The following is a 62,227-nucleotide window of genomic DNA, read 5'->3' as shown; positions in this document are numbered from 1 at the left end:
TTAGTCATGTATTCTCATGTAACTAGGTCTTGCTTAAACCACTAATTTTCTCGCATTTGTAACGATCCGTCTAGTCATTTAGCACTTTTGGATTCTTTTTCGCTAAAATACCACTTTCGTACTTTTAAAGGGTATTCTTGACTTGCGGGAATTGGTGGCATGGTGATTTAATTGGTGGTACTGTTTGAAATATATTTATTTAATATATGTGAATAATTTATTTATAGGAATATAAGTTTTGCTCATATAAGATACAAGTTGGTAAATAAAGTATTTGACCGAATGACTTTATTTTGTATAAATGGTTAAGTGAATAATTAAATTGTAAAAACTATTAGAATAAGTTATTGGGCTTAGCCCACTTCTCATTACCCATATAGCATAGTGGCATAGGGTATCAACTATAAAAAATATACAGTTAACTTTTAGCAAGAAAAAAGAAAAGAAAGGAAGGGGAACACTTTGACACTACACGGAGGCAAACAACTAAAAGGAAGTTTCTTCTCTTGAAAGTAAATTTTAGGGACATCAAGTATGGATCTGTATTTCTTTGACTAAAATTATATTTATTGACCGCACAAGAATGGTTATCAATTATTAGATGATATTATCAACTCATCCGGTTATTATCACATGTGAAAGTACAAAAGGACTTTTAATAGTTTTGTATATGTTATGTCCCGTATCTTTACATTGGAACATTATAAAGCTAAGTGCGACAAGTTACAGACGAAGCTGTTTTAGGGTTCCCGGTAAGGGTTTTCATCTCCCGATTTCATTTCTATGCACAAGTTGCTTATGGATTTCGTTTGGTATAAGAACATTATTGGAGAATAAGGATTAATTGACCAAGATTGGAGGACTAAGTGAGATTAAGAAATTAATTACATCATTAGTGGGCCTAAGTGGCCGTGTGGGTCCCACTTGTGAATTGGCCAATTCTTATTGGCTAAAGGCTTGGGTGGGACACATGTCCACCTTGTGGATTGCATATAAAAAGGAAGTTGCTGATTCATAAATCAACTAAACTCTCATTTCAACATTTGAAAAGTTAAGAAACTTAGAGTTAGAAAGAGAAGCTCTCGGCTAGAGCTAGCCGAGAATGGTGAGATGATGTTGATCCCAAATTTCAGTTTTCTCCATTAATTCAGCTCCTTACCAAGTGCATATGAACGTGTAGTAGTTGTTAGAAGGAAGCAAGGAGGTGTAGCATGTCAAAAACATTGAGGTTCGGCCAAGATTGAAGAACAAGATTGAAGGTAAGGATGATCATTTTTCCATGTGTTGTGTGATGGTTTGAATATATAATTCATGCATGTTGTTATTGGATTGTTGTTGTGGTTGAACTTGAGGGTGAGCCGTGAGCTTAGGTGAAGCCATGCTTGGTTTTATTTTACATGTATTGTTGATGAATTAAATGAATGTCAACATGCAATTGAACAAAGATTGTAGAAGTTGGTTTATGATGTGCATGTTAGAATTGGGTTGTTTTCTTAAAGTTTAAATAAGCCATGTGTTGTAGATTTGAATGGAATTATGTTTGGTTTTCTTGTACATGTATTGGAAATGGATTGAAGGTGTTGTAATGTGGATAAATGAGTGAAAATCATGGAGTTGTAGGGATGGCATTGAGCTAAAGGGGGAACTGTTTTAGGGGAGTTTGTGGACTGTTGTGTGCCAAGTTTTGATTGTTGTTGTTATGCACATTGTGGTATATTGCATGTATGTTGAATATGTGAATTAAGGTGTTAATGAAACAAATCATGTTGAGGTGTATAGGCACCCCAAAACCGTGGATACATTTTGGGTACTAGAAGTGAAGTAATGTTGTTGAATGTTGTTATGAACATGTAGTAAAAGAGTAATGGTATTGTTGTATGGGCTGTTTGGCCGTGAGTTGGGACTGAATAGAATGATATACAAGCTGTCCAAAGTCCCCTAAGTCATGGTAAACAAGTTTGGAATGATATAAGAAAGAATGATTAGTAATGTTAGCTTGTAGCACTAGTTGGTTTGTATGCGAACGAAACGTCGTCTAAATGTTTGAAAGGGATTGTGAGCGTCAGAGTGCGTGTTAAAATCCTTTGTAAACTAATTGTAGCTCTTGATATCTTGATATAGGATAAGTGTTGTTGGGCAGCAAGTACAAGTTATTATACGACTAAACGCTAAAGGTACGTAAAGCCTACTCCTTCCTTCTTTTTGGCATGTCCTAGACGTAAGTAAGATATAATCGAGCCTCGGGTGACTCCACTCTCTAACTTCTAGTATGACATGTGATTGTTATTCGTCCGTAATGTTGAAAATGTTGGTATAGTGGAATTATGATCTCGTTATTTATTACATGATGGACTAGTATGTGATGTATAGGAGTTCTTATTCTTAAAAGGAATTGCATAAGTATGCTTGATTTTTATAAAATGTAACATGCTAATGTCAGAAATGCTGATTTGGTTTACTATTCATTGAGTCTCAAAAATGTTTTATATATATATGTGGTTGCTTATTACTGCTACGCTCGTGCTACCGCTATATCCTTCACGAGTCCGGGCCGGGGTACGTTCTCGTGCGCACAACTATTATACTATTCACCGAGTCCCTCACTAGAGGGCGGGACACGTTATATATATATATATATATATGATGATGATGATGATATGATGATTTGGAGATGGAGGCCGGAGGGCATATATATTCCTTATTACCGAGTCCGTTACTAAAGTGGCCGGACACGAATATGTTTATGTTTATGATGTTATGATTATAAATACGAGTCCCTTACTAAAGGGCCAGACACGTTATATATGTTATATATACGTAATGATTATGCGAGTTTGATTACAAAACACTATATTGATATTGATATGAGAACGATACGGATGAAATATGTTCAAAGGCAAGTTTTGTTTTGAAACTCTGATTGTTGCATTGAATCCTGCTCACCTTGTCATAGATATGATTCTCTTTACTTGTTTCATGCTTTATATACTCAGTACATATTCCGTACGACCCCCTTCTTCGAGGGGCCTGCGTTTCATGCCCGCGGGTGCGGACGCTCGTTTCGGGGATCCGCCGGTCTAGAGATCCATCCGGCTATTTCGCAGTGCTCCTTTGTTCGAGCATAGTTTCGCGGTATAACCTTTTGATATGTACATATGTTGTCGTTCAGGGTACGACGGGGCCCTATCCCGTCATATGATGTCACTGTCACTCTAAGAGGTCTGTGGTCACAAGTGTGGGTCTATGTGTGGTTGTTTTGTTATATGGTTATGACTTGTGTTTGGGGCGTACCCATTTGTAGTGGCGGCACTTGTCGCTTGCGTAGCTAAATATGTTATCATGGCATTGTGTATGAAGGTAGCCTCCTCGGCGTGTGTTTGGATTGGGGCGTTCCCCTATATATATATATGACGGCCTTGCCAGCTTTTGCGCGATATTAACTGTTATAGGCTGTAACTCTTCAGGAGATAGGTAGCTTCGACTTGCACATGTTTTGCCCTTATACTTATATCAGCTCGTTCATGCTAGTAGTGTATGACTATAGATAACAAGTGTATACGAGTGTCCAGCTCGGGCACTAGTCATGGCCTACGGGGTTGGGTCGTGACAGTATATTATTACAAGAAAGTGACGATTTAGTCAACAAAATAAATGGGAACGGACAAGTTAGAGTCAGAGACAATTGGGGCCAATTTTGTGAGTTTTCAAATTGAGTAACTTATTGATTATGAGCTAATCATTGAGAAATAGTATAGAATGGATGAATAGGGCATATGTTAATGTTCTGCATATTTTTAATTCAGGGTTGAATTTATTGGTTTGGTAACTTAGTTTCGGTTTCACATTTTATTTTTTATATAGTGGGTGTAGTAATTGAATATTGGGGTAAATTAAATGTTTCGAGTCCTAGTCCTAAGAAAGGAGAGTTAATGATTTGAGAGTCCATTTATGGATGAAATTGATCAATTTTAAAAATATATGATCCTTAGATAATGGGTGAAATTATTTTTCAATAAAAATTCCAATCTTGCCCTTGTGGGCCCAAGGCCACTTTTTGGGGTGCGTTTTTAGGTTTCGAATATAAATATAGCAATATGGGTGTCCTTAGATTCGTATTCCAACGTAGATCGCATATTTTATAGATTTTTATCGTTCAGAGGCTCTACGCAAAGGGAAGACATTAGTTTGATTGTTTGTGGCACCCGTTCGGCATTGAGGTAGGTTTTGGTCTACTTTAGTTAGACTCTGATTAGAGAATCATATGTAGTTTTAGAAAATGATGGGGATAGCATATAGGCCTTCGGGCATGAAGTGGAGGTGGATTCCAATTAGGTTGGCTCTGTCAGCTGTTATGTGGGCTTGTCGCCAGATGTGTTATTTTCTATGATTATCACCTGTTTGTATCTCTGTCATATACTAGCTCCCTCATCATATGAAAAGGAATGATAACATTAATGTGACTTATATTTGTTGATTGTATATTGGTGATATTTTTAAGACTGATATCATGCATGACATGCCTTCCATATTATTCTTGTGATGATAGTGATCTAAGTGATTGAGAGACTCCAAGATTTTTGCCGGAAATTGAGAGTGAAAGAGAGACTCCGAGGTCCTTGCCGGAGATTGAGAGTGATTGAAAGCCTCTGAGGTTTCTGCCGGAGAGCACGAGTGGTACATGGACTTCGCGGGTACCCCATGGGTCATGGCTTCGAGGCTGTTATAGCCCGTACTTTGTACGTTTGGATACTTCGAGGTAGTCGTGGAATGTTGAGGGCAAGACCATTTTCCAAAATTATTTTAATATACAAGTTGTCTATGAATATTATTTATGAACATTGTTAGTATGAAAATATCGAGAAAGGCTAAGGTTAAAAAGGAAAATTTACAAAAGGGTTCATGGTAATATTGTGGAAGGCTAAGGGCAAAATGAAAATTTCACAAAAAGATTCAAGAGTGTTCTTGAAGGACCTTGGCCGTGTGGTGTAAGTATATGTGGGCCACACCCATGGCCATGTGTCCATATTTTTATTTCAGGGACCTAAGTATAAATATATAGAAGTGGTGGCAAATAACACATATCTATCTTCTTCTAATTCAAGAAATTTGAAGAAGCTTCATGAGAAACAAATATAGTAGTAGTAGTATTCGGCCATGGCAAGAAATTTGGTGCCATGGAAATTCATCAAGAAAAATTATTTTATCCTAGTATTCCAAGCAATTGGAAGGTCCTTATTAACATGAAGGAGTTGTTGGAGAAATTAAATCATTCAATTGTGCAATATATTCCCCTAGCCGAGTGATGAGATAAGGGGGAAAAGGTATGTGTTCAACCTTCTCTTACATGTTTTATGGATGATTTGTGAGTATTGTAGAAGGCAGAAATGGATTAAATTCATGAAACATGAATATGGTGGTTGTGGCCGAATATAGAGTAGTGTTGTGTAGATATGATGAATTAATTTTATTTAGTAGTTTGACTGTTGTGTTGTGAATTCCATGATGTAAAATGAAGGTTTGGTGGTTTGAAATGAATTTGAAAGTGTTTGTGCATTATTGAAGAAGTTAGTGTGACATTAGTCTGGTTTCTTATAATTGTAAGAATAAATTTGTTAATGTATGGGTTGTTGACATAATTCATGAATTTGGAAGTGAGACATGTGTTGGAAGATTGTAAGTTGTATTGTGGTGGTTGAATTTGAAAGAAGGAAATAAGTTGTTATTGTTCTTGTTGAATTTGGAAGGCTTCGGGTGAAGTGATATGTTGATTGAGTCGTTTTGAATGCTATATTAATTGAATTGAATATAAATGAAATGTCGTTGAATTGTATGACAAAGGTTGATAATGTTAGAATGCGTCTTGAATTGATTGTTGATGTTGTTGGCATGATTGTTAGTATTGTTGTTGATAGTTTGGCCGAGTTGAATTCTCGGATTTGTTGATTGATGATTTGGGCCGAGTTAGATTCTCGGGGATGGTGTATTTACAGGGGAGATGCTGCCGAAATTTCGGCAGGCCATAAGTGAATTTATTTGAAAGACTAAGATAAGTGTGTGTGACGATGAATCTAATGATTATGTAAATCTTCTTGAATGTAGACTAGCGGTAACGAGCTTGGACAATTGAGTGTAGCTAATAGGACGTGGAGCAGGTATGTTAAGGCTCGTTCCTTTCTTTCAAAGGCATGATTCCAACGTTACGAATTTATAAATGCTTCCATATCTTCCTTGTCTTCAAAAGTTAGAAGTCTATGGTCCCAAGGCATGAGTACTTTTCCCAGAATCCGTCAATGTTTTCCAAAATGTCCGTATTTTTCCAAAACAGAAGTTTATGATTTTGTAAGCTCTTATGACAGCAAGGATGGACATGTTTTTATCATGATTCTTAAAAGTTTCCTACGATACTAAAGATGAGATGTTTTCCATAATGTTTTTATCCTCAAAAGTTAAAGTTTCATGATTCTAAGAGTTTTTTTATGACGTTGAAGATGAGTATGCTTTATAGGAATAAAGAAGATGAGATGTTTTCTATGATGCGCATGATGACGATGATTTTGATTCGAGAAGTTCCAAAGCTTATGATTTTAATGCTATTATGAGATTATCGAGTTTATTTCATGATTTCCTTGAGTTGCTCATTGTTGTTGGCCTCACCTCATGAATTGTTCCTTCGAGGTGAGATATATCGATGATGATTATTCCATAATATAAATCGGAGGTTACCGACCTTACGTCACTCCAATAGAGTTGTAGCTTTCACTTGGGCTCTCATGCATGCTTTATAATTATGTATGTATTTTAATAACACCATGCCTACATGGCCGGGCAGTATAACACCGCGCCGTTCTATAGGCGGCCGGGCAGACACACCACTGCAGTGGGCAGCTTATGATTACCCCGGACGCGGGAGGCCTGGACGCGGGCTAATGATGATCACACCGTGCCTAAATGGCCGAGCAGCATTACACCGTACCTATATGGTCGGGCAGTTTACTTGTAAATATTTATATGTTGTTTCAAAAGGTAAAGTTAGCATGCATGATATCCGCCTTAAGAGGCAAACAGAGGTACAGGTTATTTCCTTACTCTATGTTGTACTTTACCTCTTTTACTATGATCTTATGGTATTATTCATGCCTTACATACTCAGTACATTGCTCGTACTGACCCCCTTTCTTCGGGCACGTTTTCATGCCACGGTGTACACCCGGAAGAGTAGAAGATGTTCCGGCGGAGTTGGCAAGCTCCATTTGTCCGGAGTGTTGCTTCGATCGGGAACGCTATGCTATGATGTCTTGTTCAAAGTTAGAGACTTTGCAGACAGAGTCGTGGGTGTAGTATGTCAGTCTTGAGAACGGCTCCACCAGCCGATGTGTCTTTATATTTTTGGTTACAGACCCCACATGACCACAAATTTTGTCTGACTTGAGAACAACGAAAGAAAGATTCTGGAGGCTTAACTATGTTTTTCATTTCCTATTGATGTAAGAATCTAAAGAGTTTATGTATGTAATAAGAGTCAGCGGGCCCATCACACCCTAGTAAGGTTAGGGTGTGACAAAGTGGTATCAGAGCAGGTCGTCCTGGGGGTTGTCTGCAAAGTCGTGTCCAGTAGAGTCCTGTTTATGGGTGTGAAGCCGGCCACATTTATAAACAGGAGGCTGCGGGGCATCTAGGAATTTTTGACCATCTTTCTGTCTTAGATCGTGCGATAGAGCCAAGTCATAGAAAAATGAAATTTCTTATATAAGCCTTAGATACGACGGAAGAAGGTGAGTGGCGATACGGGAAGTCACGGGGGTAAGTATGGATAGCTTGTTCTTTTACCTGAAATTGGAAGCTCTGGATGGCTGGAATGTGTTATATAGCCGTATGTTCCGTGAGGTATTGTCGATGTCTGCTGCGCACACATTATGAATAGTAAGAGCTATAAAAGAAGATTCTGTCAGAATTGTTCACAACCAGGTCATTTAGCTAGATACGTCTAACAGGAAGAAGCGTGGAAAGGAAATACTGTAAATAGGCAATAAGTAAGATACGTTGTTTCAGAAAGGTTATGGATTTGGCATGGCGATGAAGGTGCGATCACTACCATCGGGAATCTGGAAGCCTAGGACAGGAAGTAGTCATACACACATGTGGGAGGTGAACATTGGGAATTAAAAAGGGTAAAACAGTAATTGTAAAAGAAAGGACGTGTTACGAAAATGTCTCGGAATCTGTAAGGCTTCAATTTGCTCTAGATCATGTAATAAAGGTCATGTGAGAAAGCAGACGCGATTATATCAGCATTAAAGCACCGGATCCCACCAAAGTTTCGAGGTTAAGCGTGCTAAGGTGGGAGCAATTTTAGGATGGGTGACCCCCTGGGAAGTATGCAAGAAATTCTATATATCCAGACATAAGAGACAAATAAGAAGTTAGAGTAACCTAAGGAAAACTAGAGTATACGGAATGGCTGGAAACCTTAAGAGGTCGTGTAAGACGGGGTATGCTAGACTGGAGAAGAGACAGAAAGTGCGTCACAACTCTGGAAATTTGGATAGGCTTGAATAGCGTTTGGAAGAATTTTGTAGGCTAGTTGATAGTAAATATATATATATTCATATTTATATATATATATATATATATATATATATATATATATATATATGAATGTGTAGGATATCCCACATATGATTGTATCGGTGGACATGCGGGTCCCAGCAACCGGCGCTACAGTAAAGAAGGAATCAATAGAGCAAGGGTATCGAAGTTCAAGTAACAAGAAGAAATGTGGTACAAGTATTACAAGGTAAGTTGATGTCACTTTTACTACAGGTTAAGATTGGAAGGTTCTAATACAATGATATTTGAAAAAGAAAGAGGAGTGTATGAGGTTCGAGAACCAATCTCAATAAGTAAGGCTAAAGAAATCGTGACCACGACAAGGAACGTGAAGTAAGAGAAGGAATGTTTAGGCCTTGCGATGATGTTAAGGTGAGAGTATATAAAGGGATAAATGTATGGTAAAAATTTACACGGTTGCCTCGAACATGGAGGAGCGTTCCAAAAGATGACTTGGAAATGAAATGGAATTGCGAGCTTAAAGTGAAAATTTCACGACCTTCAGTGCCGATGCCACAAATAACAAGGGATAAAGGGTGTTTGAGGAGGAAGAAATCCAAGGAGGGCTAAGGATGAAAGTAGGAAAGATATACTAATGGGTTAGTCAAAGGAATAAAAAGAATATATGGGAGTACGAAGGATACCTTAACGAGTTAATGGTAGGAACCCAATTACGCGTCAAGGAAAGAACAAGGATGATGAGTCAACACTGCTGATTGGGGAGTTAGTGGTATGGAATAAGAATTTATGTGAGATCCGAGAGATTTGATTTTAGAGGAGATGGAAATGAAATATAAGGAACGTGCATGGGAGACCGCTCGGTCATAACATCATAAATATAGTTAAAGGTTTAATGAGCGAAGATAGAGAGAGTGTAACCTGTAAGGATTCTATACTAAGAGTAAAAGTGGCGGGACGCTCGAAAAATATGGACGTACAGCTGTAACGCGAACGCGCGGTTAAGAGGAATCACGAGTAAGTAAGATAAACAGGTAAAAGGGACTAATAATGGATAGAAAGATATGGGAATGTTGACGAGAATGATGATATAGGCGCGAAATGAAAGAAAAACTTATGGCAAGAAGCTTCGATATGTTGTGCACGGAGTTGGAAAGGAAGATGAGGAGTAAGGTATAAATGAAGGATTCAAAAAAAAAACGGTTGGTGTATAAGGAGCCCCTTAAAAAGGGGGGAAGAACATATTATATCAGACTCAAAGGATATTTTGACGACAACAACTATTATAATGAAAGTATCAACCATTGGTAGTCTGAAATTTTTGAAAGAAAGAAAGAACGCAGCGCCAGTGAAGGAAATAAGAAAGTTCATTGAATATTAAAAAAAATAGTTCATGGACCTTTGATTGTACGAAGCATGAGAATATACGCTATGAAATCATATGAACCATCGACGTGAAGCGATGCCCGACTTTATTTGTAAGGAATTCACACCAGAGTGCCAATACAACTAAATAAAAAATGAGTATACTTGTGTTAAGGAATATGAGGGCAAGGAACGGCCGATGGCCATATTGGATCGTCAAGTGAAGGTTGCCCGCCAAAGATATGGCTTCTGTTAAGGTGTGGTGACGAAACAATAATAGAGAACAGATGATCTGGGAAAGGACTCATGTAGAGACCGTGGAGTTCGATTATGAGGAAAATAGGGTAAAAGATAAGGAATGGGCTCGAAGAAAAGGACAACTATAAAAGGGACCCCCGAAGTACTACAAGACCCCATAAGATCAGTTGAATATTCGAGTACGAATGTTCTAAAGGGGGGAGGATGTTATAGCCCGTACTTTGTACGTTTGGATACTTCGAGGTAGTCGTGGAATGTTGAGGGCAAGATCATTTTCCAAAATTATTTTAATATACAAGTTGTCTATGAATATTATTTATGAACATTGTTAGTATGGAAATATCGAGAAAGGCTAAGGGTAAAAAAGAAAAATTCACAAAAGGGTTCATGGTAATATTGTGGAAGGCTAAGGGCAAAATGGAAATTTCACAAAAAGATTCAAGAGTGTTCTTGAAGGACCTTGGCCGTGTGGTGTAAGTATATGTGGGCCCCACTCATGGCCATGTGTCCATATTTTTATTTGAGGGACCTAAGTATAAATATATAGAAGTGGTGGCAAATAACACATATCTATCTTCTTCTAATTCAAGAAATTTGAAGAAGCTTCATGAGAAACAAATATAGTAGTATTCGGCCATGGCAAGAAATTTGGTGCCATGGAAATTCATCAAGAAAAATTATTTTATCCTAGTGTTCCAAGCAATTGGAAGGTCCTTATTAACATGAAGGAGTTGTTGCAGCAATTAAGTCATTCAATTGTGCAATATATGCCCCTAGCCGAGTGATGAGATAAGGGGAAAAAGGTATGTGTTCAACCTTCTCTTACATGTTTTATGGATGATTTGTGAGTATTGTAGAAGATAGAAATGGATGAAATTCATGAAACATGAATATGGTGGTTGTGGCCGAATATAGAGTAGTGTTGTGTAGATATGATGAATTAATTTTATTTAATAGTTTGACTGTTGTGTTGTGGATTTCATGATGTAAAATGAAGGTTTGGTGGTTTGAAATGAATTTGAAAGTGTTTGTGCATTATTGAAGAAGTTAGTGTGACATTAGTGTGGTTTCTTATAATTGTAAGAATAAATTTGTTAATGTATGGGTTGTTGACATAATTCATGAATTTGGAAGTGAGACATGTGTTGGAAGATTGTAAGTTGGATTGTGGTGGTTGAATTTGAAAGAAAGAAATAAGTTGTTATTGTTCTTGTTGAATTTGGAAGGCTTCGGGTGAAGTAGTATGTTGATTGGGTCGTTTTGAATGCTATGTGAATTGAATTGAATATAAATGAAATGTCGTTGAATTTTATGACAAAGGTTGTTAATGTTAGAATGCGTCTTGAATTGATTGTTGATGTTGTTGGCATGATTGTTGGTATTGTTGTTGATAGTTTGGCCGAGTTAAATTCTCGGATTTGTTGATTGATGATTTGGGCCGAGTTAGATTCTCGGGGATGGTGTATTTACAGAGGAGATGCTGCCGAAATTTCGGGGCCATAAGTGAATTTATTTGAAAGACTAAGACAAGTGTGTGTGACGATGAATCTAATGATTATGTAAATCTTCTTGAATGTAGACTAGCGGTAACGAGCTTGGACAATTGAGTGTAGCTAATAGGACGTGGAGCAGGTATGTTAAGGCTCGTTCCTTTCTTTCAAAGGCATAATTCGTCCGTTACGAATTTATAAATGCTTCCATATCTTCCTTTTCTTCAAAAGTTAGAAGTCTATGGTCCCAAGGCATGAGTACTTTTCCGGTAACCCGTCAATGTTTTCCAAAATGTCCGTATTTTTCCAAAACAGAAGTTTATGATTTTGTAAGCTCTTATGACAGCAAGGATGGACATGTTTTTATCATGATTCTTAAAAGTTTCCTACGATACTAAAGATGAGATGTTTTCCATAATGTTTTTATCCTCAAAAGTTAAAGTTTCATGATTCTAAGATTTTTTTATGACGTTGAAGATGAGTATGCTTTATAGGAATAAAGAAGATGAGATGTTTTCTATGATGCGCATGATGACGATGATTTTGATTCGAAAAGTTCCAAAGCTTATGATTTTAATGCTATTATGAGATTATCGAGGTTATTTCATGATTTCCTTGAGTTGCTCATTGTTGTTGGCCTCACCTCATGAATTGTTCCTTCGAGGTGAGATATATCGATGATGATTATTCCATAATATAAATCGGAGGTTACCGACCTTACGTCACTCCGAGAGAGTTGTACCTTTTACTTGGGCTCTCATGCATGCTTTATAATTATGTATGTATTTTAATAACACCGTGCCTACATGGCCGGGCAGTATAACACCGCGCCGTCCAATAGGCGGTGCAGGGTATACACCACCGCAAGGGCGGGCTTATGATTACCCCGGACGTGGGAGGCCTGGACGTGGGCTAATGATGATCACACCGTGCCTAAATGGCCGGGCAGCATTACGCCGTACCTATATGGTCGGGCAATTTACTTGTAAATATTTATATGTTGTTTCAAAAGGTAAAGTTAGCATGTATGATATCCGCCTTAAGAGACAAGCAGAGGTGCAGGTTATTTCCCTACTCTATGTTGTGCTTTACGTCTTTTACTATGATCTTATGTTATTGCTCATGCCTTACATACTCAGTACATTGCTCGTACTGACCCCCTTTCTTCGGGGGCTGCGTTTCATGCCATGCAGGTACACCCAGATGAGTAGAAGATGTTCCAGCGGAGTTGGCAAGCTCCATTTGTCCTGGAGTGTTGCCGGATCAGAACGCTATGCTATGATGTCTTGTTCAAAGTTAGAGACTTTGCAGACAGAGTCGTGGGTGTAGTATGTTAGTCTTGAGAGCGGCTCCACCAGCCAATGTGTTCTTATATTTTAGGTTACAGATCCCACATGACCACAGATTTTGTTTGACTTGAGAACAACGAAAGAAAGATTCTAGAGGCTCAACTATGTTTTTCATTTCTTATTGATGAAGAATCTAAAGAGTTTATGTATGTAATAAGAGTCGGCGGGTTCGCTCGGCTCCGAATATGGGGTCGGGTGCCCATCACACCCTAGTAAGGTTAGGGTGTGACAGAGGCACTACTCTTAGCATGTGTGTACAAGAGTGGAGTGAGAGAGGTGACTGTTGCATTGCATTGCATTCATTCACTCATATATTTGACTGATCATCTGGTGAACTATATCTGTCTTGGTTGATTTCATGATTCCGTTACACTTTACTTATTTATGATACGTGACCATACCGGTTTGCTCTATGTGGTACTTGTTAGTTTCCACTTCTTCATGCGTTAGCTAATCATTGTCGGCCTATGATGCTTATCGGTACTAGTGTTTTACTAATACTACTCTTAATGCACTTTTTGTTGAGTGCAGAGTACGATCAGGTTCCGCTTCTACACCTCGTGGCCGATACGCGAGGGTGACATCTTTCGCTTATTCGGGGTGTTCGCTTGTCATCCGTGGTCCCTGAAGGACCTCATCTATTTATTTTTATTTTTGTATTCGACGGGAAATACGTAGCCTTCGGATATTTTCAGACTTATATTTCGTAATATGTTAGCGCTCTTGTACCCCTTGACCAGATTTTGGGGTTGTCATAACATTTTCAGTTATGATAAGTATTTAAGACTTGATGACTTATTCTTATTTAATTTTCCGCTTATTTAACTGGGTATTAATAATGTGGTTCACCTACTCGGAGGGATAGTGTAGGTGCCACCACGACTTGCGAATTGGGTCGTGACAAGTTGGTATCAGAGCTTCTAGGTTAATTGGTCTCATGAATACAAGAGCAATGTCTAGTAGAGTCTTGCGGATTGGTACGTAGACGTCCGTACCCATCCTCAAGAGGCTATAGGACATTTAGGAAACACTCCACTTCTTTTTCTCTTTTCGTGCTAGTTCAATCCGATTGGTATCTGGTTCATTCTTTTCGTGCGAGATTGTTCAGATTGGTATCTTAACCTTATTTCTATGTTCTCTCACAGACGGTGAGGAAGTGATCGACCACTACTGGAGGCGAGGAGCTTGCACCTGCACCAGCACTTACCTGTGAGGACGCGATCGACCGCTACTGGAGGCCAGGAGCCTGCACCTGCACTTGCACCAGCATCCGCATCCATACCCGTTGCCCGAGCAGCTGTCCGTGGGCAAGGCAGGGGACGTGGCAGAGGACGTGGCAGGGGAAGAGGCTGTGCAGCTAATACAGATAGGAACCAAGCACCAATACCTGCTCAGGACCCTAACAGAGAGTTGACTCCGGAGCTTGATGACATTCCGGAGGAGGAGATTAGGGCTACTGAGGCACAGCCTGGGGTCGCTGCTATTCCTGATTTTCATAAGGTTGTGTTTCGAGTGTTGGGGTACTTTGGCCGCTTGGCTCGGCGGCATGATTTCGGTGCTTCGGGATGGCTCGCGTACTCAGAGTGGGAGGTCATACTCCCGATGCTACGGTTGTTCAAGGATTTCAGACATCGAGGGTATTGCCGGCAGCAGTAGTGGCTCCCCGTACTGATGCTGCTCGAGCGCCTAATTTTGCTCGAAGGCCTATGGATGGGCCAGTGTTGACCAGTGAGGAGCGAAAATTGTTCGATTAATTTACCAAAATGTCTCCTCTTTGGTTCTATGGTACTCCCGGTGAGGATGCGTATGAGTTTATTGTCAGCTGCCATGGGATGCTTCATAAGTTGGGTGTAGTGGAGTCTTACAGGGTTAATTATGTTTCTTTCCAGTTAGTTGGGGATGCCAAGCAGTGGTGGAGATCGTACATGGAGTGTCGACCAGTTGGGTCGCCACCTTGGACCCGGGACCCGCCCTACGTGTTCCGGGAGAATATGTCCCTCGTACTCTGAGAGACAACAGAAAGGATGAGTTTTCGACATTAGAGCAGCGGGGTAGGTCGGTTGCAGAGTATGACACCAGATTTCTCGCTTTGTCCCGTTATGCAACGGCATTACTTCCCACAGAGGCTGAGAAAGTGAGGAGATTTGTGAAGGGTTTGGACTTTCCGCTTCGGTTGGCGACCTTACAGTTGGAGGCTTCTGGGGCCTCATTTCAGTCAGTAGTAGAGCATGCTAGGAGGGTCGAGTCAGAGATGGGTCGGGCACATAGTAGGGGTGGCGACAAGAAAGCTCGTAGATTTGACAGTTTCAGAGGTCCTATTAGAGGTAGGGGACACCATGACAGGGTTCATCATCATCCCCTGCGGCCGCCCTATCCGGTCATCGCTCTGAGAATTTAGCGGTGGTTCTTCGAGCTATAGCGGGCACGATTCGAGCGTACTTCCCGAGGTTCTTACTCTCGACCTTCGGACCGCGAAAGGTATTCTGGTTCTTCTATGACAGTTCAGCAACCTATGGCCAGAGGAGCATGTTTTGAGTGTGGCGAGACAGGGCATTACATGAGAGAGTGTCCTAGATCCAGGCAGAGTTCCAGAGTTCAAACATCTAGGCCTCCAGCATTGCCAGCTAAAGGAGGAGGACATTTTAGTAGAGGGGGTTTGCAGTCAGGCAGGGGTGGCCATCAGCCTAGTAGAGGTGGTCATCAGTCTCGTAGGGGCAGCGCTCAGTCAGTGAGAGGAGGATCTCAGGCAGGCCGTGGTGGTCGTAGAGGCACACAGTCCGAGGGCAGACGTGCCTCTGATGCGGTTATCACAGGTATTATTTCGGTTTGTCACCGATCAGCGTCTGTCTTATTTGATCCGAGTTCTACTTTCTCTTATGTGTCCACTTATTTCTCTACGGTTCTGGATATGCTTTGTGATATACTTGATGTACCCATTCGTGTCTCTACTCCTGTCAAAGATTCTGTGATAGTAGATCGGGTCTATTGGTCTTATGTGGTCACGTGTATGGGGTATGATACTTGGGTAGATTTGGTTATTTTGAATATGGTCGACTTTGATATTATTTTGGGCATGGACTGGTTATCTCCCTATCATGCTATTTTAGACTGTCATGCCAAGACAGTCACGTTGGCCATGCCAGGTATTCTGCGGTTAGAGTGGAAGGGTACTCCTAGTCCAACACCTAAGAAGATCATATCATTTCTTCGGGCAAAGAAGTTAGTGGATAAGGGATGTTTAGCATATTTGCCTCATATTAGGGATACTAGTGTGGATACTCCTTCCCTAGAGTCAGTGCCAGTTGTTTGTGAGTTCTCAGAGGTTTTCCCTACAGATTTTCCTGGTATGCCGCCTGATCAAGATATTGATTTTTGCGTTGACTTGTAGCCAGGCACCCGACCTATTTCTATTCTACCCTATCGGATGGCTACGGCAGAGTTGAGAGAGTTGAAGGAGCAGTTGCAAGACTTGTTGAGCAAAGGATTTATTAGACCTACTATTTCTCATTGGGGTGCTCCTGTTCTGTTCGTAAAGAAGAAAGATGGTACCATGCGTATGTGTATCGATTATCGGCAATTAAACAAGGTTACAATCAGAAATAAGTATCCAATACCCCGCATCGATAACTTATTTGACCAGCTTCAGGGTGCGTCGATATTTTCTAAGATTGATTTAAGGTTAGGCTATCATCAATTAAAGATTCTAGCGGAGGATGTTCTGAAAACTGTTTTCAGGACCCGTTATGGTCATTATGAGTTCTTGGTGATGTCTTTCAGGCTTACTAATGCCCCTGCAGCCTTCATGGATTTGATGAATGGGATCTTCAAGCCTTACTGGATTCATTTGTGATCGTGTTTATTGATGACATTGTGGTGTACTATCGGAGTAAGAAAGATCATGAGAAGTATCTGAGGATCGTGCTTGGCCTGTTGAAGGAGAACAAATTGTATGCCAAGTTTTTCAAGTGTGAGTTCTGGCTCAGTTCCGTAGTATTTTTGGTACATGTTGTGTCCAAGGATGGGATTATGGTTGATCCCGATAAGATTGAGGCGGTTAGAGATTGGGCCGTGCCTACTTCGGGATCGAGATTCGGAGCTTCGTAGGCCTTGCAAGTTATTATCGCCGATTTGTAAACAGATTTTCATCTATTGCTTCCCATTTGACCAGGTTGACTCAGAATAATATGCCTTTCTAATAGTCCGATGAATGTGAGAAGAGCTTTCAAAAGCTTAAGGCTTTATTGACTTCAGCCCTAATTTTAGCTTTACCAGTGGAGGGAAAGCACTTTACTGTTTATTGTGATGCTTCACGCATTGGCTTGGGATGTGTGTTGATGCAAGAGGGGTAAGGTGATCGTGTATGCTTCGAGACAGTTGAAGGTTCACGAGAAGAACTACCCCACTCATGACTTGGAGTTAGCTGCAGTGGTCTTCGCTTTGAAGATTTTGAGGCATTACTTGTATGGAGTTCATTGTGTGGTCTTCACAGATCATCGTAGCCTTTAGCATGTGTTTATTCAGAGAGATCTGAACTCGAGGCAGCATATATGGATGGAGTTACTTAAGGATTATGACATTACTATCCTTTATCATCCGGGAAAAGCTAATGTGATAGCTGATGCGTTGAGCTGAAAGGCAGTGAGTATGGGCAGCTTGGCGCGTTTGATTGTGGAAGAGCGTCCTTTAACTATGGAGGTTCAGTGTTTGGCTAATAGTATGGTGAGGCTCGATATTTCAGAACCTGATAAGGTTCTAGCTTGTGTGGAGGTGAGGTCGTCTCTTTTAGAGCAGATTAGGGCCCAGCAGTTTGAGGATGTGAAATTATGCAAGATTTGGGATAAAGTGCTAAGTGGAGAAGCCAAAGAAGCTATTTTTCATGATGAGGGTGTTTTGAGGATTATGGGGCGCATTTGCGTTCCTAGAGTTGGTGATTTGATTCCGTTGATCTTGAAAGAGGCTCATAGTTCCAGATACTCCATTCATCCAGGAGCAACAATGATGTATCGTGACTTGAGGCAACACTATTGGTGGGGTATAATGAAGAGAGAAATTATGGAGTTTGTTGCTCAGTGTTCGAATTGCTAACAGGTTAAGTACGAGCATCAGAGACCCGGTAGTGTGCTTCACAGGATACCCATTCCCGAGTGGAAATGGGAAAGGATCACTATGGATTTTGTGATTGGTATTCCGAAGACTCTGGGCAAGTTTGATTCGATTTGGGTTATCGTGGATAGGTTGACTAAGTCCGCACACTTCGTTCCGGTTCAGACTACTTATAACGCGCTGAAGTTTGCCAGGATCTACATCCGACAGATAGTGCGATTGCACGGGGTTCCTATTTTCATTTTTTCCGACAGAGGCACTCAGTTTACTTTCCATTTCTGGAGGACTTTGCAGAAGGAATTAGGAACTCAATTAGATCTTAGCACCGCGTTCCACCCGCAGACAGATGGTCAGTCCGAGAGGACTATTCAGGTGCTTGAGGATATGTTGAGGGCTTGTGTTATTGATTTTGGTGGTCATTGGGACAAATTCTTACCCTTAGCAGAGTTCGCGTACAATAATAGCCACTATTCCAAAGATTGATATGGCGCCATTCGAGGCTTTATATGGTAGGAGGTGTCGTTCTCCTATTGGGTGATTTGATGCTTTTGAGGTTCCACCTTGGGGTACAGATTTGCTGAGGGAGTCTTTTGACAAGGTGAAGCTTATTCAGGAAAAGCTTCTGGCAGCTCAAAGTACGCAGAAGAAGTATGCTGATCGAAAGGTTCGTGATATGGAGTTCATGGTTGGTGAGCAGGTCCTATTGAAGGTTTCACCCATGAAGGGTGTGATGCCATTTGGAAAGAAGGGCAAGTTGAGCCCGAGGTTAATTGGCCCTTTTGAGATTCTTCGTCGTGTTGGCGAGGTGGCTTATGAGTTGGCTTTGCCACCAGGTTTGGCAGGTGTTCATCCGGTATTCCATGTTTCCATGCTGAAGAAGTACCATTCAGATGGATCTTATATCATTCAGTGCGATTCGGTACTATTAGATCAGAGTCTATCCTTCGAGGAAGAGCCGGTAGCAATCCTAGATAGGCAAGTGAGAAAGTTAAGGTCCAAGGATATTGCTTTAGTCAAGGTGCAGTGGAAGCACCGTCCGATTGAGGAGGCCACTTGGGAGACCGAGGCGGAAATGCGGAGTAGATATCCTCAGTTGTTTGACAGTTCAGGTACCCTTCTCTCCACCTTTCCCTTGTCGTTCGAGGACGAGCGATTGTTTGATTGGTATCTGATGTAACGACCCGTTTAGTCGTTTAGCACTTTTGGATTCTTTTTCGCTAAAATACCACTTTCGTACTTTTAAAAGGTATTCTTGACTTGCGGGAATTAGTGGCACGGTGATTTAATTAGCGGTACTGTTTGAAATATATTTATTTAATATATGTGAATAATTTATTTATAGGAATATAAGTTTTGCTCATATAAGATACAAGTTGGTAAATAAAGTATTTGACCGAATGACTTTATTTTGTATAAATGGTTAAGTGAATAATTAAATTGTAAAAACTATTAGAATAAGTTATTGGGCTTAGACCACTTCTTATTACCCATATAGCATAGTGGCATAGGGTATCAACTACAAAAAATGTACAGTTAACTTTTAGCAAGAAAAAGAAAAGAAAGGAAGGGGAACACTTTGACACAACACGGAGGCAAACAACTGAGGAAATTTCTTCTCTTGAAAGTAAATTTTAGGGACATCAGGTATGGAGTTGTATTTCTTTGACTAAAATTATATTTATTGACCGCACAAGAATGGTTATCAATTATTACTCATCCGGTTATTATCACATGTGAAAGTACAAAAGGACTTTTAATAGTTTTGTATATTATTACAAGAAAGTGACGATTTAGTCAACAAAATAAATGGGAACGAATAAGTTAAAGGCAGAGACAATTGGGGCCAATTTTGTGAGTTTTCAAATTGAGTAACATATTGATTATGAGCTAATCATTGAGAAATAGTATAGCATGGATGAATAGGGCATACATTAATGTTCTGCATATTTTAATTCGGGGTTGAATTTATTGGTTTGGTAACTTAGTTTCAGTTTTACATTTTTTTTATATAGTGGGTGTAGTAATTGAATATTAGGGTAAATTAAAGGTTTTGAGTCCTAGTCCTAAGAAAGGAGAGTTAATGATTTGAGAGTCCATTTATGGATGAAATTGACCAATTTTAAAAATATATGATCCTTAGATAATGGGTGAAATTATTTTTCAATAAAAATTCCAATCTTGCCCTTGTGGGCCCAAGGCCACTTTTTGGGGTGCGTTTTTGGGTTTCGAATATAAATATAGAAATATGGGTGTCCTTAGATTCGTATTCTAACGTAGATCGCATATTTTATATATTTTTATCATTCAGAGGCTCTACGCAAAGGGAAGACATTAGTTTGATTGTTCGTGGCACCCGCTCGGCATTAAGGTAGGCTACGGTCTACTTTAGTTAGACTCTGATTAGAAAATCGTATGTAGTTGTAGAAAGTGATAGGGATAGCATATAGGCCTTCGGGCATGAAGTGGAGATGGATTCCAATTAGGTTGGTTCTGTCAGCTGTTATGTGGGCTTGTCGCCATATGTGTTATTTTCTGTGATTATCACCTCTTTGTATATCTGTCATATACTAGCTCCCTCATCATATGAAAAGGAATGATAACATTAATATGACTTGTATTTGTTGATTGTATATTGGTGATATTGTTGAGACTGATATCATACATGACATGCCTTCCATATTATTCTTGTGATGATGGTGATCTAAGTGATTGAGAGACTCTGAGGTTTTTGCCGGAGATTGAGAGTGACAGAGAGACTCCGAGGTCCTTGCTGGAAATTGAGAGTGATTGAAAGCCTCTGAGGTTTCTGCCGGAGAGCACGAGTGGTACATGGACTTCGCGGGTACCCCATGGGTCATGGCTTCGAGGCACTGCCCTTAGCATGTGTGTACGAGAGTGGAGTGAGAGAGGTGACTGTTGCATTGCATTGCATTCATTCACTCATATATTTGACTGATCATCTGGTGAACTATATCTGTCTTGGTTGATTTCATGATTCCTTTACACTTTACTTATATATGATACGTGACCATACCTGTTTGCTCTATGTGCTACTTGTTAGTTTCCACTTCTTCATGGGTGTAGTATGTCAGTCTTGAGAGCGGCTCCACCAGCCAATGTGTTCTTATATTTTAGGTTACAGATCCACATGACCACAGATTTTGTTTGACTTGAGAACAACGAAAGAAAGATTCTAGAGGCTCAACTATGTTTTTCATTTCTTATTGATGAAGAATCTAAAGAGTTTATGTATGTAATAAGAGTCAGCGGGTTCGCTCGGCTCCGAATATGGGGTCGGGTGCCCATCACACCCTAGTAAGGTTAGGGTGTGACAGAGGCACTACTCTTAGCATGTGTGTACAAGAGTGGAGTGAGAGAGGTGACTGTTGCATTGCATTGCATTCATTCTGTAACGACCCATTTGGTCGTTTAGCACTTTTAGGCCTAATATTCCTAAAACACCCTTTTGGTGGTCTAATCTTGCTGTCTATAGTCTGTGATAACGGGTGATTCGGTTATTTAATTGACAAGTAATGTTAGACCCCGTATTTTTATACGTCGAGTTATTCGCGAAAGAATCAACGTGAGATAGAAACCTCGGATTTTTAATTTCTAAACTAGAACTAATCGGTTATAAATTTTACTTAGTATAAAAATGTTATTGGAGATCAGGAATTACTTAAGTGTGGTGTTAAGTAAAAATTGGTGACAATAATAAGCCAACAAGAGCATCAACATCCAAGGTAAAAAAAAAAAAGGATGACTCAAAGTCATCTAAAATAAGGCAAATGGAAGACATACAAGTGTGAAATTAAATGTTGATTCATCCACTACATTTTCAACATATTGTGGGCAATTAAATTTGGAGGAAACATACATGTTACATTTGGCCATAGGGCTGAAAATTTTGAGGAGAAAAAGTTGAAGCATACAATTGAATATTTGAGCATCCACTACTTTATGAAAGTATACATTGTTTTAGGAGGACATAACATGGTGGAGGAATCATTTCACATTAAATATTGCTCATCCATCTTGGCATGATTACAATAGACAAGGGGTGGTGCATGAATCATTCAACACACATAAGATTGTCTTGTAAACAATTGAAAAGAAAGAAGAAAGGAGAGACAAGGGGGTCGGCCAAGGAGGCATATGGCCGAAAGTTGTGAGGAAAAATATTGAAATTTTGTGTAAAGTTAATTGAGTGCTCAATGTCATGAGTGGAGCATGTGTTGTGTCCAACTTGTAGGCATCATAATTTAACCAAATAATGACTAAGGAATCAGCCATTACATCCATTTTCAACTTCACAACAAAGAAAGAAAACCTAGAGGGAGAGAGGAGAGAGCTCACGGCCAAAGGGCTGATTTTGGAGCTCCTTGTGTGTTGATCAAAAAAAATTATTTTCCAAGGTGTTCAATCCTTTAGAAGGTCCCTAAAACGTGAAGATAGTCTTTGGAGCAACAAGAACCATTTTCATCTCAAGTCACCAACTCTAGCCAAGTAGAGAAGTCAAGTAGTCAAGGTAAGATCTAACTTTCTTTTCATGTATTAAGGGTGATGTGGATGTGTGGATATAAGTTGTATGCATGAAATAAGGTGTGTTGATGTTGGAACATGATAATAGTTATGGAGTTATATGTGTTGATGTTGAAGTATGGTTGTAACTTGACGAACATGAATCGCATGCATAAAATCATGAAAGTTGGTGTTGGAATGTTAGTGGGCCGTAGGGACTGTTTTGGTGAAATTAATGGACTGATTTTCTTTAATAAATATGGTTGTTACTATCATAGATCTCATGGTAAAAAGAATGAAAAGAATTGGAAGGTTAAAGGTGAAGTTATGTTAGTATGAAAATGGTTGAATCTATGATTTTATGTGAGTGATGTTGAAGCATGGTGTGTAGCCGTGTGTGGACTCGTTTTGTGAAGAAGTTAGTGAACTGTTTTTACTTGATATTTTAGTGTTATTATCATGAATTTTATGATGGAAATGAAGGTGTTTAATGGTTGGAGTTGAAACTAAAGTCATTTGTGAGTTGTTATAAGGATTATAAAAATGACGATATAGCGTAGTTGCGTATGAATTGATGTTGTACTTATCGTGTGGATAGCTGGTCGTAACTTACTGAAATTATATGAAAAGAAGACATGAAATGATGTATAAAAATCGCATGTAGTTGGCTTAGTATGTTCGTAAACGTTTGCAAGAATTCCGAACATCGTTATGTTGTCGGTTAGGGACTGTTTTGGACATGTTGTGGTAGTGGACTGTTTTGGACTTATGTTTTCATTAAGTTGGAAAGAATAATTATAAGTTAAGAGTATACACCATATTGTATGTTGGATGGAATGTTATAAGTTGTCACATACAAACGTTAAGGCTACAAACTATTAGAAATAACTTGAGAATGTCGTAGCCGGATGTGAATCATTATTGCATGTTATGAATGTGGGCTGTTTAGAATATTGTGTGGGCTGTCCGGATTGGTATTGAACACATAATTATTGATGTTGTATTGGTAGTATGTGGTTGGTTTAGATACAAGAGAAAACATCGCCTAAACATCTAGAAAGGAGTTACTAACGTTAGAATACGTTTGAATCTCCCGTAGCTTAACCATAGTTGTTGGCGTCTTAATATAGGTTGAAGTATTATTGGGTAGCGTACACATATTGTGTGACGAATAAGCACTAAAGACGGTCCGATCGGAAGCACTTCAGAAGGAAAAAGCTTTGGCGTGAAAGTTCGTGACACCTGTTCGGCATTGAGGTAGGTTACGGTTTACTTTATGTCTAGACTCCGGTTAGCAAAACGTATGTAAATAGTAGTGATTGATGGGGAAAGCATGATAGGTTTTCATGCATGGTGTGGAGGTAAATTCCATCTAGATTGATATTATCACCGTTACGTTGGCTTGTTGCTATTATTGTGATACTGTTATAAGGGTTCGTCGCCATTATTGCGATATTGTTATGTGAGCTGTCACTGTATCGTGATGTCATTCACTTGATATAATTTCCTCTCTCTTTTTTTTTATCTCATTGGTCCTATGGAAGAGGAAGGTTATTACTGAGAAATAGACTATTGAATTACAATTCCTAGTATGAATCTATGGAACCTATGATTGCGGTGATTATTGAGGTTGATTCCATGCGAGGCATGCATCCCATATTCTATGTGCTATGTGATGTAATTATCACCTAGTTGTATCTTTATCACATACTAGCTCCCTCACCTTATGAAAGGAAGGGTAATATTGATGATTGAGCCGTGGGCAATAATATGACTTGTACTTGTTTATTGCATATTGGTGATATAGTTGAGACCGATATCATGCATGACATGCTTTCATATTACTCTTATGTTGTTATAATGGTGAGGAGAGTGATTGAGAGACTCGAGGTTTTTGCCGGAGATTGAGAGGACAGAGAGACTCCGAGGTTTTACTGCCGGAGATTGAGAGTGACAGAGAGACCGAGGTTTTACCACGGGAGATTGAGAGTGACAGAGAGACTCGAGGTTTCGCCGGGAGATTGAGAGTGATTGATAGCCTCCGAGGTTTTCGCCGGAGAGCACGAGTGGTACATGGACTTCGCGGGTCCCCCATGGGTCATGACTATGAGGCATTGCCATAGCATGTGTGTACGGGAGTGGAGTGTGAGAGGGTGACTCATCGCATTGCATAACATTTACATAGCACGACATTGCATTGCATAGCACTCCATTTGAATGGTCATTCATGTCATTGCATGGCACATTCTCTGATTGATTCTTGATTTGTGAATTACGGAGTTGTTGTTTGTGAGTATTTATTTTAAAGGTCGAATGGAATCGAGGTTTATAGAATTCTCCCTAGGCTTATAATCCGAGATATTGAGATCCTCTTGTGACTATCGTTAATGCAAGACTTTCTCATGTGCTAGATGTGTGATTTGTGTTTGATTACTTATCTGCTTACTTGTTAGTTGCTTCTTGTTTATATGCGTGAACTAACCATTGTCGGCCTATGATACCTACGAGCCTTGTGTTGTGCTCATACTACTTTGCTACACTCCTTCTGGAGTGTAGAGTTATTTTCGTGTGATGTTCGGAGTCTCACGACCGTTTCGAGGCATTCGTCAAAGACGTTTGGGTGAGCTATTGCAACCCGCAGTCTCTCCTTAGATTTCGTTGTTCTCTATCCTTCAAAATCGTGTCGTATCCGATTGAGTCTGTTAACTATTCAAATTGTAAACTTCTTAGAAGCTCTTGTATGAGTCTAGACCCGATTTTGGGAATTTCTTATAATAAAGTATTTATTCCGCATGTTGTATCAAATTAAGGTAGTTATCTGAAGGGTTCGCCCACCAGGGAGGGTTAGTGTGGGTGCCCGCATGATCCATGATTTGGGTCGTGACACATTCACTCATATATTTGACTGATCATCTGGTGAACTATATCTGTCTTGGTTGATTTCATGATTCCGTTACACTTTACTTATATATGATACGTGACCATACTGGTTTGCTCTATGTGGTACTTGTTAGTTTCCACTTCTTCATGCGTTATCTAATCATTGTCGGCCTATGATGCTTACCGGTACTAGTGTTTTACTAATACTACTCTTGCTGCACTTTTTGTTGAGTGCGTACGATCCGGTTCCGCCTCTACACCTCGTGGTCGATACGCGAGGGTGACATCTTTCAGTCATTCAGGGTGAGCTACTTGGTCATCCGTGGCCCCTGAAGGACCTCATCTATTTATTTCTATTTTTGTATTCGACGGGCAATATGTAGCCTTCGGATATTTTCAGACTTATATATCGTAATATGTTAGCGCTCTTGTAACCCTTGACCAGATTTGGGGGTTGTCATGACATTTCTAGTTATGATAAGTATTTAAGACTTGATGACTTGTTGTTATTTAATTTTCCGCATATTTAACTTGGTATTAGTAATGTGGTTCGCCTACTCGGAGGGATAGTGTAGGTGCCATCACGACTCGCGAATTGGGTCGTGACAGCATGCCTACTAGTTTTGAGCATAAGTTTGCCTATATATTTAACTGTTGTCACTTGTTGTGCTATGTGTTTGTTAGAATGTTCATTAGTTGGTAGTTCTGTATACTCTGTTTAGTACGGTCTATATCACTTACATATTGGACAGGTTAGATATTAGTACAGTAGCATGCTTAAAAAATCGATTTGCTATGTGGTTCACTCTTGACTGATCATCCCTTAAGGATTCATGAGGGGTCTAGATCTAACAAAAGGCCGAAAAGGGTTCCAAATTATTTGTATGAAGTCTTTACACGTAAAGTGAACTCGAAGTAATATTTAAAGACTCTAATATGATTGTCCAAGCCTGTGTTCATTCAACTCGATATATAAATTGCCTTGAGTTGCTTTTACATTAAGATAATAAGCCTTAGTCCCTTAATGAAATATTCTTTATCTGTTCTCTTATGTTAATCTGAAGTTAAAGCATAAAAATGTCTCAAACGAAAATGATTAACCAATACCTATGCATTTATCTGATTCCTTTGTGGTTTGTGACACATCAATGATAGTCCAGGGTGTTGGTTTGTTCCCATGTATCGTCTGAACTACTTTATATCTGTTTGACTCTTCAGTGACTTATTTGAGAATAAAGCATGTCTAAAATAAGAATCTCACATGTCAATAAACTAGTCTGATTCACAATCTGTTATATCTGTTACTACCTATCTTTGCTCAATGTTATGGCATTTTGGGTTGTTGCACTTATTCTCAAACTATTTCATTTTGGGAAAATTGGTTGCTGCCTCATTCTTTTTTTTTTTTAAAGGAAAACTGATACTACACTCGTTCTGGAAAATTGATCTGAACTGAAATTCGTTTCATGCCATCACCATGCTATAGGAAAATTTCATGAATATGATGTCGATTCTGTACTTCTTTTATTTTTCTTATGTGGCTTTCCATTGCAAGTATACTGTGTGTCATGTACATATTGTATATGACCAGTATATCTTAGTTAATACGTTGATAGGGAAGTTAGTTGGGTCATTATGGATCAAGCTTGAACTCTCCCCGGTATTAGCCATGCCGGGGATTCATGAAATCCCTTGGAACTTGTGCAATATCGGGAAGACGGGGGCGAAAGCTTTCCAATATTAACCTTCTATACATCCTTATGAATGTGTATACATGAGGTATACTTAAGTATACACAGTATATACATAATCCACTGGTTTGCCTTGAATTTACATTTCATATATTTGACCTTATTCATTGATTATATACTAATCCTTTTCCTTTCATTTTATGCATGACCATCGCATACGAGTCCGTGGGACTCGTCTTCTTCCGCATTCGATGTTGGGCTAAAGCCCAACGAAGCATCTCTCTCGAGCCAGCCCCCCGTCAGATGTATAAAATGATTTTGGGCCGAGGCCAATAACAGCAACAACAGATTCACAACAGTCGGCATAAATAGGCTGACCCATTTAATTTTCGTCCGCTTTTTCTACCCTATTTTACTTTGTGCATTTGACTTGCATTGTATGACTAACACCTTGTCTTAATTTTGTTTTCTTAACTTAGATGAACCTTAGCGAAATTAGTGGGACTTAGTTTTAGTAAAGGGTAGTTAATCTAAAGGAAACTGGTAGTTAATTCCGTAGGCTTCATTTTTATTTACATTATCTATAATATTTATCCTAAAATTATTTACATTATCTATAATATTTATCTTAAAATTATTTACATCATTTATAATATTTACCTTTAATAAAATCATTGATTTTCAATAATGAGAACACGTACTTTGAATTAGAGAATTACTTTTTGTTTCTTTATCACCTTAGAGATCTGATGTACCGTGGATATGCAAAAAAATATATATATGAATTTAAGTATTGCAAGTTTGATTTAATTACGCATTGTTCTAATTAAGCATAGTTAATAAAAGATAATAAAAGGAATAAAGGAAACTCACATTAGCTGTTTTTGTATTTTGTTTATACTCCTAAACTGCAAAAATCAATTAATACCTCGTCATTTGAGTTGTTTCAAATATTTATTAAAACGCTGCACAAACCCGCATTTTCTTCTACTTATATGCAAATTATTATATTTTGCAAATCTTATTTTAAATAGCATTATTATTTAAAGCCTTAGCAATATCTATAAGTCCTATTTTATATAGCATTATTATTTAAAGCCTTAGCAATATTTATAAGTTTATTTTAAATAGCATTTGAAGTCTCCTTTTATGCAAATTATTCTACAACTCTTATTTTAAATAGCATTTTTATTTAAAGCCTTAGCAATTTATAAGTCTTATTTTAAATAGCATTATTATATTTTCCTTTAAAACCTTAGCAACATTTACAAGTCATTTTTCTTAAAATTTAAATGCTACATTTGCATCTTTAGCCTTAATTAATTAACATAAGTTTGACCGGATAGCCGTAGTTAACGGATTCTAAAAGGATGCCTAACCTCTTCCCTTTAGGATAATTTAGAACCCTTACCTAGAATCACGTTGATTAAGTAGACCATTAACAGAGGTCTACTTTGACCTTGCCTTAGTTAATATTTAGGTGTCCTAATTCACCAATAAATTAATTAGGTGGCGACTCCTTAAGTTCAATAATTCGGGAATCATTAATATGTTGTACTCCGATTTGACCCGTATAAATGGGGTATAACAGTGAGAAAAAATTACAACATATGCAAACCTTTGCTAATTACTATAAGAACTGATTGCACAAGCTTTTAAGTGTAGAGTTTTTGATAACCAACTGCAGTCTTGATCAGTTGAAAAATCCCTAAGTACTTAAAAGAAGAGATGGCACATTATAAATGAGAAAGCTGGTCGCCAATGAAGCTTAAAAGTACATGGAAAGCACAACCAAACGATTTGAGTGAAGCAACGAACAATTGCATGAAATAATGTTTATCAAGGAACACTTCTATAATAGTTTGAATTTCTAATCAGTTTTATTACTTATTTAGGGTTAAAAAATATTACCTTATTTTACTTTAGTGTATTTCCTTTGATTATTTTATTTTTCAACGATCAGATTAGCACTTGTTTTGTTAAAAAAATTAAGAATAATAAATTAGAGAAAACCTAATAAACTAAAGGAAATACTCCCCAGGAGACCCAAATTGATGACGGCCAACCTTTCAGCAAGAAGTCTATTTCCTCTGGAAGTAGTAAATTGTTAGAACTCTATTTTATATTCTTTTTACCATTATAACCTACAAACTTTTATCAAGACTAATGTAAAAAGGGCATAAAAGTCGTTCAATATTTAAAGGATGTTTTGGTCAACCAACATTTATATTCATGCTTTCAATATTTAAAGGATATTTTGGAGAATTTGAAGCAATGATTTTTTTTTTATAGAAGTATTTAGCTCCCATATCAAATTAAATTGGGAGTACAATTCAAATAGAAAAATGAAAGTAGATCAAATAGTTACGTTGTAGTAAGAGCCATTCTTTAAGGTAGTTTTCTTTTTTTTGGTTCATCTGTTAAGAATTACTAATTAATTTTCAACCAAAAAAGGGACTAGCAGGAATAGCTAGTGAAAATATAAAATAGTCGGCTGTTAGGTATTTCAATAGAAAAGATTAGTAATTAGTTATCAACAAAAAAAAAGGATTAATAATTAGTTGTAATAGTCTGTAAGAAGGATCAATATTAGCTAGTAACGGTACAAAATTCGGCTGTTAGGATGTTTAATAGGAATAGGATTAGTAATTAATAATGTTAGTAGTAATAGTAAGGGTAAAAAAGTCATTCAAAACATTTATATTCATGCTTTTATAATAATAATAATAATAATAATAATAATAATAATAATAATAATATAATTGTCTCCAACTAGGAAAGTGAACAGCCATATGTAGTTAACGTTAGTCAATATATGAACCTATATTTTTCTTTGATGTGCCCATAATTAACTAGAACTCATAAATTCTTTTTCTTGGTGGGAACAAACCAAACCTGATATTATTTTGATTTAAAAATCTGAAAACATGCCTATAACCGTCTTCTAACGTAAAAACACGTAAGATATTCACATAATACTTTCCCTTAAAAGAGTTTGGTTATTGGAATTCATTAATTATGTCTCAGATTTTTTCCTCATATATTTAGGAAATTCTTATTCCTACAGGTTTAGGAAACTCATTGTTCGAATAGATTTGGGAAACAAAAATATATTATCCTTCTAGGATTGGAAAACCTTTCTCATATATGATTGGGACTTCTTGAGATCTATATATAGGGGATGTAGTTAGAGATTCATTAATATTGTACACTTCTTCTCTTTCACTGTGGAAAATTCTTGTGTCATTTTTCTTCTCTATTTACTTTGTGGGTGATTGTCTGCTAGTTAACCCACGATCCTTAGACGACTAAATGGCTCATGTGATTTCCTCATCTCTTGTCATGATGTCAATAATCATGATATTAGTGCTAACTTCGCCTTTCATCACCGGCCTCTCGGCAGCCAGAAAACTACTGCTCGTATCACCTAATATTATTGCGCCTTCAACACCTTTAACTGAAGACCCGACAAAAGATGTGCTTAGAATGATGCTTTTTGAGAATAGTACTGCTCTTTCTAAGACAAGTGAAGATGGGTCTCCTTCAACTACTACTTCAGATTCCCATGAAGAGGGTGACCGATCAAGCAAATTCAATATACTGCTTCGGTGTCTTTATATTATTGGTATTGCAGCCTCGGTCTTGCTTCTGTTGCTCACTTGTTTGGATTGTATGACTAAAAATTGAAATCATGTCAGGTTACGAAATAGTATAGTAGTAGTTATATTTTTAAATTATGGTAAAAAAATTGTTTGATTATCCAATTAGTACTACTGTGTATGTATTAGTAGTATTGGTATTATTTTTTATACAAGATTCGTGTAAGGTAACAAGAGTTTATAGCTTTAATTGACTTTAGTTTGATTTTAAGTTGTTACAAATACAAATTGGCACAAGTGATGACGGCCAACCTTCCAATAAGAAGTCTATTTCCTCTGGAAGTAGTAATTTGTTAGAACTCTATTTTATATTCTTTTTACCATTATAACCTACAAACTTTTATCAAGACTAATGTAAAAAGGACATAGAAGTCGTTCAATATTTAAAGGATATTTTGGTCAACCAACATTTATATTCATGCTTTTAATATTTAAAGGATATTTTGGAGAATTTGAAGCAATGATTTTTTTTTATAGAACTATTTAGCTCCCATATCAAATTAAATTGGGAGTACAATTCAAATAGAAAAAGGAAAGGAGATCAAATAGTTACGTTGTAGTAATAGCCATTCTTTTAGGTAGTTTTTTTTTTTTTTTTTTTTTTTTTTTGGTTCATCTGTTAAGAATTACTAATTAATTTTCAACCAAAAAAAGGATTAGTAGGAATAGCTGGTGAAAATATAAAATAGTCGGCTGTTAAGTATTTCAATAGAAAAGATTAGAAATTAGTTTTCAACAAAAAAAAAAAAAAAGGGATTAATAATTAGTTGTAATAGTTAGTAAGAAGGATTAGTATTAGTTAGTAACGGTACAAAATTCGGCTGTTTGGAAGTTTAATAGGAATAGGATTAGTAATTAATAATGTTAATAGTAATAGTAAGGGTAAAAAGTCTTTCAATATTTCAAGGCTATTTTGGTTAACCAACATTTATATTCATGCTTTTATAATATATATATATATATATATATATATATATATTCAGATTTGTGCTAGCATCGAAATTGTCTCCAAGTAGGAAAGTGAACAGCCATATGTAGTTAACGTTAGCCAATATATGAACCTATATTTTTCTCCGATGTGCCTATAATTAACTAGAACTCATAAATTCTTTTTTTTTTTTTTTTGGTGGGAACAAACTAAACCTGATATTATTTTGATTTACAAATCTGAAAACATGGCTATAACCATATCCTAACGTAAAAACGCTTAAGATATTCACACAATACTTTCCCTTAAAAGAGTTTTATTGGAATCCGTTAATTATGTCTCAGATTTTTTCCTCATATATTCAGGAAATTCTTATTCCTATAGATTTAGGAAACTCATTGTTCTAATAGATTTGGGAAACAAGAATATATTATCCTTCTAGGATTGGAAAACCTTTCTCATATATGATTGGGACTACTTGAGATCTATATATAGGGGATGTAGTTAGAGATTCATTAATATTGTACACTTCTTCTCTTTCATTGTGAAAAACTCTTGTGTTATTTTTCTTCTGTATTTACTTTGTGGGTGATTGTCTGCTAGTTAACTCACGATCTTTAGACGGCTAAATGACTCATTTGATTTCCTCATCTATTGTCTTGATGTCAATAATCATGATACTAGTGCTAACTTCGCCTTTCATCACCGACCTCTCGGCCGCGAGAAAACTACTACTCGTATCACCTAATATTAGTGCTCCTTCAACACCTTTAACTGAAGACCCGACAAAAGAGGTGCTTACAATGATGCTTTTTGAGAATAGTACTGCTCTTTCTAAGACAGGTGAAGATGGATCTCCTTCAACTACTACTTCAGATTCCAATGAAGAGGGTGACCGATCAAGCAAATTCAGTATACCGCTTCTGTGTCTTTATACTATTGGTATTGCAGCCTCGGTCTTGCTTCTGTTGCTCACTTGGTTGGATTGTATGACTAAAAATTGAAATCATGTCAGATTACGAAATAGTATAGTAGTAGTCATATTTTTAAATTATGGTAAAAGAATTGTTTGATTATCCAATTAGTACTACTGTGTATGTATTAGTAGTATTGGTATTATTTTTATACAAGATTCATGTAAGGTAACAAGAGTTTATAGCTTTAATTGACTTTAGTTTGATTTTAAGTTGTTACTAATACAAATTGGCACATATGGGAACCAACATCTGCTGGAAATTTTACTTATACAAAAGCGCGAGAATCATATCCTTGAAAGAAAGTTGCAATTGGATTTTTTCCCCTTTTCACATATGTGAGGTTGGATGTTAGGTGATTGTTTCCTGAACAACCCAAATCACAAAGTGGGAAAGAATTTAAATTAATGAGTCGTAATTGAAATTGAAGAAAAAGGGAAGATCATAAATCACAATATATCTGGGATTAATTTTTCGTATAGTCACTCAACTAATAGTTATTATCTCATAAAGTCATCTTTCTTCTCGATTTCAGTTTCTTCAACATAAAAATTTACTTTATGAGATTAGATTTAAAAAAATCAACATAATAACTATCTGAATTCTAAAGTTACCAGTTTCAAAAAACTATCTGAATTCTTTATCTTTTGTCATTAGATATTGATTTATGAATGTAAAACTATTTGAAGGAGAATTTTGAGTTTGATTATGCTGTTAGAATTAAATGGGTGATGTTATACCCCATTTTAATCCAGGTCAAAATGGTTTACAACATTTCAACATTTTCAAGATTAATTAAAGTTAAGGAGTCGCCACCTAATTATTATGGTGAATTAAGACACCTAAAATTAATTAAAGTAATTGTCTAAAGTTAACTCCATTTTAAGGTCAACTAAATTTATGAGATTCTAGCTAAGGGTTCAGGTAATCTATCTAAAGGGAAGGTATTAAGCATCCTTTAAGATCTATTAACAATGATTAACCGGCCGGACTTGAGTTAATTAAAAAAGCTTGTATCAAGTTTAAAACATAAGTATTTATAAATAGGCGTTGGAAGAGAACTAGATAACAAAATTATTTTTAGAGGAAAAGACACTTGTATCAGTTTCATTTAGAAAGATCCATACATATCTCGACTTGCAAAGTCAATCTCCTCATTTGAAAGCATGTTGACGCCATTTTTTAATCTCATGAAAACACTAAATTTTGTCACGAAAGAGACTGAAACATTAGAAAAGAAACTGAGATGATTCCACTTATCCGCTTAACACAAAATCCTCCAAATTAATTTCTTAGTTACTAACTGTAGTTACGACCTGTATGACTAAACAAGCCCAATTATCACTCATGTTGTTCAAAATCAAAGATCACATAAGTGTAAAATACTTCAAATTTCTAAAAGATCACCAAAAACAAATGCAATGTCTAAAGTAACAGCTGAAGCAAAAATATAGCAGAAAGTCCGCTGCTTTATCCTCGCCCCTCTTTGCAATTCTGTTCGGATGCATTTTAGGTGGGAGGGAGGGAAATAAATGACGAGGAATGGAGACGTAATGAAGATTCTCTGGTCTGGCGACGACATCGAGTCTAAAATAAGACTCAAGAGCTCTCTTGTGGGTGCAATGAACAGGGATGTTGGGGCCTCAAATCTACTCTCCCATTATGAGCAGATCAGAACCTCGACACAAATGAGTTCGAAAAACTTTGTCACGGCTAAAGTCCACCGGGACAGAAAGGAAAATTTTGTAATAGATACTTTAGAGCTTTTGAGGGATAATAACAATGGTGAGAGTGAAGAAGTAGAAAGTCCTTTTTCTGAATGTCCCCCGGCGGCTAAGAGTATGAACGTATTTATAGGTAAAAGTGACTAGGGTTTCAGTTTGGAATTCGAGATTTTTGGCACGAAAACAAAGTTAAAGGAGCCGTTTGAATTAGCCCGTGAACGAATCTTGTGCTCAGATCACTGAAAAGTCATTCTTGGCTTTTTGTGATACGTATATGTTGACCAAATCTCGTAATAAAGAGAAGAGGAGAGCGAAGGTGAAAAAGTGAGAAACTTACTCTAAATTGGAGGGGCAATTTTATGCCATGGATGGAGAGAATGTTTTCTTGACCAAAATAGAAGGAGACATCACTTTGAGGGTAGAGAGAAACCCTAATTTTGTTTAAGAAATATGATGTGGGCTGCTAGATTTGGGCGAAAATGGGCTAATTGGGCTAATCTGAAAAGAGTTTTGGTTTTCAAATAGTGGCTAATTGGGTCGATTTAATGGTTTAAGAAATAGATGTGGGTTCATTCTTTGAGCTTCTTTGTATCAATAACTTGGAAAATATATGAAATAATTATGCAATTAGCTATTAATAGTAATAAGCTATAATTTAATGTTATAAATTTACTAATAATAGAGAAAATATAAATATATAGGTAATGTAATAATAAAGTAGAAATATTATATAGATTAATTTTATGATTAATATGTACTAAGTAAGTAGCAATGTACGAGGTATTAATAAAGTAACAATACTTAACATAATAATGTAGCAGTAGCAAAAGTAAGGGTGAAAGTAAGATATTTAGTTTGTTAGTAATTAGAAGCTCAAGAAAATGAACTTGAAAGAAAGGAGGGACAAAATTGGGTGTCAATAGGTGATATGCAATGGATGGAGGGCCTATAGATATGCGTAAAGAAATAAGCTCTACCCTAACAAAAGTAAGGAAGAGATACCTCCTAATCCTCCCCCAAACGTGGATTCTATTAATTGGACTGGTTTTGTGCATCACTATAAAGAGGAGAAGATTAAGGCAATTGTTCTTTTATTAAAGAAAAATTATCTCACTTAATTCATGTCCAATAAAATCTACTCTCTCTCTCTCTCTCTCTCTCTCTCTCTCTCTCTCTCTCTCTATATATATATATATATATATATATATATATATATATATATATATATATATATGTGAGAATTGCAGGGACAAAGTGAACAAAATGCTAGAAATCGAAGTAAACTTAAATTCCCGCATGCCGGTGGTAGCAAAAGCAATGCAAGGAGAGGTCGTCAAATGGTATGTTTGTTTAACTTGGATTTTGTTTTCAAAATCACTTCATTGTACTAAATAAAATGTGTTACACACTACTTATTTTTTAATCTATATTTGATTAATTATAGGAGATAAGCTATGGAAGCACTGTGTGCTGAAGTCAGGTTGTTTTATCAACTTTACTGAAAAAGGATGGCAATTATGTGAATCCAGAAGGGAAAATTATAGCTTTAAGTTCCAAACACTTGGCCTTTCTCATATTTCAGTTACGATGTTGATTTTTTGTAAAGGATGAAGGATAGTGGTGATTATGTGATTTTTTATTGCATCTCTGTTTTAGTAGTTATATTTACTATGTTCTTAATCCTCGATCTCTGCAAAAGAATAGGAAATTTGTGTCTACACTCTATAATTTTGAGGAATGTAATCTAGCGAGCAGTTTAAAATGGCAATGCTCCCTGCTGTCTTCTCTATTGGCGTTGCTTGCAATTAATTAGTGATTTTTTTTATTATTTTTTTATTTTTTGCGAATAAATGTATAAATAAATGAGTGCCAAGATAAGCTATACGTAGATGCATGTTTTAAACTACATCCAAGAGCTTTCAATAGACCTCTGGTAGTTTTGATATTGAGTTCATAGAAACATATTGATAAGTTATGACACTTCACAGTTTTGATGATCGACATTTACACCAAGGATCAGGTCCTTGACAAGGTCCCCTGGGTATTGTATGAACGTGACAGTTGTAAAGATGTGGCACTATTTCGACTTGCAGAGCCACAGCGGGATCATTACAACATCTCTATCTATATCACATGCCACTCACGCGATCCTCACATGCTCTCATTGGTTCCCTATATAAACAACGCGTTGGCATTTGTTTGACTTAGCACTTCAAAATATATTATTCTTATTGTTGAAAAGAACAGCCGCCACTGTTTTCTCTGAGTTTTCAAGATCAAGACTAAAGAACTCCAAGGACCAAATCCCAAGATTGAAGATGTCTTAAGTCCTAGGTTGTTTAATCTTTGTCTTCTTGGTCTAAATATTGTAAACCTACACTTCTTTTAAGAAGGACTTTTGTAGGTGTTTGGCTTATTAAGCTTTTTGTGTAAACGCCTGACTATAGTTAGTTGTGGTGAGTTGAGGTTCAGCCAGAGTTAGTTGAATCATTTGATTCTTGTCTAGAGTTAGTCAAGAGAGTGCTTGCAATAGAGTTATTATAAGGGTAGGATTAATGGGCTAATTCTTTGGTTGCAAAAGGCTTGTAATTTGAAAACGTTGCTCAGTTAGTAAAGTTGGAAATACTATGTAGAACACTAAACTCTTTAAGACTAGTTAATTTGACATGATATTGAGTCATTTGAATTTAAAGTATCAAGGCACCAAGTGTTAACTTCTGTGACTAGGCAGAATAATAAACTTAGCAATCTCAACTAGATAATTGGAAGTTAAAAGGCCTTAAGTTTTGAAAATGAGATTTAAAAATTTGGTCAATATTTCTGTTAGACCATTTTCAAAGTTGGTGAATGTTTCACTGCACAAGATTACAATTTTACAAAATAATTTCATCTAGTGAGCTATTTTCAACTTCTATTGTCCTCAACTTAAGGCGCACCCCAAGCTCATTTCCCAACCGAAAAAAGCCGATGATGTCTCAGTCTCACAAGGTTAAAAACATAGGCTATTAGCTTGGGCCAGGAAATAGAACTTTTGTTTCTTCAAACAAACTAATATAATATGTTGGTGTGGTTTATTAAAGGAAATAACCGACTCGGATTGAACCATGATTCCTTATTGAGTTTTTGTTCTTGTTTTTAAGGAAAAAAATTGGGTTCTTACTTCTTGAGTTAAATTTAAGGTTGAGCGAAATCCAATGTTTATCTGTTGCGGTGCAAATGATGCTAAAGTTCCACACTTGTAAAATATGAGTTGTTGTCTTCATATCCTGTAATTGGAATCCTCACCTTTTATAATAAAATTTTGAATTAAGTCAGGCAAAATGTCCATTTTTCCAACGGTTGACTAGAGAGGAAAAAAAAAAAAAAACAATTTACTTCTCAAACAGTTTTATTAACATTACACTTCTGAAATGCAACTTACCAAGTTTATATTTTGATTATCTATCTTTTCCTTCAAACAAATCTAAAATAGCTTTTATTTTACCCGTGACCCCAAGAGCTTCCCCTTTTTGCTCCCTTGATAACTCGAACCCACAACCTTCGGATTGAAGATGGAGTGATTACCATTTGAACAACCCCTCTTGTCAATTTAAAGTAGCTTTGAATAGGTGCTCGTTGATTTTCAGTTTTATTAGATGCAAAGAAATTCTAATTACAATATCCACAAAATTTGAAATCTTATTAAGAAAATTCAAACCATACAACTTTACCTCTGTCATGTTATACCTAATCCCATAATTTGATCTCTTTCAGTTTGATTCTACAAATCTGTTTCACTACATATCTTTCTAACCAAATCTTTTATAGTTCTCCAAAATTGAGATAAAAGTAACAAATTAAAGAATAAGCTTTTAGAAATAAAACAAGAAAGATCGTAGAAAGCTAAATGTAGTTTAATACGTTGACCTAAACTCTATCATGCATTTGACCGACATAGACAAGAGAAAAAGGAAAATAATAAAAGAAGGAAGATCCATCAATTAACATATCAGCCATGCTCAACTTGAGTCGTGACTATGTATTTCATAATTTGTTTTGATGCACAAATATTTATTTTCTTTTACAAACAATAGGTGATGTTCGAAAGCCAGCAATGTATAAATTTAAAACAATTAGGTCAGTTATAAGTACGTTTTCACATATCAAAAAACCGAGAAAAAAAAAAGTACTCCGTTCGTCTAAACATGAATTTTAAATGTTAATATGGCTTAAACACCATAACAATAGTGAGTGAGACGTATTACTAAAATAATAAGTAAAAAATAGTTTGATAAAGAAAACATAACATTGAAGTTTAGAATATGCATAGTTAAATGAAAATGAATTCTTTGAAGTTGTAAGGACTTAACAGAATAATTTTATTAATCATATTTCTTCCAAATATCTGGGACTTTGTGGAAATAGGATAATTAATGGGCCTAAATCAAACTTTATTATAGAACTTACCTAACGAATACATAACACAACCTCACATACACTCTTATAACTAAATTATAGTTAACCGGAACACCTTTACACAGTAATTTATGACTTAACCACAGTAAATTAGTATGACCTGGTTCAAATACCGTGATACTAAATATAGTTAATCGGTACACCTTTACATCTTAATTATGACTTAACCATGGTAAATTAGTATGATTTGGTTCAAATACCGTGGGTGGACATTATTAGTAAATATAGTTAATGGGTACGCCTTTACACCTTAATTATGACTTAAACACGGTAAATTAATATGACTGGGTTCAAATACCGTGTGCGGATATTATTACCAAATATAGTTGATCAGTACGCCTTTACACTTTAATGATGACTTAATCGCGTTAAATTAGTATGACTTGGTTCAAATACCTTGTGTGGATAAATTCACACTCAAAACTCAGGCAACATTCAATTGTAAGGTACCAAGTAAATCAAAGGCAACGAAATGAATCAAACTTAGAGTACCCAAAAGTAACCAATTTAATGCTGAAAGATGTTTTTCCATACTTTAATGAATTTTAGAAATTAGAATATACCAAAATTGAAAAATTTAAACATCGTATGCCAATTTTGCAAAATTTTGATTAACCAGCTGACACTAATAACGATGTCATTTGAGAAGGAAAGCTACTCTCTCTTTCTACCTCTTCAGTTACCATTCCAAAAATTATAATTAATCAATTGCATTAAAAAAATAAGAATCATTGTGAAAAGAGTAACAAATCATCATTTATTAGGTTTCATGCATGCATTTCTTATTCTGGAAAATTTTGCATACAAATGTTAGATTTATGAGGTATCTCCATTTGTTTCTAAGTCAAAAGCTAGGAGGAAGAAGAGGAACAAAAAAAAAGGTCAAAAGAACAACTTTTATGACTGAAAAAATGGCTGGAAGATCAAGAAAACAGAAGAAACAGAGAAGCAGCTCTAGTTCTTGGAGTTCAGAATCTTCACACAGCATGAATGACTTACATTATGGTGCAAAATTACCAGTGAAAAAGGCAAAAAAAGAGTTTTTGGCTAAGCCCATAAAAGGCTATCTCACTGAAGATGACACAAAACTTGAAACCTCTTCAATGGGGACCAGCAGGAAACGAAATCGCCCTTCGAAGAAAGAGCAACATGCAAAACTGGAAATGGTTAAAGATGAACCATCTTCATCAGAGGATAATCAAGATTCTGCTGTTTTAAGTAAGAAGAAAATAACAAGGGATAGGAGAAAAAGAGCAGAACAAGGTAGAAAAAGGAAAGAAAATGGCCAAACACAGAGGAAAGCAACAATACTTTCATGGCTTATAGATTGCGATGTAATTCAAGAAAATGCAGAAGTTTTTGTCATGGAAGAAGGGGAGACAGGAAAAAAAGGGGGGAAAATAAAAAAGGAAGGCATACTTTGTTCCTGTTGCTATAAAGTTTTCACAGCAGCAGAATTCTATAATCATGCCGGAGGAGAATCTAGCAAACATTGTGAGAAAATCTTCATTGCTGAAACATGTTCTTCTCTTCTGTCTTTAATGATTCAAGCTTGGGATCTACCAGAAGAACGTAATTTTCGTCGATTTAACTTAATTGAAACCAAGGATGATGCTAGTGACTCGTATGATGATGCTTGCATGATTTGTGCTGATGGAGGGGATCTTATGTGTTGTGACAAATGCAGCTCTACTTACCATCATGAAAAGTGCTTGGGAATGAAGGTGATAAAACAAACTCTCTCACTATATAGTTGTCTTTAAACAGCAGCCTCGTGCACTAAACTCATGCTAATATTGGACCTCTATATGTGGTCTTACCTTGCATTTGTTTCCACAGCTTGACTCTGTGACTAGTGGTGAAGCTACAATTTTTATTAAGGGAATTCAACTTTTATATAAATTGGCTAGATCAAGCTTCTGTTTCAAGTAAAAGGAATTCAACCCTTATATTTATTAGGCTTGTAAAAATACATGTATAATAAGTAAAATAATTAGCAAGGGGGTATCATCTAAACCCCGTTGCTTCAAGGTGGCTATACCCCCGCCTGTGACCTTGTGGTAACACCACAACAACTCTTACCATCGCGACAAGTCTCCCCTTTACTACATAGTTATGTTTAATTAGGTTAAATCATATTGACACTGATAAATTTTGGAGTTTCTGAATTGCAGGAGGTTCCTACTGGATCATGGTATTGCTCATATTGTGTTTGCAAATTCTGTGGGGAGCCTGCTTATAAAAATGATTATTTGCTCAAATGTCCTCTATGTGAGAAAAAATGTAAGTAAAGACAGGTTTTTTCCTGGTTCCTGTCTGTACCCTTTCGAGTTTCTTGTCCTCTGTGAAGTGCAACTAAAAACAGTACATATTTTACCTGTTATACAGATCACTGGGAGTGCCATTTAGCCAGAGAACCAGTCAGCATAGACATTAATAACACCCCACAAGGCACATTCTGTGACCATATCTGCAATGAGGTAACACACTCAATTTCCTGAAGTAGTTAATTTTGATGTTTCATTCTTTGTAGCAAAGTGAAAAGAGTTGTACTTTTGAAAACTGCCTCTATTTTCTGTAACTGTGGTGTCTAAGTCAATTTGCGTGTATCTTGACTACTCCTCCGGGCAACTGCTATCTCCCACCAGCACAGATACTGGATGACTTTGTCCTCTAAGGCTTAAGCAAAAGGGAGGAAATCACATGACATTATTGTCTCTGCACTAGGCTTCCAAATAGTCATATACACATGGGCGCTGTACTTATAAAGGACTTCTAGGCTTATTAGCTACTAATGATAACTAAGATGCTTTTGAATTGAATTATTCTTGTGAAGATACATGATAAACTGGAGAGAGGCATTCTTGGTGTTGAACACGAGCTCGATAGAAGCTACAAATGGACACTTCTTCAGAACACAGATGATGGCTCTGGCATTAATATAGAAGACCATTATCAGAGAACTATGTGCCACTCCAAGCTAGTCGTAGCACGAAGACTTATGGAAGATTGTTTCGAGCAAATTATAGACAGGCATACTAGAATTGATGTCATCAAAAGTGTGGTCTACAACTGTGGGTAATCTACAATCTCTCATCTTTTTTTTTGTGACAATGGTAACAGTAATCTAAAATCTCTCATCATATATTGCCCAAAGATCAATAAGTGAACTCTCTTTATGTCCTAATGAAAACTTCTTGCAGGTCAAATTTCAACAGGGTGAATTTCAGGGGGTTTTTCACTGCTATTTTAGAAAAGGATGAAGAGATCATTTCTGCAGCAACAATAAGGTATATATCTCTCTCCTAAACCAGCTTCAGCATCAAATTATCATAAGTTTGTTTTTTTAGTTCTTACAATCTAGTTTATATTTGAAGGATTCACGGAACAAAGCTTGCTGAAATGCCCTTCATCGCAACAAATAAGGAATATAGGAGAAAAGGAATGTGCAGAAAGTTAATGGTTTACATTGAATCGGTAAGAACGTTATCTCAGTTTTACACTACCATTATATTTTAACCTATTGTAGCAGTTAACTAGTCTTGTATAAAAGTTAAATTATTTTGTTAATCCTTATAAGTATGATCCTATTTGTTGCAGGCTCTTTGCTATCTAAAGGTAGAAAAACTGGTGATTCCATCAGTAACAGAACGTATAGGGACCTGGATTGAAAATTATTGTTTTCATCTCATCAAGTCCCCAATACCAAAAGAAATAAAATTGCACAATACATTGATGTTCCATGATTCAAAGAGATTGGAAAAAGACCTCCTTCCATCTGCTTTGGCAAGGACATATCGAGCTAATTCTCGAGGTATTTTTATTCATAACCAATCCTCCTCCATCCTAATAAAAAATGAAAAGAAAAAAAAGTTCTATGCCTAATCTTGATTTAATGGGGCGGAACAGATATTAAGGATTCATATAACCGACCCCGACTAATTTGGAACTGAGGCCTGATTCTAGCTTGTTGTTGCAGCCAGAGAGACACGGAGTTCCGCAAAGAAATGTGAAGAGCCAAGACCCTTTGACTTGAATGTTGAAGCATCTCATCAACAGGACAAAGACTGCTAATTGAATTGCATAGACAAAGCACTGTAGTTCCCATATTTATGCCAAGTACTTAACATTTAGATAAGATTTCTTAGCTAGTCATTAACTAGGTCATGCATTAATGCTAGTCTCTTTTTTCTCTTTTACAGTTGTACTCTTGATATTCTAGATTTTCAAGATCAGTGTTCAGTTTCATTCTTGTATTGAGATTCCTAGAGTGTTTGTTTGCTTAAACATGAATTATTTACATTTCTTGATTAATGAATGTATCCCAAATGAACTTGGTGCCAAAGAATTATTGGAATCTTTCCATTGGTACATTGGTGGCAACAACATAAAAACAAAGGCCTCGGCTAGGCAAGAGATAGTACCGTTTTTCCTTTCTTAAATAGAGATTTAAGAACTGGGGCAATAGGGATTGTATATACAGAGACACAAAGCACGTTTAAGTCAAAATGTCAACAGTCTAACAATGGCACCGGCACCTGGAATTGAAGAAGAGCATGTTGAGATACTTTCAATGAATAATGGCAACAAAATGCAAGTAAAAAAATCCATATGGTCCGAGGAAGAATGGCCTGCACTAAAGCACGACGATTTCGGAGATGTAATTAACGATATCCTACTGATCAATCTCAATAATTGTATTTGGGACAATAAACAAGAACTTCATGAAAATGTATGCCAAGATATGGTGAAAGCTAGCGAAAAATGGGACTCTTTAAGCTTATAGATCATGGGGTACCTAGTGAGATTGTTTGGAATTTTACCAGTCGCTTGCACGAGCTTTTTGATCTTCCCGTGGAACAAAAGCTCAAAGGTGGCAAAACATCAAGCTTGCCTTTGGGGAATTACGCCTCAAATCCGAGTATGAGCAGAACTTGCCCTGGGCTGAAATTTTGCAGCTGCTTCAGTCACTTGAAATGGTTGTCCAATTCGCCAAAAAGGTCTATGGTGACCAATACCAGACATTTAGGTACACATTCAACAACTTATATCCTCAACAAGTCCCTTAGTGTGCAAGCCTAGTTTATAAGCACAGAGGCGGACCTTGGATTCAAACTGGATGCAATCGAGTTTTAAGGTTAAACTTGGACTTATTGTACTTCATAAATTATGAGTTTAGATCTAGTATTTGTTGAAGTTTTAGCACACACATATATATATCAATTCCCCAAGTCTAGTCGAAAACTATGGGTTTGGACGAGCCTTCCATTGGATAGGTGGTCTGGCGCATTAGTCGTGGCACTTTTTTTAAAGTAGTGTGCATCATTTGGGGTGATAAAAGGAACCAGAGAGTCTTGATGGTAACTGGGTTCATTGCGTAGCATGGAATTCTGTAACAGCAAACCTATTACTGGTCACGGTAACAAAACAAAGGGTTGCATCCGACCCTGGCTAAGCAATGGAAATTCGTTTTGAAGAAGGGTGGTATGGAGATTTGAGATTTGAACTCAGTACCTCGACTCTAATTAATACCATATTAAATTGTGTGACCAGTTCATCTAAGCTTAAGTTATTTGAGAAAGTATACTTTAATTTACTTAACTATTCTTAACCAAAATTCTGATTTTGCTGGTTTTGACTATGATAAATTATTCAGCAATGTGATGATAGAGTACATGAAAGAAATGGACAAGCTGGGAAGGACTATAAATGGAGATGCTGGCTCGTGGATTAGGACTTGAAGATGACTTCTTCAGCAAGAATTTTGAAGAAAAGGAGGCTACTATTTTCAGAATAAGCAGATATCCTCCTTGGCCTCTCCCGGAGATAGTAGGAACAGGGATCCATTCAGACCCCCAAACATTAACCATATTGTGTCAAGACCTTGTTGGTGGCCTTCAAGTGCTCAAGGATGACAAACAATGGATTGGACTTTAGGCCACTTTCTAATTCATTTGTCATCAATATAGGTGACATCCTTGAGATCATTCCCTCTCCCCTACTCAAAGACTCAAAAAGACACAAAACATAATTACTACTAGTACATGATCAGGCTGCACTTTTGAATGACGGAAATCATTTATCAAGAAAATGTTTTTCACGAGGAAGTTATTTGATAATGTTAGGTTACTAGAACATGTTCTGCAGGAGAAACGGTTTCTATCAACGGAGAGAAAATGATTTCGTGCTTATGAACGGAAGTCAATTTCCTTACAACTAGGCCAACTTTTAATGTCATATAACTTGCTCCAACCACCATTTAGTTATTATCCTTCTTTGGAACTCAAAAATTTCATCAAAACAATATATGATGTCTAAAAGTGTTATTAATGACTTCCGTGATACTATTTCAACTCACAACCAAACACTAGGAAACAACTTTTCAGAAAAACATTGTTCACGGAAAACATTTCACGAAAATTATTTTCATGAAAAATGACTTCCGTGATACTAAATGCACATGTTTTTGTATTTTGGATTAATCATTGATCCTTATATTTCTAGCAGGCTTGGACAAATGGAAGGTTAAAGAGCGTTATACACAGGGTAGTGGTGAATAAGGAGAATCAGGGCCTATCAATGGCATATTTCATGAATCCAACAAGCAGTGGCATATTTCGTGAATCCAACAAGCAGTGCAACAATTGAATGCCTACATCAGCTTATTGATCCAGTTTCTAATCCAAGAAAATATGTACCTTTTACGTGGGCTGAACTGCGACACCTTCTTTTAACTACCAGGAGGGTCAGGGGCAAAGCTGTTGCCATCAATAAATTTCTTATTTCGAGTTGAAACTTGAGAATCCATCATCATTTTCAAATCTCTAGTCGTGATTGGTAGCAAGATAGCCAATAATTTTCCTGAGGCTTCAACCTTGAATCCAAAAAGACTTCTTGGTACTCATTGATATCTTTTTCTCATCCTTCGAAGAGAATAAATGCAAAGTGACAGAAGAATACGAGCTCAGCTCGCCTGGTTTAATAAACACACTCGAGTTACAACTGGAACTTGGTTTGATTAAGTACTTGCCTTGAGCACAACGGTGAACTTAGTTCATATCGAGCTCAACTCACTCATCTCGTTCTAAATGCCCACAAGTTTTCTAATAGGAAAAAATTATTACATGCAAAATAACCAATATAACTTGCCTCTTAAATCAAAAAGATTCATAAAAGATCTAAGGTAGCCAAGCTTTTGCTAACCATAAACAAGTTGAATCGAGCTTGTCAAAACTCGGTTCATTAAATAAACGAGATTCAATAAACTGGAGCTCAGTCCACTTGTTAAATAAGCATCCTGATTTCAAACTTATACGGGAGGGGTTCGATTGTAAACATATGGATTCAGTTGCAGCTCTACCAACACTAATCTTATAGCTGATTGTGCATTACACAAGTAATTCCTGAATGACAATCACTAATGCTACTTGACACTAACATATATAGGCACAAGTTATGGGAAATACAGAATATAAAAGAAAAAGCTACCACTATAAGATCCTTAATGAGAGAAGGATCACCAAACCTTCGATAAACCGCTTCTGCTATTAATGCTCTATAAGCTGTAGCTACTGGGTACTAACACAACTAGGCACAAGAGCAAGGCAAACAAAGCTTACAAGATTAGAAGCTTCCGTGCATTCCATGATAATTCTGCATTTGACATAGTTGCCACTGCTGTCACGATAGTGGACTAGTTAAAAGGGCAGCCCCGTGATAGTGGAATAGTTGTACCTTATAAAGCATATATTAGGGAATCAATGAAGTAAAGGTCCATCTGTAGTAATATCAGGAAGATCAGAACTAACAGAGAACTTCAACCATCTCTTCTTCTCGATAAGCTTAAGACAAGGTTGCATCACCAAACCAATTGCAATGGCGACAAGGCTTACAACCATGACTTTGAATGAAGACAAGGCCAAAACAACACATATGAGAATGGTTGGAGGTGTACACAACAGGATGGCTCCAATAGTTCCGCCAGGTATCTTGAATGGACGTGGTGCATGGGGGCACGTTATCCTTAACAATACAAATGCTATAAATTCCAAGATCATTCCAAAGCAATACAAGAAATTTTCTGCAGCTACTATCTCCTGAAAGCTCAGCCATGAAAGTAAAACCACACCAGAAGCTGAGAAGAGGATCCCAAATAAAGGAGTTCCGTAAGGAGATCTCTTAGCAAAAAACTCTGGGAGCATCCCCCTCTCTGCCATACCAAGTAACTGAAAAGAGTCGCTACTCATCTCCGCCACAAACATTCCCATATTTGACGCTGCAGCAGCCCCTTGAATCCAAACTCTAAGCCAGACTCCACCCAGTATTTTCCCAATATCAGAGAAATAGCCATCAGTCCATAAGTCACGTTGAAGAGGAACAGCTCCAGTACCAATCAACAACGGGAAAAAGTAGGACAGAACAACTAGAATAACAGCATAATACAAAGCCTTAGGCAGAGTCTTCTTCGGGTTACGTACTTCTCCAGCAAGAGTACTTATCGAGTCCCAATAATTCAGATTCCAGAAAAGAGTATTCAGATACAAGTTCCAATCAACATTTTCTACATCTACCACTAGCCATCTTGAAGGCCTTAATTTGGGAATCGAAATGAGCCCCATAACCACAAAAGGAAGGATCGACAATATACCAAGCGAAACAGCAAACCCTCCTACAATAGTTAAACCTCTGTAATTCATATAAGTGAGAACCAAAGTAAGGGCCAAAACCGCTATAATCCTAGGAAGCCCACCGCCTAATGCAGGGATGGCTGATTTCAGGTAATCTAAGAACAAAACGGGGTAAAGCGCATTGTCAATGACTCCACTAAGCCATTTCATCCAACCTTGTTGAAAGCCCCAATATGGACCTAAAGCAGACGAAACCCACACAACATAACCGCCGTTTTCAGGGAACATGGTGCCCATTTCAGCTGTAATAAGCGCCTCAGGGAGACTCCATATGAATGGGAAAACCAAGAACCCTAAAAGAGCAAGAAGAGGACCAGCTGCTTGCACAGTGTCCTCAACACCAAAAGGACCACCAGAAACCTCATAGAAAATGAGGAAAACTAAAGGCAAGACTGAAACTTTCCTAGCATTATTTGCTTTAGGAGATGGAACCTCCTCGTTAATCTCTGTGTACTCTGCACTATCAAACTCTCCCATTGGAATTGCAATTTGTCTATGCACAAGAAACCCTCAATTTTCTGCATTTTGCCAACAAGTTTCAAGTTACATAAAACAACCAACACAGCACAAGAATCATCACACACACGCTAAGTACAAGAACAAAATAAAAAAGAAGCAATTTTTAAGAACTCACAACATGGGTCAGCACAAAATGCAATTAAATTTACCAAAACAATCAATAATGACAATTTTACATAATGGGTCGTCATAATTTTTCTATACATCAGCATAGAAGAGCAAAAAAAATCAATCTTGAATAGTTAAAAAGAATCCCACTACCTATTGTTCCATGCATCAGATCTTAGTTAAAGCAGAAATTAAAAAAAAAAAAAAAAAAAAAAAAAAAAAAAAACAAATCTAGAGCAAGCAGTGTAATGAAGAAATAAAAGAAAAGGATGAATAGGTAAAGAGAACAAACCTTAAAAAGATAGGCAATTCAATTGGGAAATTACCCCATTTTAGTCCATAAAAGTTAACGTCAAGCAGAAGGGTTTGATGATTGATGGGAACTCATTAGCTGATAGATTTCATTAATTGAAGGTTGTTGAAAAGTGAATGAAGTGTCTGCTTGCACCAGAAAACAAAGTACACCTCGTGGAAAACATTTTCACCCTAGTTAAGGGACCTACGTGGAGTCCGCAACCTAAATGACTCATGAATGACCCAAAAAGTGGATTTGTGGACCAAAAAAGGTTATAAAAGTATATTTTGCGCATTAATTTGGTACGTAATAGGTATTATTTTCTGTAACGACCCATTTGGTCGTTTAGCACTTTTAGGCCTAATATTCCTAAAACACCCTTTTCGTGGTCTAATCTTGCCTATAGTACGCGATAACGGGTGATTCGGTTATTTAATTGACGAGTTTTAGTCCTCATTTGACATTCGAACGAATGTTCTAAAGGAGGGGAGAATGTTAGACCCGTATTTTTATACGTCGAGTTATTCGCGAAAGAATCAACGTGAGATAGAAACTTCGGATTTTAATTTCTAAACTAGAACTAATCGGTTACAAATTTTACTTAGTACAAGAATGTTGTTGGAAATTAGGAACTACTTAATTGTGGTGTTAAGTTAAAATTAGTGGCAACAATGAGCCAATATGAACATTAACATGACATGTCCAAAAGATGACTCAAAGTCATCTTAAATAAGACTACTATGGGAGACATACAAATATACATTTAAATGTGATTCATCCACTACACTTACATTATATTGTGGACAACCAAATTGAAAGAAAGGAGTATGGAATTCGGCCAAGGTGGCTGAAATTGGGGGAGAAAAAGTTGAAGCATACAATTGAATATTTGAGCATCCACTACTTTATGAAAGTATACATTGTTTTAGGAGGACATAACATGGTGGAGGGATCATTTCACATTAAATATTGCTCATCCATCTTGGCATGATTACAATAGACAAAGGGTGGTGCATGAATCATTCAACACACATAAGATTGTCTTGTAAACAATTGAAAAGAAAGGAGAAACAAGAAGGTGAGGTTGGCCTAAAGTTGTAGAAAACAAATTAGGAAATTTAAAGTGTAAAGTTAATGGAATGAATCATGCCATAAGTGGAGCATGTGACCAACTTGTAGGCATCAAAGTTGAACCAAATAATGACCAAGAAATCAGCCATCACAATTCATTTCAACTACACAACACAAAGAAAGAAAACCTAAGCCTAGAGAGAGAGAGCATTCGGCCAAGGGGTGATTTTTGAGCCCTTTGAGTCTTGATCCAAAAATTATTTTCCAAGGTGTTTCAACCCTTTAGAAGGTCCCTAAAACGTGAAGATAGTCTTTGGAGCAACAAGAACCATTTTCCATCTCAAGTCACCAACTCTAGCCAAGTAGAGAAGTCAAGTTGTCAAGGTAAGATCTAACTTTCTTTTCAAGTATTAAGGGTGATGTAGATGTGTGAATATAAGTTGTATGCATGAAATAAGGTGTGTTGATGTTGGAACATGATAGTAGTTATGGGGTTATATGTGTTGATGTTGAAGTATGGTTGTAACTTGACGAACATGAATCGCATGCATAAAATCATGAAAGTTGGTGTTGGAATGTTAGTTGGCCGTAGGACTGTTTTGGTGGAATTAATGGACTGATTTTCTTTAATAAATATGGTTGTTACTATCATAGATCTCATGGTAAAAAGAATGAAAAGAATTGGAAGGTTAAAGGTGAAGTTATGTTAGTATGAAAATGGTTGAATCTATGATTTTATGTGAGTGATGTTGAAGCATGGTGTAGCCGTGTGTGGACTGTTTTGAAGAAGTTAGTGAACTGTTTTTACTTGATATTTTGATTGTTATTATCATGAATTTTATGATGGAAATGAAGGTGTTTAATGGTTGGAGTTGAAACTAAAGTCATTTGTGAGTTGTTTTAAGGATTATAAAAATGACGATATAGCGTAGTTGCGTATGAATTGATGTTGTACTTGTCGTGTGGATAGCTGGTCATAACTTATTGAAATTATATGAAAAGAAGACATGAAATGATGTATAAAAATCGCATGTGGTTGGCTTAGTATGTTCGTAAACGTTTGCAAGAATTCCGAACATCGTTATGTTGTCGGTTAGAGAAGCTTTTGGACATGTTGTGGTAGTGGACTGTTTTGGACTTGTGTTTTCATTAAGTTGGAAAGAATAATTATAAGTTAAGAGTATACATCATATTGTATGTTGGATGGGCTGTTATAAGTTGTTACATGCAAACGTTAAGGCTACAAACTAATAAAAGTAACTTGAGAATGTCGAAACCGTATGTGAATCGTTATTGCATGTTATGAATGTGGGTTGTTTAGAATATTGTGTGGGCTGTCCGGATTGGTATTGAACACATAATTATTGATGTTGTATTGGTAGTATGTGGTTGGTTTAGATACAAGAGAAAACATCGCCTAAACATCTAGAAAGGAGTTACTAACGTTAGAATACGTTTGAATCTCCTTGTAGCTTAACCATAGTTGTTGGCGTCTTAATATAGGTTGAAGTATTATTGGGTAGCGTACACATATTGTGTGACGAATAAGCACTAAAGACCTTGTCCGATCGGAAGCACTTCGAAGGAAAAAGCTTTGGCGTGAAAGTTCGTGACACCTTGTTCGGCATTGAGGTAGGTTACGGTTTACTTTATGTCTAGACTCGGTTAGCGAAACGTATGTAAATAGTAGTGATTGACGGGGAAAGCATGATAGGCCTTCGGGCATGGTGTGGAGGTAAATTCCATCTAGGTTGGTATTGCCGTCGCCATTATTTGTTATGTGGGCTTGTCGCCATTATTGTGATATCGTTATGTGGGCTCGTCGCCATTATTACGATATTGTTATGTGAGTACGTCATTGTATTGTGATTTCATGTATTTGATATAATTCTCTCTCTCTTGTTCTCCCACTGGTCATATGGAAGAGGAAGGTTATTACTGAGAATTGGATATTGAATTGCAATTCCTAGTATGAATCTATGGAACCTATGATTGCGGTGATTATTGAGGTTGATTCCATGCGAGGCATGCATCCCATATTCTATGTGCTATGTGATGTAATTATCACCTAGTTGTATCTTTATCACATACTAGATCCTTCACCTTATGAAAGGGAAGGGTAATATTGATGATTGAGCCGTGGGCAATAATATGACTTGTACTTGTTTATTGCATATGGTGATATAATTGAGATCGATATCATGCATGACATGCTTTCATATTACTCTTATGTTGTTATAATGGTGAGGAGAGTGATTGAGAGACTCAGAGGTTTTTGCGGAGATTGAGAGTGACGGAGAGACTCGAGGTTTCGCTTGAGATTGAGAGAGAGATCGAGAGACTCCGAGGTTTCTGTAGGAGATTGTGAGTGTTTGTTGCCCGAGGTTTCTTGCGGAACGATGGAGTGTCCGATGCCGAGGTCTTTGCGGGATCGTGAGAGTGTGCTCGTGATCCGAGGTTATATTCGGAGCGAGTGGTACATGGACTTCGCGGGTCCCCCATGGGTCATGACTATGAGGCATTGCCATAGCATGTGTGTACGGGAGTGGAGTGTGAGAGGTGACTACTGCATTGCATAACATTTACATAGCACGACATTGCATTGCATAGCACTCCATTTGAATGGTCATTCATATCATTGCATGGCACATTCTCTGATTGATTCTTGATTTGTGAATTACTGAGTTGTTGTTTGTGAGTATTTATTTTAAAGGCTGGATGGAATCGAGGTTTATAGAATTCTCCCTAGGCTTATAATCTGAGATATTGAGATCCCCGTGACTATCGTTAATGCAAGACTTTCTCATGTGCTAGATGTGTATTTGTGTTTGATTACTTATCCGCTTACTTGTTAGTTGCTTCTTGTTTATATGCGTGAACTAACCATTGTCGGCCTATGATACCTACGAGCCTAGTGTTGTGCTCATACTACTCTTGCTACACTCCTTCCGGGTGTAGAGTTATTTTCGTGTGATGTTCGAGTCTCACGACCGTTTCGAGGCATTCGTCAAAGACGTTTGGGTGAGCTATTGCAACCCGAGTCTCTCCTTAGATTTCTGTTGTTCTCTATCCTTAAACGAAGTCGTATCCGGTTTAGTCTGTTATCTATTCAAATTGTAAACTTCTTAAAGCTCTTGTATGAGTCTAGACCGATTTTGGGAATTTCTTATACTAAAAGTATTTATTCCGCATGTTGTATCAAATTAAGGTATTTATCCGAAGGTTCGCCCACCGGGGAAGGTTAGTGTGGGTGCCCGCGATCCATGATTTGGGTCGTGACAAGTTGGTATCGAGCTTAGGTTACCCGGGTCTATAAGTACAAGAGCAATGTCTAGTAGAGTCCTACTTATGGGTGTGTTGCGCGCCACACTTATAATTGGGAGGCTATGGGACATCTAGGAAAATTCGTATTCTTTCATTATTTCGTGCTACTCCATTCAAATTGGTATCTAGTTGATCCCAATTGGTATCCGAACTTCTCGTTTTACCTTCTCCTAGGATGATGGGAACTCATCCTTAAATTCTTGCGCGAACGGTTGTTTCCATACATGGTACGATGCGAGTTGTGTTGTCCTAATTTAGATGCGTGACTAAGTTCGGTTTCTAGCTATGACTTGAGGTTTCAGCTGTGTGGAGTCGTGATTAGGCTCGTTATTGTAAGGTTGGTTGAAGAGATGGGAAAGGTGATTCATAGGGTCATAGGATCTCCATATTTATAGTATTGGGTTTTCTCGAAAGGGGCAAGAGTGCATTTATAGCTTAATAAGAGCGATTTGTTCGATGATATGATTGGTTTTAGGAAGCGTATAGCAAAGTAAGAGTTCTTATGGTATTTTGGTAAGAGTGTTATTGTGAGGATGTGACAAAGGCGTAAGAAAAAAAAAAAAAAAATACTCAGATAGATCAATCTCCACTATAGGAACGGAATGATTGGTATCTGACGCGTTTATGAGATAAGTTGCAAAGTGTGCGTGTGCACATATTGTATAGGCTATGAAATGTGGAGTTGGCTTAAATTTGATTAGTATTGTGATAGCAGAATATAATTAGTGGTTGTGAGTTCGTTCGAAAATGGTTTTCTGATAGAAATCAGGTTGCAGTGTTACTTATGATAAGTGAAGTCTAGTGGAATAGACAAGTAGTGTTCATTCACTTGTAAAGTGTGTTCGTGGGTTCACTTAGCATCTTCGAGGTTAGTGATGATAGAGGGAATTGTTGAAGCCAAGAGTGTTGATTCGTGGGCATTTTCATAGTGGGTTGGTATTAGGGTAGTGTTAAAGTCGTATAGGCGTTGGTCTCATCGAACTTGTCGTAGGCTAATGGGAGCCGATGATCGACAATTAGAAACAACTCTTGCGTTGGACAAGGATGGAGGTATAGTTGAAGGATTATCGGGTCGCATCTAAGTTTCCGAATGAGAATTATCGGAAAGTTGTGCAAAGGTTAAATCTTGAGGATTTCTTTGATTTTGAATACAATGACTTAGGGTTGACCAAAGGCCAGCGAAAAAAAAAAAAAAAAAAAAAAAAAAATGTACACGGTTAGTTAGATGTGTACGGTTCGGTATAGTTAAGTAAGGGTTGGTTATTCATATGTGAGCACCCTTTTGAGGACTATTGAATAAGGCATGGGTCAATGGAATTATTTACGGTAACGTAGAATGATGATGGTGTGACTAGTACTAATGGTGAAATACTTTTAGATATCTGTGATCACGTTAGTGAACTTATGAACTAAGGAGAAAGGGGAATTATTTCCATTAAGGATTTTTGGCAAGGATACTTCGACGAAAGAATATGAGAATATTAACGAGTTTTGAGCAATTCTTTTCGGTCGTTTGAAAATCGATTATCTTTTTGACGTATCGTCCATTCTAGAAGCTCCGTAGTATTTATTTTGACCTCGCTTGCAAAAATTGAAGTCAACGGATATCATTTGATCCACTTTGAGAGAAGGTTTCATTATGAAAATTTTGGAATTCAATTATTTGAATAAATTATTTATTTTGGGGAAACGTGTTCTGATTGGCGATTTGAAGATTCTCGTTAGATTTGAAATATTATTTATGACTCGTAGAAATTGATGGAGCTAAGTTTAGAGTTCGTTTGGTTAGCTTTTGATAATTAAAATGGTTTTAGCATTAAATATGCCTCTTTATGGTGAAAAGATGGTCACGGAACGAAATAAGACTCGGATTCAAAATTTATTGATTCTGTTAATATTGATGTTTATGGCTTATGGGGATTGGTGGTGTCATTCCTAGGAGATCGGATGAGAATCAGAGAAGAAAATATAAGTTTTGAAATTTTGAAGTTCTAAGTGGAGCGAAAGTTGACTTTTGAGTAAACGTGGCCGAAATTGAATTCTGATAGTTCTTTTAAGTCTAGAATGTGATTTATGACTTAGTCGAGTCGTTGGTTTGGTTCCATTCGATTGAACCGTTAGAGGTTCGGTGTGATTTGAGTCATTGGCAAGGAGAAACGAGGGAATGATTCGGGCATTTTTGTTATTAATGTTGCTTTTGGGTTCCTCATAATATAATATTGAAAGCTTGGACTTAGGAGAATTCAAAGGCGTTCTCCAAGTTCCTTCAATGGAGTAAGGTCTAAACCATAATATAAGTATTTCCCCTTGATTCAATTCCTTAGTTTAAACTTTAATCCGAATTTCTAAAGTAGAAATTGGGGTTTATCCATGAAAAGTGGGTTTGTGGATTCCGTTGAGTTAAAGTATGATTAAATTAATGGGTTACGTTAGTACTTGGTAGTGATTTAAGGTACTATGGTCGCAAAGAGGTTATAGGGTGATCGGATGGTGTCCTACGAACTTGGCTGCGGAGTATTCGGTGGTATGCTTCCCGCATTGTGATTTGGAGGTGTAAGTAAGACTTAGAATTAGCAAGGTCGGTTATGAGTGGATCGGTTGTTGGGATCGCTTAAGGTTGCTCCGCTAAAGCAAGGAGTCTTTCTGACAAGAGTATGTTGTGGTTTCGGGTTGGTCTTCATGTATTCCTAAGGAGTCGTGGTACGAAGAAAATTTAAGAATGGTGAAAGAAGGGTTAGTGAAATCGAATAGTGGAATAGACTTTACCGAGTTCGAGTAGGCAAGGTTTGTGTCTTATTCTAAGGTTGGTGTGGTTCTAAGGAAAATTGTGGGGCCTATCGATAACATTCATAGGTTTGGTTATATAGGATTAGAACATTTCGACAAAAGCAGTGCTTATATTCGAAAACCGAGGATGGGGGAAAATTTGAATTTGGAAATTGAAAATTTGGTCTTTTATCTAAGATAGAGGGAGTTCCGACTAGTAAGGAGAGAGAGCAGTGTTTACGACGTATTCCGTAGAGGTTTTCCGCATTGTCCTATTAAAGATTCTTTAGTTACCGTCAGCGTTCATTCTCTCTTGTCGCTCGAGGACGAGCGATTGTTTAATTGGTATCTAATGTAACGACCCATTTGGTCGTTTAGCACTTTTAGGCCTAATATTCCTAAAACACCCTTTTCGTGGTCTAATCTTCTTGTCTATAGTCTGCGATAACGGGTGATTCGGTTATTTAATTGACGAGTTTTAGTCCTCATTTGACATTCGAGGACGAATGTTCTAAAGGAGGAGAATGTTAGACCCCGTATTTTTATACGTCGAGTTATTCGCGAAAGAATCAACGTGAGATAGAAACTTCGGATTTTAATTTCTAAACTAGAACTAATCGGTTACAAATTTTACTTAGTACAAAATGTTGTTGGAAATTAGGAATTACTTAATTGTGGTGTTAAGTTAAAATTAGTGACAATAATGAGCCAATATGAACATTAACATCCATGTCCAAAAGATGACTCAAAGTCATCTTAAATAAGACTAATGGAAGACATACAAATATACATTTAAATGTTGATTCATCCACTACACTTTCATTATATTGTGGACAACCAAATTTGGAAGAAATATATGGACATTCGGCCAAGGTGGCTGAAATTGGGGGAGAAAAAGTTGAAGCATACAATTGAATATTTGAGCATCCATACTTTATGAAAGTATACATTGTTTTATGAGGACACACATGTTAGGAGGAATCATTTCACATTAAATATTGACATTCATCTTGGCATGATTACAATAGACAAAGGGTGGTGCATGAATCATTCAACACACATAAGATTGTCTTGTAAACAATTGAAAAGAAAGAAGAAAGGAGAAACAAGAAGGTGAGTTGGCCTAAAGTTTAGAGAAACAAATTAGGAAATTTAAAGTGTAAAGTTAATGGAATGAATCATGCCATAAGTGGAGCATGTGTTGTGTCCAACTTGTAGGCATCAAAGTTGAACCAAATAATGACCAAGAAATCAGCCATCACAATTCATTTCAACTACACAACACAAAGAAAGAAAACCTAAGCCTAGAGAGAGAGAGCATTCGGCCAAGGGGCTGATTTTTTGAGCCCTTTGAGTCTTGATCCAAAAATTATTTTCCAAGGTGTTTCAACCCTTTAGAAGGTCCCTAAAACGTGAAGATAGTCTTTGGAGCAACAAGAACCATTTTCCATCTCAAGTCACCAACTCTAGCCAAGTAGAGAAGTCAAGTTGTCAAGGTAAGATCTAACTTTCTTTTCAAGTATTAAGGGTGATGTAGATGTGTGAATATAAGTTGTATGCATGAAATAAGGTGTATTGATGTTGGAACATGATAGTAGTTATGGGGTTATATGTGTTGATGTTGAAGTATGGTTGTAACTTGACGAACATGAATCGCATGCATAAAATCATGAAAGTTGGTGTTGGAATGTTAGTTGGCCGTAGGGACTGTTTTGGTGGAATTAATGGACTGATTTTCTTTAATAAATATGGTTGTTACTATCATAGATCTCATGGTAAAAAGAATGAAAAGAATTGGAAGGTTAAAGGTGAAGTTATGTTAGTATGAAAATGGTTGAATCTATGATTTTATGTGAGAGATGTTGAAGCATGGTGTAGCCGTGTGTGGACTGTTTTGTGAAGAAGTTAGTGAACTGTTTTTACTTGATATTTTGATTGTTATTATCATGAATTTTATGATGGAAATGAAGGTGTTTAATGGTTGGAGTTGAAACTAAAGTCATTTGTGAGTTGTTTTAAGGATTATAAAAATGACGATATAGCGTAGTTGCGTATGAATTGATGTTGTACTTGTCGTGTGGATAGCTGGTCATAACTTATTGAAATTATATGAAAAGAAGACATGAAATGATGTATAAAAATCGCATGTGGTTGGCTTAGTATGTTCGTAAACGTTTGCAAGAATTCCGAACATCGTTATGTTGTCGGTTAGAGACTGTTTTGGACATGTTGTGGTAGTGGACTGTTTTGGACTTGTGTTTTCATTAAGTTGGAAAGAATAATTATAAGTTAAGAGTATACATCATATTGTATGTTGGATGGGCTGTTATAAGTTGTTACATGCAAACGTTAAGGCTACAAACTAATAAAAGTAACTTGAGAATGTCGAAACCGTATGTGAATCGTTATTGCATGTTATGAATGTGGGTTGTTTAGAATATTGTGTGGGCTGTCCGGATTGGTATTGAACACATAATTATTGATGTTGTATTGGTAGTATGTGGTTGGTTTAGATACAAGAGAAAACATCGCCTAAACATCTAGAAAGGAGTTACTAACGTTAGAATACGTTTGAATCTCCCTGTAGCTTAACCATAGTTGTTGGCGTCTTAATATAGGTTGAAGTATTATTGGGTAGCGTACACATATTGTGTGACGAATAAGCGCTAAAGACCTGGTCCGATCGGAAGCACTTCAGAAGGAAAAAGCTTTGGCGTGAAAGTTCGTGACACCTGTTCGGCATTGAGGTAGGTTACGGTTTACTTTATGTCTAGACTCCGGTTAGCGAAACGTATGTAAATAGTAGTGATTGACGGGGAAAGCATGATAGGCCTTCGGGCATGGTGTGGAGGTAAATTCCATCTAGGTTGGTATTGCCACTGTTATGTGGGCTTGTCGCCATTATTGTGATACTGTTATGTGGGCTCGTCGCCATTATTACGATATTGTTATGTGAGCTGTCATTGTATTGTGATTTCATGTATTTGATATAATTCTCTCTCTCTTGTTATCCCACTGGTCATATGGAAGAGGAAGGTTATTACTGAGAATTGAATATTGAATTGCAATTCCTAGTATGAATCTATGGAACCTATGATTGCGGTGATTATTGAGGTTGATTCCATGCGAGGCATGCATCCCATATTCTATGTGCTATGTGATGTAATTATCACCTAGTTGTATCTTTATCACATACTAGCTCCCTCACCTTATGAAAGGGAAGGGTAATATTGATGATTGAGCCGTGGGCAATAATATGACTTGTACTTGTTTATTGCATATTGGTGATATAATTGAGGCGATATCATGCATGACATGCTTTCATATTACTCTTATGTTGTTATAATGGTGAGAGAGTGAGAGAGACTCCGATTTTTGCTTGAGAGAGAGTGACTCCGAGGTTTTAGGAGATTGAGAGTGAGAGAGACCGAGGTTTCTAGGAGATTGAGAGTGACGAGAGAGACTCCGAGGTTTCTACCGGAGATTGTGAGTGTTTGTTGCCCGAGGTTTCTTGCCGGGAACGATGGAGTGTCCGATGCCCGAGGTCTTTGCCGGGATCGTGAGAGTGTGCTCGTGATCCGAGGTTATATTCCGGAGCGAGTGGTACATGGACTTCGCGGGTCCCCCATGGGTCATGACTATGAGGCATTGCCATAGCATGTGTGTACGGGAGTGGAGTGTGAGAGGTGACTACTGCATTGCATAACATTTACATAGCACGACATTGCATTGCATAGCACTCCATTTGAATGGTCATTCATGTCATTGCATGGCACATTCTCGATTGATTCTTGATTTGTGAATTCCGAGTTGTTGTTTGTGAGTATTTATTTTAAAGGCCGGATGGAATCGAGGTTTATAGAATTCTCCCTAGGCTTATAATCGAGATATTGAGATCCCCGTGACTATCGTTAATGCAAGACTTTCTCATGTGCTAGATGTGTGGCGTGTTTGATTACTTATCCGCTTACTTGTTAGTTGCTTCTTGTTTATATGCGTGAACTAACCATTGTCGGCCTATGATACCTACGAGCCTAGTGTTGTGCTCATACTACTCTTGCTACACTCATTCCGGAGTGTAGAGTTATTTTCGGGTGATGTTCGGAGTCTCACGACCGTTTCGAGGCATTCGTCAAAGACGTTTGGGTGAGCTATTGCAACCCGCAGTCTCTCCTTAGATTTCGTTGTTCTCTATCCTTAAACGAAGTCGTATCCGGTTTGAGTCTGTTATCATTCAAATTGTAAACTTCTTAGAAGCTCTTGTATGAGTCTAGACCAGATTTTTGGGAATTTCTTATAATAATAGCATTTATTCCGCATGTTGTATCAAATTAAGGTAGTTATCTGAAGGGTTCGCCCACCAGGGAAGGTTATTGTGGGTGCCCGCATGATCCATGATTTGGGTCGTGACATTTAACCATGAAGCACCTGAAAAACTGTGCTTGTACATCCATATGCTGCATTCTGAGATATTTCCCAAAAATAGAGTCTGCAAACTTGTCCATCTGACCAGCCCCTGTTAGTTTACCCCTAATGTCACTGATTACATTGACGTTTGTGTATCTTTGCATAGATGGGGCCACAGCAGTCTTCTTCGTGACCAAAAATCTAGAATTCTAGACCAAATGACATATGTAAAACACAATCAATTTTCCCTACGAAGCTAAGATACAAAAATTTAAAAACAAGAAATCACAACTACAAAGAAACACAACTGCTAAAGTCTTAAAATTTATAACAAACATCTTTGTATTTTTGACATTCACCGAAATACACTTTGAAATATAATGAACAATTATCGATAGAATGTCCAACCCATTAAAAACAAAAATATAACAAAACACAAAAACATAACTACCGGATGATAAAATGGTTATAACAAATTGAAAAACACATAAATAATTCAAAACCAAAGGAAATACGAAAAAAAAAATACACATAAATATATGGGAAATATAGATCCGTGAATTGAAATACATTCATGAAAAGGGGAAAAATACCTCTCCGTCATCTTCTACATCAATTGAAGGTTTTTTCCTAACTACTTTTTTGCCCTTGCCTCCAGGAACAGTCTTGGTAACCTTTCTCTTCTTCTGTAGCGGTACTTGAGAAACTTTTTTATCTAGTGCTGACTGTTTCCTCTTTGTTTCTTTATCATCATGATGTTGTTTCGTCCTTCTTGGATCATTGATTTTTTTGCTACGCGTCTCAGCATAAGATGACCCTCCTGCAATGGGGTTTTCTTGCTGAGTAAATCCCAAAGAGAAACTAGGACCATCTATTATATTTTCTATACCTCGAGTTCCTCGTGCACGAGAGCCAATTTCACCATTGAAATCGAATGTGAATCTTGAGGAAAAACAACACTAAGAATGGATGATTTGTATATCTCGAGAATGATGAAATTAAAGCGAATGGGAGAATTTTACAAAAAAAAAAAAAAAAAAAAAAAAACAGCAAACAACATGCATCTTGCCAAAAAATATACTGAAATACAGTATACAAAATCAAAACCGAAAAAAAAACTTACCTATTTTTGGTAAATGTTTTACTTAGAAACTGTAAAAATAATGTGGAGTTATGTGAGAGTGAAAAACGAAATTGATAATTGAAGAAAGTGAAAGAAACGATTTGAATTATGGAAGAAATGGGGAATTGGGAGTTAATTGCGTGTATTTAGGGAGAGAGATAGAGTATATTTGGGAACTATGCGTCTAAACGGGGATATGGTCTTTGCACGGTTATTTAGTAAAAAAGTGGGGTAGCTATGAAGTGTAAAATTTGAAAAATATATTTATGGATCATAAATATTAAAAAAGTTAGATATTATCCATAAATAAGTCTTAGGGGTAGTTACACCAAGTAAATTTTACTTAAAAAAAGGGACAAAAGAAGCAACCATCACATGTTATTGGCTATTGCACGCAATATTAGCACTGAGTTGGCCATAGGGGTGGGCATTCGGTTATTCGATTCGGTTTTATCAAACTTCGGTTCGGCTATTTCGGTTTTGGTTTATTGAAGGTGGACACCGAACACCGAACCAAACTAGTTCGGTTCGGTTATTTCGGTTTTGATTTTTTGAAGTTCGGTTTGGTTCGGTTTCGATTTTTTCAATTCATTTTTTTATATGATATTAGAAGCGATTTCATTTACACTAATTTATATTCTCAAAAATAATAAAACATAAAACTGATAAATTGAAATCAAAATCAAACAAACAGGATACACAAGAACAGAAAACCATAACCATGATATAGAATTACTAGGTGTTATATACATACAGTAAGAATAGCTAAGAAAACATATAAAAGACATAAATTAATCCTAAAAACACATCCTAGTCACCTTCCTTTGTTAAGTATATTTGATTTTCTCAACTGAGTGGAAAATTAGGGATATAAAAGCAAAAGAGGGCTTATTACAATTGAGTTTTTTAGGGCTCAGAAGCAATGGTCTGCGACTATTTTAATTTTTTTTGGTAATGTATTAAAT

General features: G+C 37.1%; 1 protein-coding gene and 1 pseudogene across 1 annotated transcript; one reads left to right on the top strand and one right to left on the bottom strand.

Moving 5' to 3' along the window:
- Positions 1-15,521: 15,521 nt before the first annotated feature.
- Positions 15,522-32,813, top strand: LOC132031815 (uncharacterized; annotated as a pseudogene).
- Positions 32,814-46,317: 13,504 nt separating this feature from the next.
- Positions 46,318-48,745, bottom strand: LOC132030319 (probable polyamine transporter At1g31830). The gene is made up of 2 exons (XM_059419900.1): positions 48,569-48,745; positions 46,318-48,167 (listed from the first exon to the last, which is right to left on the bottom strand). Exon 2 carries the CDS (start codon positions 48,124-48,126, stop codon positions 46,720-46,722), a length of 1,407 nt encoding a protein of 468 aa, XP_059275883.1. The 5' UTR covers positions 48,127-48,167; positions 48,569-48,745; the 3' UTR covers positions 46,318-46,719.
- Between the last annotated feature and the right edge of the window lie 13,482 nt (positions 48,746-62,227).

The sequence above is a fragment of the Lycium ferocissimum genome, chromosome 9, assembly GCF_029784015.1.
Source record: "Lycium ferocissimum isolate CSIRO_LF1 chromosome 9, AGI_CSIRO_Lferr_CH_V1, whole genome shotgun sequence".
In the NCBI taxonomy this organism is placed as follows: Eukaryota; Viridiplantae; Streptophyta; class Magnoliopsida; order Solanales; family Solanaceae; genus Lycium; species Lycium ferocissimum.
This window is presented reverse-complemented; position numbering and strand designations above follow the sequence as displayed.

What these genes read in the sequence shown, in the direction of transcription:
- LOC132030319 (XM_059419900.1), bottom strand. Translation starts at nt 48,126, where the DNA reads ATGGGAGAGTTTGATAGTGCAGAGTACACAGAGATTAACGAGGAGGTT.